The sequence below is a fragment of the Diceros bicornis genome, chromosome 29 (genome assembly GCF_020826845.1).
Source record: "Diceros bicornis minor isolate mBicDic1 chromosome 29, mDicBic1.mat.cur, whole genome shotgun sequence".
Taxonomy (NCBI): Eukaryota; Metazoa; Chordata; class Mammalia; order Perissodactyla; family Rhinocerotidae; genus Diceros; species Diceros bicornis.
Genome location: NC_080768.1, coordinates 20,541,354 through 20,613,442, shown reverse-complemented (window position 1 = coordinate 20,613,442; position 72,089 = coordinate 20,541,354).

Genomic DNA, 72,089 nt, shown 5'->3' with positions numbered 1-72,089 from the left:
CAGGATCCATTATCCCAACTTCCTTAACATCAGAAGTCCCACCCTCCTGAGTTTTGGTTGGGCATATGGCTGCCCATTTAGAGGCTACATATCCCAGCCTCCCTTACAAAAAGACGAGGCCATGCATCTAAACCCCCAGCAAGGAAATGCCCTTAAAAGGAGATATTTTGTGTCCACTTTCTCTCTTTTCTTCTTCCCACAGGATGGAACATGGATGTTGTGGGGAGACAGTTTTGACTGTGTGGATGATCAGCATTCCCTGAAGGATGTCAGAGCATTGAGGTAGAAGGCAGTAGAGCCCCTTGATGACTTCACAGGGCAGGGCCACTTGCCCACTCTGAACCACCTGCCCACCTCTAGAAAGTGATGTGACAGAGAAGTAAGTTCTCCCTTGTTTGGGTCCTGAATACTACACTGTGGATCCCAAGTTCTGGTTCTGAACTTACGCTATTTGCATGCTAATCTTATTATGCCACTTAATGGGATCAAATAAATCACCATTTAGGAACTAAAGTATTCCTGGCCAAGACTAAGAAACATTTTGAAAATGTGGAAAAGGCTGTATAATAAAGTTCACACTTTTCATCAATTCTTTACTACCTGAAAAAAAAAAAAAAGACTGAAGCCGGCCCTGTGGCCTGGTGGTTAAGTTTGGGGGCCTCTGCTTCGGTGGCTTGGGTTCGGTTTCCAGGTGTGGACCTACACCACTTGTCAGCAGCCAAGCTGTGGCGGCGACCCACATACAAAATAGAGAAAAATTGGCACAGGTGTTAGCTCAGGGCAAATCTTCCTCGAGCAAAAAGAGGAAGATTGACAACAGATGTTAGCTCAGGGCCAATCTTCTTCAGCAAAAAAAAAAAAAGGAGAGAGAGAGACTGAAAAGTACAATATAATTCTCTTCATATTTTTGAGTCATGTAGCAGGTGCCATTTGTACCACATAGCCTTCTGCTTCTATTTGGGAGAACAGCACTTTAGCATTTCCCTAATTTGGGGGTGAATTCTCCTGTCTTCATCCTGTTGCAGGCCCACGGAGTGAACAAACTGTATAATAACACAGTTGCCTCTCCACGGCGGGGGCTTGGATTCCCTTCACTCACCTGCAGGCTAAGCAGGTTGGCCTTTCCATCTTGCTGCCAAGTAAATGAATTAGAGGTTAAAAGTTCCACTTCACTGTAGCTGTTTAGCAATCTCTTTTTATTCAGTAGTGTGAGGGATTTGAGGACTTAGGACCGTAAAAAGGAATAATGCAAAGTGTCTTAGTTCTTTAATGGAATGGCATTAGTCACATTTCTGGCTTTTAAAAATGCTGTTGGGGAGAAACATTTCCCTTTCTTTCAAATACAACATATTTTATGCAATTTAGTAAGAAAATATCCTCCAAAATTCTCATTTTTATAAATACGTCCATTTGCTTTGTTGCTTTAGAAGTTGCATTATCTTTGTCTAGCGACTTCTGTAGTGCTTAGCAACAATGTTCATTACATAGCTTTGCCAGCAAGTTAATGGTTAGTGCATTCTATGAGCAGTTTTTTTCTCTCTCTCCCTGCTGTGCAGTCTTTTTTCCTAACAATTTCTGTAGAAGAGGGGGTACAAGTTTTAGTGAGGTTGCATTACATGCAGGGGAGCAGTCAGCTGTTCTGTGGGCATGGCAAACCTGGAGAGCTTCGCCTGGTAAGGATTCTGCTTCTGTGCCATGGGGCCGTGGAAAACCCTGGACTGGATCTGAAAGGTTGTGGAGTGTCCATCAAGGGGAGAGAACAAAGCTGCCCTTTTGCAGCTTTGTCTATTTGTGGGTACCACTCCCTCTGCCTGGAATTCTCTTCTCCCCACCCCTCCATCTAGATTCCATGTTTTTAAAATGTTTTTTCCCAAAAACAGCTTTATCGAGATGTAATTCACATACCGCACAATTTACCCATTTGAAGTGTACAACACAATGGTTTTTAGTATATTCCCAGATATGTGCATCCGTCACCATAGTCTATTTTAGAACATTTTAACCACCTCAAGAAACAACCTTGTACTCGTTAGCTATCACCGCCTTATTCCCACATCCCCTTGCTTCCAGAGCTAAGCATCCACGAATCTACTTTCTGTCTCTATAGATTTCTCTGGACTTTTATATGAATGGGATCATATATGGTGTGATCTTTTGGACTGGCTGCTTTCACTTAGCACAATGTTCTTGAGGTTTAACCATGTTGTAACACGTATCAGCACTTCATCCTTTTTTATGGTCAAATAAGTTTCCACTGTGTAGATATACCGTGTTTTATTTATCCATTTGTCTGTTGGTGAACGTGTGGGCCATTTCCACCTTTTGGCTATTGTGAATAATGCTGCTCTGAACATAAGTGTGCAAATATCTCTTTGAAATCCTGCTCTTAATTCCTTTAGATATATGGGTAATTAGGACTTTTTTATTTTAATTTTTTTTCGTAGCCACACTAAAAAAGTTAAAACAGAAATAGGTGGAATTAATTTTAACAATATATTTAATTTATCTCAATATAGCCAAAGTATTGTTATCTCAACATATAATCAATTAAAAAATTTAATGAGATGTTTTGCAAACTTTTTTCACTCTAGGTCTTTGAAATGCAGGGTGTATTTTGCACTTCTAGCACATCTCGGTTCGAACCAGCCCATTTCAGGTGGTCAATAGCCACAGGTGGCTAGTGGCTACTGTATTGGACAGCACAGCTCTCATCGCTGAGGTGCTTAGGATTCGAGAAGAACTGACCGTATCATGATAGTTGCTCCTGAATCCAGATTATTCTCTCTTTCTCATTTCTCGAGAAACACACACACACACAAAAGGTCTTGGTAAACCCTCCAGCTTCACTGCCAGCTCCGTCTGACTTGATTCTGTGAGATAGGCCTTGTGATCTAGCGCTTGATATCATGAACTAGGTTCAACTTGGATTTCTCTTAAGTAACCTTTGAATCGGAAATACAAACGGTGATCCAGTGAAAAGCTTTTATACACTTATGCACAGTCGCTTTGAAAACCTTCAAATTATGACAGAATGATTGACACTTTGCTGTTGCAACTTTTGTCAGCCCTAAGAACTGTTTTATTTATAGCTGGTGGCAAAGCATTTTGTAGGATGGGCCAGTCCATATGGGTGGGGGTTGATGTGAGAGGGTTATCATTACAATTTCAGCACGTGTTTTTTTTTTTTTTTTTTTTGTGAGAAAGATTAGCCCTGAGCTAATATCCGACGCCAATCCTCTTCTTTCTTTTCTAAGGAAGACTGGCCCTGGGCTAACATCATGTCCATCTTCCTCTATTTTATATGGGACGCCGCCACAACATGGCTTGACAAGCGGTGCGTCAGTGCGTGCCTGGGATCTGAACCTGAGAATCCCGGGCCACTGAAGTGGAGCCCACACACTTAACCTCTCCGTCACCAGGCTGGCCCCTCAGCACGTGTTTTTAATAGGGGCATGTTGTGCATTTTGAATAAATGCCTGAAACCATCTGACATTAGGAATATGTAAGGAAGAAAAGACAGCTTTTTCCAAGACAACTAATGTAACATGAAAGTTATTAATATAATATTGCTTCTTGTCATTTGAATTATTTATTCAAACACATAGTTAAGGGAGGACATGACCACAATGGATGCTTTCATTTGTGTGTATTGTGTGTCCTTATCTTTAAATCTGCCCTGTGCTAGTGAAGTCTTTTAGAAACAGTCTTCTAGACCAAGAGATGTTGGCAGAACTCCCCACTTTGCCATGGGCTTGGGCAAGTTTATTCAGACTCTAAGTCACCACATTGTCATTTGCAGCAGAAGGGTTGAAGTGAGGATAAATGTCTATGAAATATCTAGCACAGTGGTGAACACACAGTAGACTTGTATTTTCTTTTTCTTCCTCAGAAGCCCAGGTGCTAGTGCAGTCTTTTCCATCTCTGCTCAGAGGTGGAGGTATGGGGTCAAAGTGTGCATTTTTAGGGACAGCAAGGAAAATGCCACTGAGACAAAGGCTAGAAGCCGATGAGGGTGTCTTTACATTCTTTTACAGATCAATGAGGTCAACTGGATTTAAAATTCACTGGAATTTTGTGAACTATCTGAATTATCTTGACAATATAAAAGCACATAATCTTGTACTTCTGACATCTGGGTAATTAGGCTCTGAACCCTGGTGCCTTCAAGTTCATAGTCTTGCATTTGTTTCATATTACCCATCGCCACCTTTCTGCTCCAACTGAAACTGTTTTCAATGAGATCAGGATGGGACAGGATGGTTTTGATTTTGAATCACTGTAAAAACAACTTTTATGTGTTGAGCTGCACTGAATTTTTATTTGCTCACTGAATTTTATTTTATGGTTAAAAAAGGCAAATAACAAGGCAATTATATTTAGCAGATGAAAAGAGACATATGAAAATGATAAATTTAGCTGTGGATCTCTCTGACCTAATATAATAACATCTCAGTTTCAAAAGCCTAATTATTTCTCAGAGAAACTTTTTACTTTGCTTACACAGCTCAGTTAAGATGAATTCAAATAGCCCCATGGGTATACCCAAGACAGAGCAACAGTATTAACCATTGCTTATTAATTGCTTTTTAGGTTTAGAAATACAGTAAGGGAAGTTTTAAATTTTTAATAGTCATTAAGATAAAATGGAATTTAACATTCACATACTAATTTACCTTTATAAACGATGGGGCATTTTTGTACATTAGATAAGTTATCTGGAGTTTTTGGTACATTTTTAAATAGAAGTTATTATTATTTTTTTAAGTTTATTTTTCCAAGAAACTTTGCTGGCAAGTGAGAAATAAAGTTCATTTACTTGGAGATATATATAAATATCAAATGTTAAATGTTTGTTTTGGAAAGATAAAAATGGTATTAATGCATCAATTGCTGTTCAGTTCAACATTTTAAATATATCATTAAAACAAATTGTTCAAACATATTGTTGTGATTTTCAAAATTACAACAAAATTATCTCATGTCAATGTAATTCTCCTTATAAAATATTGATAGATTGTATATATTATAAATTATGGTATATATAGTATATATTATGTAGTATTTTATATATAAATATACACACACTGTTTTACAGGAACTACCTTTTCAAGCAGAATGCCATTTTTTGTTGGGATTTTATATAAACTCTACCTTTTGACTAATATTTACCTTTAAGAAATGATATAGACCTTTCGACAAACAAATTTGGACAAAATTTCCCTTTTGTTTTCCATTGAACTGGTTTAGTTAAAAATATTTAGTTTTTTAAACCAACATAGATATTTTAGCATGAATTTTATTTTGATTTAGACAAAGTTGAGATTTCATCTGTTCTTCACTTTGGAGCTGGGAATTAAGCCTTAAGAATGACCTTGTCTAATTGGAAAAGCTGTCAGAAGCAAATGTGTCAGCAAGATTAAAAAAAAACAGTGGAGGATTCTCAATCACCTGTGCCATTGCACCCCGGGGAATGTTTGACTCGTGTAACTGCGGGAGACCAGAGCCAGGGCAGAGCCAGAAATGCCACTAGGAATCAACAACCCAGTCAGAAAAAAAAAGAACACCAAGTGCATTAGAGTCATGCACAGTATCTGCTACACCTACCTGACAGATCACTGCCTGGAACATGCTAACATTTCAGTCAGTTCAGTTACAGGTGAATATCGTAATAGGATATTGTCCCTGCGTCTTTCATTCCTGCTTCAATGGAGCTGGCCTGCCCACTTGCCATCTCGCAGAGATCTCGTAAGAGCCCACCCTGGGCACTAGGCTCAGTCTCTTGTGTCTTCTCCAGATCGCCCGCCCACTTGCCTTTATGGTGATCTTTGTTGAAAAGCAAAGCAAAGAAGAAAGGAGAGACTAAAGTACCTACTGGATTTTTCTGTCCAAGAATTGTGTATGACCTTGGCAAGAGCAGTGTGAGAGGAGCAGAGACGGCAGATGGCAAATCTTCGTGGGTTCAGCAGTGAGTTGGAAGGGAGGTGGTAGAAACCATTAAGTGTAGGCAAAATGGCAAGGAGTTTAGCTGAGTGATGTGTAGAAGAGTGAAGTTTAGAGTGATGTCTGAAGCGAGGTTTCTCAACTCCAGCTCTGTTGACATTTTGGGCCGTATGACTCTTTGTCGTGGGAGGGCTGTCCTGTGCATTGTAGGATGTTTAGCAGCATCCCTGGCCTCTGCCCACTAGATGCCAGCGACAACCTCTTCCCTAGTTGTGTCTCCAGTTATTGCCAAATGCCCTCTTGTGGGGGCAAAATCACCCCTGTTTGAGAATCACTGGTAAAGAGGGAGACACAGGGTCAGGAAGAGAGTTTTTCCTTTTTTGGTTTGAAGAGACATAATTATTCTTGAGAACTAAGAAGAAGGAATGGTGGGACAGGATGAAGATAAAAGAAAGAGGTAGAAAATGATGAAGGCGACGTCAGAGTGACATTGGTGAGGAAAGACCTGAGATGAGATGGTGTGTGTGGGGTGGGGCTGGGGAAAGCTGGCATCCAGGCAACAGGTAATGGATCATGCCCTCAATTTGGTGGCTCTGCTTAGCCCTCTATGTGCAGGGTATATTCAGGTGCAAAATTTTCCCCCTGTGTGCTCAGAAGTCTCATTTTCAAAGTGTATAAACTCGAGGTCCCATCAAGCTGCCTTTGGTTACTGCTGTGACCCGGGCCCTGCACCTGATCTGCTGCCTCCTGCTTCGTCTGCTGCCCCTGCCCTGGCCTCTGGCAGGGTAAGGCTCCTATAAGTCTGGGAATGGCGGCTTCTGGCCTGCGAAAGCCTGTGTGAGCAGGGGCAGAGGGAAGGGAAGGGGATGGAGAAATCAAATGGGGATAAGATGGCACAAAGCAAGACAGATGCCGAAAGGGGACTTGCCTCTGGCAGCATTTTGGGTTGTACTAGTTGGGCTGCAATAAGCTGTCCACTGAGCGTCCATCCACTGCCTCCTAGTCCCTTGTCTGTGCTTGCTGCTGGCAGCAACACTTTAATAACTGGAGCCTGAGAGTGGCTTTTAGAATCAAGGTTTAAAATTCACTGCTATCCTTATTAGCAAAATTTTGGAGTGTATTTTGGTTCGTGCTTGAAATGGCGAGAAAGATGGAGGATTTCAATGTGCCCTTGAGAAAAGATGAGACAGAGAGGGTTGATTTTTCCCCATCCAATATCTATATTCTCTTCCTATAAACAGTAAGGGCAGTTTTTTTTTTTTTTTTTTTTTTTTTTATGGGGCACTAATCATGTGTAATTCCTACAGCATTTCATTTTGGTTAAGCTGGTTAAATTTCTCTCTAATCATTCCTTTGAAGCATCAGATTTTAAAATAACTTTTTTCCTCTGTAAGTGACCTACAAATTGTTTTAGATTTATATTTGATAACATATAGAAATGTTAAAAGAGGGCTTGCTAAAATGGTTATTTGGCTAGAGGGACATCTTAATCTTTTCCCTTTAGTTTTTAAATGACGACTATGTATATATAGTAACTGAATTTCCCACTGAGTATTCACTGGGCGTGGAGACTGAATAACATCTCCATTCTAAGGGTTAATAAAAACATTAAATAACTTGCATCTGGGAAATTTCGGTTTAACAGATAATTGCTTATTCACGTTTCTGCTTCTTAGTGGCTGGACATGTTCAATTTCTATGCCACAAAATGAAAACAGATGAGGAAGTCAGGGGCCCTGAGTTCCATAACTGATGCTTGATAAAAGCAGCATAAATAAAAGCTGGAGGTTACAACATAGGGAGATGGAATCCTTCTATTAATCGAGAATGGGTAACAAGAGGATAGAGGGCATCTGGAATGGAAACCTCAGCAAATAGCAAGAAATGAGGGAAAAAGCATTTTAAGTAGTTGATATCTAACCAGTCAAATAATCCAAGAGCACGTAAAATGTCCATAGAGAGAGATTTCTACAGTAGGAGACCAATACAAAAAGTTCCTTTTTTTTTTTTTTAATTTTGGATACAATTTTATTTAAGCCGAAAGATCATCCATGATTTTTCCAATCCTCCTTACCTGTTTTAAGCACCATACTGCCAATCAAAGTGGTATAAATACAAAAGCCAGAATCCTGTAGATTTCCATCCCTACTATTGTCCTTCAACTAAATTTAAAATAACTCTTCATTCTTTTATTCAGCTTTACTTTCTAAAAGTCATACTCCACTCCCTGATTTCTTTGCCTGATCTTCCAGTTCATTGATATTTAGCAACTTTTCTGAATTTAGGTATCTAATTTAGTGTTTTCGTATAAACCTCTGAATTTCCTTCAGATCCTAATTTTCTTTGATTCTCACATAAAATATATGAATTATAATTTCTCTGTTTTTTTCGAGGGGTAACATGTACCTAAGCAGAAATGGGGAGGTTCTAGGAGTGGTCATTTTTTTTTTTTTTAACTTGGCATTTCTGGTCAGAAATGGTCACACGGAAGAAATTCCCAAGCCCTTGTGTTTACACCCGCCTCTGTCTTTTCCCTCCTTCCCTCTCTCCCCTCTCTTCCTTTCTCCCTTTACCCTTGCTTCCATTAATCCCTCCCTCCCACCCTTTTTCCTTTTTCCTTTAACAAACATTTATCGAGCACTTATTACATACATACATTCAGAGTGTCCAGTGCTGATTAAGGGAGATCTGACTGCCTTTGTGGAGCTTGAAGCTTTCTGTTTAGCGGGGACCGTGAGAATTGGTAGGACCCCATCACATTTACCTAGTGTGTCACTTAAGCATACATATGCTTAGTTTTAAGTGTTTTTTAATAAGTCAACTTTATTGAGGCATAATTTACATATATTAAAATACACCCATTTTAAGGGTATAGCTCCATGAGTTTTAAAAAATGTATATACCTGGGTAACCATCACCACAATCAAGGTATAGAACATTTCCTGCCCCCACCTCCCAAATTTCCTTCAAGTTCCTTTGGAATTAATTCCTTTCTCTCCAGCTCCAGGCAACCACAGACTTCTTTTATATCAGTATCAATTAGTTTTGCCTATTCTAGAATTTAATATATTTGGACTTATATAGTGTGACTCTTTTGTGTTTGGCTTCTTTTGCTCAGCATAAGGTTTTTGAGGTTCATCCAAGTTGTGGCATGCATCAGTAGTTTGCTCCTTTTTATTGTATTTTATTGTTTCTTTTATTGCTGAGTAGCAGATGTATCACAGTTCACCTGTTGATGAACATTTGGGTTGTGTACAGTTACTAGCTGTTATGAATGTAGCTAATGTGAACATTCTTTGCTGGTCTTTGTGTAGACACATTTTGATTTTCTTGAGCAAGTGCCTAAGGAATGGAGTTGCTGAATCATATGGTATTTTTAACTTTATAAGAAACTATCAAACTGTTTTCCAAAGTAGTTCTACTCTTCTGCTCTGCCACCTGCAAAGTATGAGTTTTCCAATTTCTCCACAGCCTCACCAACGTTTGATATTTTCAGTCTTTATAATTTTAATTATTCTAATGGATGTAAAATGAAATCTTATCCTGGTTTAAATATGAATTTCCCTGATGACTAATAATGTGGAGAATCTTTTCATGTGGTTATTGGCCATTTGGATATCCCTTTTGGTGTAGAGTCTGCTCAAGTCTTTTGCCCATGTTTTATTTATGTATCTTTAAGGAATTTGTCTGTATCATCTAAGTTGTTGAATTTGTTGTCACAAAGTTGTTGATAGTATTCCCTTATTAACTCTTTAAGGCCTATATTGTCAATGATGATATCCTCTTTTAGTCCTGATTTGATAACTTGTACCTTCTTTCTCTTTTTTTTTCTTGATCAGTCTGACTAAAGGTTTGCCATTTTATTGGCGTTTTAAAAGAATCAGCTTTTGGTTTCATTGATTTTTCTCTATTGTTTTGTTTTCTATATCATTGATTTCTTTTCCTATCTTTGTTATTTCCTTCCTTCTACTTACTTTGGGTTTAATTTGTTCCTTTTTTTCCTACTTTCCTTTTCTGAGGTGGTAGCTTAGGTAGTTGATTTTATATCTTTCTTCTCTTATAATATAAGTTTCTAAAACTATACATGTCACTTTAAGCACTGGTTTGCTGCATTCCACAGATTTTGATATGTTGTGATTTCCTTATCATTAAGTTAAAAATATTTTCTAACTTTTCTTATAATTTTTTTCTCTGTTTCATGGGTTATTTAGAAATGTGTTGCTTATTTTCCAAATATTTAGGAATTCTGAAATAATTTTTAAATTTATTTTTAATTTAATTTCAGTAAGAGAATTAACTGCATGATACCAATCCTTTTATTTTTGCTATTTAAGTGCCACCATATAGCTCATCTTGGTGAATGTACCATGCATAATTGAAAAATGTGTATTGTGCTGACAATTAGGTCAAGTTGTTTGAAAGCATAATTAGCCTTCATTGTCCTTACTGATTTTCAGCCTACTTCTATCAATTTTCAGAAGAGGAGTGTTGAAATCTCTATTTCTCCTTTCAGTTCAATTAGTTTTTCCTTCAAGTATTTTGAAGCTGTATTATTATATACACATTTAGGATTGTTAAATCTTCTTTATGAATGACACTTTGTCATTACAAAATTTCCTTTTTTTCGTTGCTGATGATATTTCTTGTCCTTAAGTCTACTTTTTCTGATATTAATAATACCATTCTGGTTTTTTTATTAGTAGTTTCTATATTGTACATCTATTTTCATCCTTTTATCCAATCTCTTTCTTATATTTAAAGTGAGTTTCTTTTAGACAGCATATCATAGGGTCTGGCATTTTTATCCAGTCTGATCATTTCTATTTTTTAATTGGAATGTTTAGTCCATTTACATTTAATATACTTATTGATATAGTTGACTTTAAGTCTAATATTTGCTATTTGTTTTCTATTTTCCCATCTGTTCTTGGTTACTTTTTTCTTCTTTTCTTTTGGATTAATTGAGGTTTTTTTTTTTTAGTATTATGTTGTATCACAACTGTTGGTTTATTAGTGGCAACTTACTTTTGGTGAGGAAGATTGGTCCTGAGCTAACATCTCTGCCCATCTTCCTCTGTTTTACATGTGGGACACCACCACATCATGGCTTGATAAGCAGTGCGTAGCTCCGTGCCCAGGGTCTGAACCTGCGAACCCCGGGCTGCAGAAGCGAAACACGCAAACTTAACCACTACACCACTGAGCTGGCCCTTATTAGTGGCAACTTTTGTCTATTTTTAATGGTTGCTCAAGAGTTTACAACATGTATCTTTAAGTTATCCTAATGGATCCTCAAGTATTGTTATACCACTTCGTGAATTACGTAAAAACCTTACTGGCAGTATATTGGCACTCCTCCCTTTTCCTGGTCCTGATATGCATGGATTTCGTTCATCAAGGTTTGCTTTGATAATACCATTTCTCCCACCAACACAGTTCAAATTTCAGTTACCACAGTGTATTAACTGTGAGTAATGGTATAAAGTACAAACTTTGATGCTAATCTGTAGTACACAAATTAGTACATAATTAACAGATGTGTATCCTAACCAGTGAAAAATCATGTCATTTCTTTCAAAGTCTGTTGGTGATTAGTCACTGTGCATCTGTTGGTTAGTTCATACACAGACAGCAAAGTGTATAGTTATGTTGACTCCTCATCTCCCAGTGATGAGCCCACATAATTTAACTTTTAAAGCACTGCTGTGATTGGATAATGGTTCAGGTCATCTTTACTCATTTGGAGACTTGCAGGAAAATGTGATAATTTGCTTTTTACTAACATACACAATTTCATTAATCCAGCCAATGGACCAAGGAATTATTTCAACTTTGAAGCCTACTATCTTAGATAAACTTTTCCATAGGCTATTGATGCTACAACTGGAGATCATGCAACTTCTTTAGCTGAATTTGGAAGAAATATTACTTAAACAATGCAATTGAAAACATTCAGGCATCATGGCAGGAAGGAACAATGAGTAATATTCATGTAGTATGGTGGAAACTTTTATTGCACTGTGAAAATAACATGCAAGAGTCAGACGGGATGTAAATGGAGTTATTGAAGCATAATTCATCATGGAAATGTTGACGTCACCACCATTTGAGAGAAACTTAGTAAAGGTGAATTTATTGACAAAAATAAGAAAAGAGGTTGTGACAAAAAGGATGAAGATGTGCCTAAAGAAGTGATGTCAGCAAAAACTTCATATTAAAGGAAATCATGGAGGTTTTTCACAACACTGAAAGCACAAAAATTAAAATGTTGGGAGCTGATCTAGACTTATAAAAGAATTTGACAATTTTCCAATGCATCGAAAAGATGCTTTCTTCATATTGAAAGTTATACCTTGAGAAGAAGATAGCAAGCACTGTTCAAACTACTCTTGATAAGTTTTCTTTACAAAGAAATAAATCACTTTAATTCTTAATGTTTCTGCTGTTTAAAATTATAGTGGACTAAATAAATATTAGTTACACTATTTTTTTCATTTCCCTATACACTTATATAACTGACATTAAGAGAGTTTTAAATGTTTTTTTTTTTTTTTTTTAAAGATTTTATTTATTTTATTTTCCCCCCAAAGCCCCAGTAGATAGTTGTATGTCATAGCTGCACATCCTTCTAGTTGCTGTATGTGGGACTCAGCCTCAGGATGGACGGAGAAGTGGTGCCTCGATGCGCACCCGGGATCCGAACCCGGGCAACCAGCATCGCAGCGCGCGCACTTAACCACCAAGCCACGGGGCCGGCCCCGAGAGTTTTAAATGTTTTGACAACATTTTTTAAGGTCACACAGCAGTTGTAATTGATAAGAAAGATCATTTTGTATGGTTTCAGCTTGCACGACCATTTTAACAGTTTACATGACCATGCAAATCGAGGACTTCATGTACTTCCAGTCCTCTTCCCATCCACTGTCTTGTCTTAGTCTGTTCCGGCTACTATAACAAAACACCACAGACTGGGTGGTTTATAAATAGCAGAAATTTATTGCTCACAGTTCTGGAGGTGAGAAGTCTGAGATCAGGGCACCATCTTCTTTGGGTGAGGGCCCTCTTCTGGATTGCAAACTTCTTGTTGTATCCTCACATTGTGGAATGGGCTAGGGAGCACTGTGGACTCTCTTTTATAAGGGCACTAATCCCAGTCATGAGGGCTTTACCCTCATGACCCAATCACCCCCCAAAAGCCCCACCTACTAATACCATCACATTTGGCGGTTAGGATTTCAACATATGCATTTTGGTGGGACATGAACATTTAGAACACAACAGTGTTATTGTTGTCTGACATTCCACATCTATATTTTGTTTTTGTAATACATTGTTATTATTTTTGCCTAAAACAGCCAATTATCTTTTAAAGAAATTAAAAAATATGAGAAAACTAGTCTCTTACTTACTCCCATATTTACCACATCCAAGCCTCTTTATTCCTGAGCATAGATCCAAGTTTCCATCTGGTATTATTTTCTTTCACCCTGAAGACATCTTTAACATTTCTTATAGGGATATTTCAGTTGTAGGTCTGCCAGTGATGAGTTCTCTCAACTTTTTATTGTCTGAAAAAAAACTTTATTGCACCTTTATTTTTGAATGTTATTTTCACTGTTTATAGGATTCTAACTTGAACATTTTTCCTTTAGCACTTTATATTGTTCCATTGTTTTTGTCTTGTGCTGTTTCTGATGAGATGTCTGCAGTTATTATTTTTAATCTGTGTTCCTCTGTGTGCAATGTATGTTTTTTCTCTGGTTACTATTAAGATTTACTCATTATGATTGTTTTAATTAATGTGATAATAATATGCCTTTTTGGGGTGTGTATGTTTATCTTTTTCAAATAAACTTTTTATAAAAGTATAGTATGCATACGTAAAAGTGGACAAATCAAAAGTATACAGATGGATGAATTGTTGCAACGTGAACTTGCCCACATAACCACAATCCAGGTCAACATATAAAACATGACCTGCATTACAGAAGCCCTTTTAAACCCTCTTCTAGTCTCTACTCCTACTATCTACCTCAAAGAAACTACTCACCTGATTTTACACATCATAGATTAATTTTGCCAGATTTAAAATTGTATGTAACTGAAATTACACTGTGCGTTTTATTTGTGGCTGAATTCTTTTGCTTTAACATTATATTTGTGAGATTTAACACATGTTGCTGCATGTAGAAATAGTCTTTTCATATTTATTACTGTTGTACAAATATCCCCACACATATTTATCACTATACTGTTGATGGACATTTCAGTTGCTTCCATTTTTTACTTATTTCAAATAATGCTGCTATTAACATTCATGTACACAGCTTTTGGTACACATGTGTTAACTTCTGTTGAGTATGTCCTTAGGATTGAAATTGCTGGGCCGTAAAGTATGACAAGCTTCCATTTTAGTATCAACAAATAATATTCCAAAATAGTCGTACCAATTAGATTTTCACCAGCAATGTATGAGTGTTCCAGTTACTCCACATCCTTGAAAGCACTTGCTATTTTCAATTTCTAAGTTTTTGTTATTTTGGTGGATGTATAATGTTATCCCAATGTTTTCTTGTATTTCTCTAAAGACTAATGAGATTGAATCTCACTCTAGTCTTATAAGTGCACGTACTTTTCTTAATTTTGAACTCCTAGTCTCCCTAGACCATATGTGGTCCCATTTTAGTAATCTTGAGTGACTCTGGTGATATTTTTAAAAGTTTAAACCAGATATTAATGTCTCAGTCACTGTTCACAGTTCTGAGCTCTGTCTTTCTCTCTGCTTCCTTTCTATTTCTTGCAGGCTGTCCCTAAACTGCTGTATGACTCCATAATTTTTTCATGTCAAGGAAGAACAGGCAGCAAGGAAGGAGGGCAATCTACTAATATGGGTGAGGGCATCCTGACAGAAAGGGTAGTTGAGCAGCTGTTTCATTGTTATGCCACTGGTGGCTCTGGGCTGTTGTCCATACCTGGTCTGGTCTCTAGAAAGGTAGGTAGGCAGCTGAGATTTGTCTTTTTGTGGGAAATCAGTGGTCTTTGGTGGACAGCTGGGCACCACTTTCATAGCCTTATAAGGATATATCTCCATTCCTCTCACCAATAGCAGGCAGTTCCCTCTATATATCCTTCATAAAAGTCCATTTACCCTTCTTGAAGCCCTTTGGTGAGGGAGGTTAGTTGGCCACCTGTGACCTGGCTGTCTTCTGTGGCTATTCTAGGCCCACAAATGGCCTGAGAATCTCTGACACACCAACCTTTCCTCTTTGGGATCCTGGTGTGATCCAAATTTCATAGACTTTTTGAGTGTGCTGGCCTCACACTCCCCACCTCTCATACAATCATACGAACTGAAGGAAGGATAAGAGGGCTATTCTCTGGCTTTTTGCATGCTCTCTCTAAACTCTCTGTATCTTCTTATATCTTTTTGGGGTGGGCAAGTCTCTAAACCAATTCTGTCTGGCCGTGATATAGTGTGGAAGAGTTCAGCACTAGGAATATAACTCCCTGTGAACTTGGCAGTTAAAATATTGTCTCTTTGATCTGAGCTATAAATCGTGCCCATGATATTCCTGTACTCTAGCTCAGTCAGTCTGTAGCCTGGGGGTGGGGAGGGACCAGCAGTTATTAGGTACTCCTGTGTTAACCTTGGCTCACTTTCAGTCCTTCAAATCCTCTCTCTAGCTCATAATTTTCCCACTTTGGCTTCTATTACCAAGTGCCTGATTTCTTTCTTTCTTTCTTTTTTTTTTTTTGTGAGGAAGATCAGCCCTGAGCTAACATCTATGCTAATCCTCCTCTTTTTGCTGAGGAAGACCGGCTCTGAGCTAACATCTATTGCCAATCCTCCTCCTTTTTTTTCCCCACAGCCCCAGTAGATAGTTGTATGTCATAGCTGCACATCCTTCTAGTTGCTGTATGTGGGACACAGCCTCAGCATGGCCGGAGAAGCGGTGTGTCGGTGCGCGCCCGGGATCCGAACCCGGGCCGCTAGTAGCGGAGCGCGCGCACTTAACCGCTAAGCCACGGGGCCGGCCCACCAAGTGCCTGATTTCTATACATTCCCAATTTAAATTACCAAGGAAGAGAATCCCACTGGTTCACTTTCTTCCTGTTTGTGCAGAACTTTTAACATCAGGCCGTCTCCAGGGCAGCTGGTGACTCTACGGATTGAGTGACTGTGTTCTATTCTGTTGTGCCTGAAGTGGAGTGGGGGTCAGCTGGTAGCCCACAGAGAAGTTAGAACATGTGGGGTTTTTGATGCCCTAGAATCATGGTTTTGCTCTGACCAACCATCTGTAGCATGTCTCTTTTCGTGCAATATTTCCAATTATAGTGATGGATTTGCATGCCTTTTGCATCTTGTGACCAATTGCATGAGAATGCAAAATCCTGGGGTTAGGAGTGCAGTGTGTGCACTATTCATGGGTGTTTCTCTCTGTGAAACTAAGAAAAATACAGCCAAGGAAACTGTATGTTAGTGTTTTCATTTTGTTTTAGTATAGGTCTGCCTGGATGATCAAAACAGATGGAAAAGAGGCATGATGGGGCAATAATCCTGTTTCTTCGCCTCCTGGAGATTCAAGCCTTATATTGAGAAAGCTATCATTTCATACCCCTCCGCCCTGTTTTCTCGCATGATGAGGTCAGGGAGAGTTTGCCAGAGATGTTCATGTGTATATTACCTACATTCTTGAATAGGCTTATATCTCGGTTGCAGGCAACATTATGTAAAGTTCAGCAGCTGGTTAAGAATATTTTTATTAACTTGATAATGCTAAACTTGATGTCTTTTCACAGCACTGCCAGAGATTACTTGTACTGCCTTTTATCTTTTGACTATTTATGGGCATCCTAGATATTTAGCCTCATGTTATGTTTTTTTTCCTCAATTTTTTGATAAGAATTATAAGGTTGATATTATTATTATTATCACAAGTGTAAACAGGTATATAAAGAAGTTGCAATGAATCGCAAAGCTGCTGTTATTCATGATGCTTAACCAAATGAGGATGCAATTAATACTTGGATAAAGAATTGGAATAATGTCAGCCCAGAAGCCACAAATTTTAAGAAGCTGTTTGGATATTTGAGAACAGTGAATTTCCATGAACGGAGTGGTTCATTGTGCATCTTGGGGGAAAAAATTAGGCTAATTTTCAGCATGATCCACTTCTTAGCATTATCCTCATGAGGTCTTCTGAGATAACACAGCAGTCACAGTTGCTAATAGGTTTTATATCTATTAAGTTGTTAGCATTTTATTGTGATACACTATAAGCTTCGAGAATACTTAACAGAATGCAATAGCCTCCAGTTGCCAAATGCCAGATTTAATTATTTATTAGGACCAACGTGAGTGTTTAGGCATCCTGCATGTAGTGCAGCACATAAGGTTTATTAAAATTGAAGTTAGGGATCCAATCAGACTCCATATAGAGTCAAAGAACCACAGTATTTAGGGACCTTAGAGACGGTCTATTTCATTCTATTTTGTAGAAAAGAAAATTGAGACTCAGGGAAAGGGAATGAGTTATATAAAGTTGTTCAGCGGGTTTGAGGCTGAAACATGATATAATCTCAGCTCTCCTGCTCCTCAGTCCCATGATTTTCCCACAACACCAGGCTATTTTGTTTCCAATTCCTTTATTTTGTCTTCTTTCCTATATATTTTGGCATTGCAACCTTATTAAGATAGTATCCTTTACCCCAAATGTTTAAATTTCTTACCATTATTGTCACTTTATAAATAAAAATACTAATTGGTATTAGAAAGAAAACCTACACTCCTCCTGTGTATTTCTCCTTTATCCTCACACTACTATCATACGCACAACACTTCTGACCACAGGTATGTGGGGGTTGTTTTTTCCCACACTAAGCCATTCTGTGACACCAGAGAAATGTCCTACAATTTAACTCAATTCTGACACTGGCTACCTGGAGATGGTGTCAGATCCCACAGGTTAAGGGCTCAGTCCACTAGACTGCCCCACCCGCCACCCTTCAGATGTCAATCACAAGTCCAAGTTGTTACCTGTGCTTCTGACCAATGGGCTATAAATTGGAGGTTCCCACGACCCTCTCCTCGGATTTGATTATTTTCTAGAATGGCTCACAGAACTCAGGGAAACATTTACTTACATTTATCAGTTTATTATATAATAAAGGATATGACAATAGATACAGATGAACAGCTAGATGAGGAGATACATAGGGTGAGGTCTGGGAGGGTCCCCAGCACAAGAGCTTCTGTCCCCCTGGAATTGGGGTACATCACCCTCCTGGTATGTGGAAGTATTCGTCAGCCTGGAAGCTCTCCAAATCCCATACTATTGGGATTTTTATGGAGGCTTCATCACATAGGCATGATCAATTATTAACTCTGTTTTCAGCCCCTCTTTCCTCTCTGGAGAATGGAAGATGGGGCTGAAAATTCCAAGCCTTTCACCATGGCTTGGTCTTTCTGGTGACCAGCCCACATTCAGGAGCCCATCAAGAGTCACTTCATTAGAACAAAAGACACTGCTACTATCCAGGAAATTCCAAGGGATTTAGGAGCTCTGTTTGACAGACAGGATCAAAGACCAAACATTAGAACAAAAGATACTCCTGGTACTCTTATCACTGAGGAAATTACACTGGTTTCTAGGAGCTCTGTGCCTGGAACCAGGGGCAGAGGTATATTTTTTATAATTTCACAGTTATTATAAACAATTATCCTATCATTTTGCATTTTTTTGGGGTTTGCTATGAAGTTAGTAACAAATAAATGTTATGGGCCTTTGGAACTTAAGAGTTGCTCAAGTCTTTCAGGGCACATCAGAAGGAGGCTAAATGACAGCTATACTGTGAGTGGACAGAAAATGGCTCTCTGATTGGCTATTTGATATTATTGAGCAGATCCATTAATCCTCATTTTTTTCTTTTTGAAAGTTATGGATTTTAAGTCTTATGATACCATATTTTAAACTTTATTTAGAAATAATTATAGATACACAGAAACTTACAAAAAAATGTGCATGGACATCTTGTGTACTCAACTCATTTTCTCCGAATGGTGACATCTTATGTAACTATAGTACAATATCAAATCCCAGAAATTGATGTAGGTACAATCCACAGAGCTTATTCAGATCTCAACAGTTTCAGATGCTCTCATTTGTGTGTATGTGTGTGTGTAGTATAGTTCTATGCAATTTTATCATGTGTAGATTTGTGTCACCACCACCACAATCAAGATAAAGACCGGTACCATTATCACAAGGCTCCCTCATGCTATTCCCTGGTAGCCATACCTACCCTCTTGCCTTGTAGCTCTTACCCTTGGCAACCACTATTCTGTTCTCCATCTCTACAATTTTATTTCAAGAATTCATATATAGAATCATACAGTATCTTATGTTCTTTAAAGGGAAGAAACAAGTCACAGAGATTTTTGTTAGCTCTGCAAAATAATTTTTAACAATCATTTGTTTCAAGTCCTATCTATTGAAAAATTTGCTTTGTCTTTTCCCATATTTTCTGATATCAGGATAGAATATGATTAAGAAACAAAAAAAAATTCCATTTTTCTTCCACTTGAAACATTGTTTCATTTTTCTCTTTCTTTCTGTTTTTCATCATACAAAAGTACTTTCATGCTCTTTACTTCTAAGAAAGCTTAGTAATGAGTCTTTAATGAAAATCCAGATTTTGTTTAAATTTTATGTTGTAGGCATTCCTTTATAAAGGTAGCCTTTATAATAATGTATTAAAATGGAGAGAGATATTTAAAAAGCAAAGTGCAGAATGAGCTTGCTCTGGGAATGCATCGTTTCTAAGAAAGTACCACCTCTTTCAAGTGTCTGTGAGCATTGTTCATATTGCCCTTCACTCCCTTTTATTCAAATTCTGTATTTTTTATTAGTTTCTGTAATAAGGGTAATGAAATGTGAAACCAAGTGACTGTCTACCAATTACAATTGATATTAATGATGGCTCCTGGGAAGCTACCTATATAGCTACTATGCTGTATCTGGGGTCTTGCTGGCTTTGCTGAGTTACAAGGGATTGCCTAAGTACCAAATGCAAACTTACTTATCAATGCATGCAGGAAGCCATTTGTATTAATATAATTAAGAGACCCTATCTAACCCTGATGAAAAATTACTTGCAAGTAACGGAGGACAGAGTCCTTATTTTAAAGTAAATGAACTATTGGGAGTAATTACGATTAGTCCAACCATAATTGGATTTAATGAGACTGAATAAAAACAAATTAGACCTAATTGGAAGTTAAGCAAAAGTCAATTAAATCCTTATAATTTTAACTTTATAAAAGTTATTGAATTAAATGATCAGGATCAATTAACAAAGGAAATAAAGCCATGAAGTACATTTCCAGGAAATTGGTACTTTTTTTGAGGGGAAAGGTATTGTTTCACTTAATGATTAGAGTTCAGTGAAAATCATTTTAATCAATTGTGCAGCCTTAGCAGTTTAATAACTTCAAATGAAGTAATTATGCAAATTTATAGTTTTACCCACAAAGTGCCACAGAAGTTGTTTTAAGGAATCGAGGAGTAGAATTTATTTAATAGAATAAAATAATATATTCATAAAACTAATTGAATTCAGGTGATCTGGAATAAAGACATGGTTGCCCTTACTCAATATTCGCTTCCGGGCTGGGTTAGCTGTATGAGAATTACAGTTGATCTGTTGTAGAAATTGTGTGATTGAAAATACATTCACTACTTTGCTCTTTATAGACTTGCTCTGGGAACCAGTACTTATTCCTATAGCACTGCTGTCAACCCCAACTACCATCACACTAAAGACCCCAAGTCAGTTTTTATTTAGTAACATAAGTGAAGTTTTGTGCAACTGGTCACCTAGGAATTCAACGCTAATAAACTGTGGTTACCAAAACAGCCTCCTTACAGTACAGTCAGGGTCAATCAGAGTGTTGTGATTTCTGCACCCTGGGTGTGCAAGGAAATGTATATCATGACTCACCCTATGATGCTTAATGGCCTTCAAAAGAGGATCTAAACATGTACTGACTTTGAAATGGAATGGAATAAGATTGTAGTTTTGATTCAGTGGTGAACTATAATTCTGTAATGACGATAAAAATATTAATTCTACAATGAAAGCCACAAAGGAAAAAACAGTAACAAATCGGGCTCAGGAAATAAATCTATATGAGATGCGTAGATGTAGCACAGCTTTGTAGACACTATCCTTTAAATACATTATGTCTGAAATAAAACCAGGGCCGTACACACTGAAGGCATAGTAAATTCTTTGCTGAAGCATGTTTTCTCCAATTTTTTTTTAAAGATAAATTCATGTTTAATCAGGTTAAAGTCAAAGGAATTATGACATTATCAATGGAGTGACTCCAATAATGATGCAGTGAGATTTTGTACAAAGATATGAACTGAGAGGTGTGAACTCAGACTTTGGAGAATAAAGAACATACAATTGTAAATAAGAACTAACTCCCACTTTCATCCCTTATTTACCATAACACACCCAACCCCACTAGCTATGATTCTTACAGAACACAATCTCATTCCTACAAAGCAGGGCTGGCAATCCTTTGCATTTCAGGAAAAAGGAGCGATTCCCAAGATCCACGGCAAGGGCTGCTACTGATTTTGTGGTGGTGTGTGGATGAATTTTTCTGTATGTATATATATGCCATGTTGAAGGTGATGGATTTTTCAAGAATCAGTGTAAAGTCAAATGATTCAAATGTCTGTCACTGATCTCCTAGCCTTTTGAGGCTTCAGTTACTGCTTTGTGTTAGGGGATGTGAGAAGCAGTGTTTCAAGTCAGAGCAGGTGACACTTAGGAGCAAGAGTGAAAGGAAAGGAGGAACCGAGAAAGATCCGACACAGCAAAGCAGCACCTTAGAATCAGGCCTGGCCGTATGCAAAATGGGTCAAAAGGTCTTCGTGGGCCCCATTTTCCAGATCTTACCAGTCCCCTGTGATTTCCACCCCTTCCTCTTCTATCCTACCACTTTGAATCTGAATGGAAGAAAGGAAAGCAGTCACTAGATCAGAGATATGAGGAGCAAAGAGCAGGGAGGTAGATGGTGGTGGAGGATGGAAACCTTGAAGTATGAAATAGAATAGATTTTAAACTTCAGCTGCTACTGCTGTAGCTCTCTTAAAACCTGCTCTATTTGTAGTAAAAATGTAGATTGAATGCTTCTTGTGTACATGATATTTTGCTAAGATTTGGTGAACTTTTGAGGATGTGAGTCATCAGAAGGGAGATTTAAAGGATTGAATATTTTGAGGTCTGGCTCCTTTGCCAGTAGGGAAATATGCCACGGTGTTTGTGCTTTGTGCTGAGTTTAAGAGTTGTCTCCTGGTCACCCCAACACATTTCAGCATGAACTTCAAGTCAAAAGGTCAATAAGATCCAGGATCAAATTCCGTTTCTAGCTGTGTGATGTTTTGCAAATCACTTAACCTCTCTGACTTTCAGATTTCTCATCAATAAAGTGGATAGAATATGTAACTGACAGGTTTGTTGAAGGATAGACAGAAATAACATTTATCAAGAGTTGAGTAAAAATCCTGGTAGAGATTAGGTACTTGATAAATGATAGGTATTATAATTATTAATAATTTGATCTTAGTTTGGACTTTTTAAATTGGAGAGTAGATTTTCTGTAAGGTTATACAAATGATGATATGTCATAAGTTCTTGCATGTTTGAGAATTGCTTTTTGTCTTCATGTAGAATGACAGTTTGGCTGCTTATGGAATACTTGCTTTACACTTTTTATTCTTCAAAAGTATATGGTCTTCTCTCCATTGTTTCTATCATCTAGACCAGCTTGAGTAGGATTGGAGTGAGGAATTCATCGGAGCTGAGCTCATTGGAGTGAGCTCAACTGTTTGAGCTCAGTGTGTTATTTGTTGATTTAAATTTTGGCCATAGGAGTGTAATGGTGAAATCTATTTTTAAGTACCAATTACATTTCTGTAAAGGCTTTTGTACCATGAGAATTTTTGGCTTATTCTTTAGTATTGTACTTTTGTAGGAAATTATCCACTTCATCCATGTTTTCAATGTTATTAGTGTAAAGTTATTCATCATGTTATAATCTTGTAAATCCCTGCTATATCTACAGGTATATCTTCTGTTTCCTTCCTACTATTGTTCATTTGTCCATTCTTTTTTTTTTGATCTGTCTTACAGAGGATTGATTATTTTATTAATCTTTTCAAAGAAACAACATTGGGTTTTGTTGATGCTTTCCGCTGAATCTTTTCCCCTCATTTAATTACTTTTTGCTCTTAGTTTTGTTGTTTCCTTCCGTCCCATTTCTTATATTTACTCTGTCTTTTCCCCCTTACTTCTTACCGTGGATGCTTAATTCATTATTTTTTTTACTGGGGTGAAAAATACATAACACAAAATTTATCATCTTAATCATTTTTAACTATACAGTATAGTAGTGTTAACTATATGCATATTATTGTGCAACAGATCTCTAGAACTTTTCATCTTGCAAAACTGAATGTCTATACACATATAACAAAAACCTCTCTTTTCGTCCTCCCCTCAGCCCCTGGCAACTGTTGTTCTACTGCTGTTTCTGAGAGTTTGACCACTTTAGATACCTCATATAAGTGGAATCATACAGCATTTATCTTTTTGTGGATAACATTTCACTTAGCGTAATGTCCTCAAGTTTCGTCCATGTTGTAGTATAGGACAGGATTTTCTTCTTTTTTAAGACTGAATAATATTCCATTGTATGTATATACCATATTTTCTTTATCCATTCATCTGTTGACGGACTTTAGGTTGCTTCCACCTTTTGGCTGTTGTAAATAATGCTGCAGTGAGCATGGATGTGCAAATATCTCTTCAAGATCCTGATTTAAATTTTTTTGGATATATACCTGAAGTGAGATTGCTGGATCATTTAATCCATTCATTTTTAACTTTTAATTTTCTAACATGAAATTTAATGATCTAGATTTCCCAGACTTTACTTGTATCTCTAAATTTTGATATGTAGTATTTTCATTATTTTTCTGTATAATACTGATCATTTGAAATTTATTGAGACTTGCTTGATAGTCTCTTTTGTAATCATATGCTTAAGAAGAATATATATTGTTAATTGTTGGTGCAAGGTCTTATATATGTTCAGGTTTATTAATTATATTGTTCAATTCTTTTGCATTCTTATTAAATTTTTGTTTGTTTGATTTACCAGTTATTAAGAGCCATGTTAAAATTTAATATAATGATGGTTGGATATGTCCATTTTTCTTTTTAATTCTCTCAAGTTTTGTTTTCTATATTTTGGAGCTATACTTTTAGTTGCTATAGTTTATAATTGTTATGCCTTTTTGGTGAATTGGAACTTTTATAATTAATTAGTATCCATTTTTATCTCCCATATTGCTTTTAACCTCAAATCTATTTTATCAGATATTTACATTGGTACATCGGGGCTTTTTTTGGTTAATATTAATATTTGCTTGGTAACTTCTTTTCTGTCTTTTAATTTCAATCTTTCTTTATCATCATGGTTTTCTTTTAAGACTTTTTTTTGTTAGAACCGTTCTAGGTTTACAATAAAATTAAGAAGATAGCACAGAGATTTCCCGTATACTCTCCACCTTACGCATGCCTAGCCTCCCCCATTATCAACATCACTCACCAGAATGGTACATTTTTTACCAAGGATGAACCTATGTGGACATGTCATAATCACTCAAAGTCCATAGTTTACCTTAAGGTTCTCTCTTGGTGTTGTATATTCTATAGGTTTAGACAAAAGTATAATGATGTATATCCGTCATTATAATATCATATAATATCATACAGAGTATTTTCACTGCCCTAAAAATCCTCTGTACTCTGCCTATTCATCCCTCCACTTCCCTCTTTCCCCAGCAACCACTGATTTTTTATGGTCTCCATAGTTTTGCCTTTTCCAGAATGTCATAAAGTGGAAATTATATAGTACATAGCATTTTTTTAGATTGACTTCTTTTACTCAGCAGTATGTATTTAAGGTTTCTCCATACCTTTTCTTGGCTCATTTCTTTGTTGTGTTGAATAATATTCCATTGTCTGGATGTACCACAGTTATTTATCCATTTACCTACTGAAGGGCATCTTGGTTGCTTCCACGTTTTGGCAATTATGACTAAAGCTGCTATAAACACCTATGTGGAAATATTTGTGTGGATGTAAGTTTTCAATGCCTTTGGGTAAATACCGAGAAATGCCATTGCTGGATCACATGGTAAGAGTACGTTTAATTTTGTAAGAAACCACCAAACTCTCTTCTAAAGTGGCTGTACCATTTTGCATTCTTACCAGAAATGTATGAGAATTCTTGTTGTTCCACATCCTTGCCAGCATTTGGTGTTTTCAGTATTCTGGAATTTGTACATTTTAGTGTGTGGTGGTATCTTATTGTTGTTTTAATTTGCATTTCTCTGATGACATATGATGTGGAGCATCTTTGCACATGCGTATTTGACAACTGGATATCTTCTTTGGTGAAGTATCTGTTAAGGTCTTTGGTGCATTGTTACATTGGATTGCTTCTTTTATTCTTGCTAAGTTTTAAGAGTTCTTTGTATATATCATCATGTTTTAGGTGGGCTCTTTTAAACTGCATATGGCTAGATTAGTTTTTGAGTCTAGTCTCACTATTTGTGTTTGCATGACTGGTTTAAACCATTTAGATTTATGGTGATTACTGACACTTAGATTTATTATATTCCTTTATTTAGGTGCTTTGTTTTGCTTCTATTTTTATGCTTTTCCCCTCTCCTTTCCTGACTCCTATTGGATTGATAGAGGTTTAAAAATTCTTGACCCCCTACTTCTACACAAGGAAATAAGCTAACATGGGCCACAGTCAGCAGAACAAACAAATATTTGTGTGTTTTGCAGTTTTGATTTGTGGGTGCTCATTCAGCTATTCTTAGTTGATGGGAAGTCTGGGTGAGTCCTGGGTTGTGAGTATGTCACTCAAGAGAGCTTTTATATTTATTTCACTCTGGTGTTCCAAAACATTCTCTACCTGGGATTTCTTTACATTTCTTTCTTGGCTTAGGTTCTCTTAGACCCTGCTGAAGTATAAATTCAAAACCCAAACCCATTTCAGGGTAGGACTGTGGTTTTTCATTTTCAAGGGGGACTTTTTTTCCTTTCTCAGAGCTCACACTGAGATGAACAAGTTCCTCTTTCATCTCTTTCCTTTTGTTGGAAACTTTTATTTCCTGATTCCTGAGTTCCGAATTTATGCAGGGGTCTTGCTTCCAGCTCTCTACCTTGCAGGGGCTCAAAGCCTTGTCTTCTGTCCCCTGCACAGCCTTGAGATCCAAGTTTCTAGAGCCTTGGGATTGGCAGATGTTCCCAGAGTAGTCACGGTTTTGTATTCATTGAGCATCCAGGTTTTCTGCTTTGTCTTATTGTTGTTTCCCCTTGGATATTTCTCTCACTCTCTTGGAAGCACAACTATGCATTTAAATGGATGTTTGCTGTATTTTATCTGCTATTTCTATGTGTTTTGCAGTAAAGGCTTTTCAGAATATCCAGTTCAACTTATTGGTAGAAGAGGTTTGTTTTAATGTACCTTAGAAATATCCAATTTCATACAAATAATGTCTTATAGAAAAGCCATTCTTGCCTCTTAACACATGGGGCTCTCAAGTACTCCTGCTGAGCCACATGGTAATCTATTCAAGGTATGCCATGTTCTCTTAACACAATTGTACTTCTTTAAATGAGTTTTATAATTTTGATTGTTTTTTATGGAATATTGGCTTCTATTATCATCAGAACACATTAGTGTGACTCTTTCTGTTAGTTATGTAACATTGAAATCAGCCTTCAATCCATGCTGGTCTAAGGCAGGGCATAAATACAGGTTACTGAGACCTTAATAGCTTTAAGGAGATCATGTGTCTAGTGTTGTGAAGCAATGCTCTGTTCTCTAGGCAACTTTTGCATGGCCCAAAGTGACCATAATGGTCAGTAGAGCAAAATAAGCTAAGTTTCTTATTAGTGGTTTATTTGATTCATTATCTATCCCCGTTTCTGTAGGTCAGTGCCTTCTTCTTTCTTTTGCAGGAATTAACTTCTCTTCCCTCACTCCAATCATAAATCTCTGCCCCTCACTTTAACTGTGGGCACATGAACCAACTTGGGCCAATGAGAGAACACCACACCCCTGGCTACAGGATTGGTCCAAGAGTAGGCAAGTGATTCAACTGGACCCATCACAGAAGGAAGTAAATGAAGAGAACTGTTTCATCGCAGCTTAGAAAGATGCTGGCAGAGAGCCACAAGATTTATCTTTCCTGCTATGGGGAAGAAGTGGATTTCAGGTTTGGAGAGGATAAAGCCCACACACCAAGAAAATGGGAATGAAAGACCTAGAGATAGGGAGTCCTGACCCCTTCTCGGGCTCTGGCCCTAGCGTGAGGTCCAGCTTTGCCCACGATCTTCCTGAAGTTTGGTTAAGAGAGCTGCCAATTCCTTTTTCGGGATAGCTGGTTTGACTTGGGTAAATGTCTTTTCCATCAAGAGTCCTAATTCCTTAGTATCTTTATCAAAAAAGTATTTGTAAGTACAGAATTCCCCCCCTTATCCATGGGGATGTTCCAAGACCCCCAGTGGATGCCTGAAACCACAGATGGTACCCAACCCTGTATATACTATGTTTTTTCCTATACACACATACATACATGTGATAAAGTTTAATTCATAAATTAGGCACAGTAAGAGATTAGCAGCAATAACTAATACTAAAATAGAAAAATTATAAAAATAGACTGTAATAAAAGTTATGTGAATGTGTTCTCTCTCTCTCAAAATATCTTATTGTACTGTACTCACCCTTCTTCTTGTGATGATGTGAGGTGATATAATGCCTACATGATGAGATGAGGTGAGGTGAATGATGTAGGCATTGTGGTGTAGCATTAGGCTACTATTGACTTTCTGTCTGCTACCCACAAATTTAGTGCCTTTTCTGTCTTAACTAAGCACTTATCACTCACTGTGGGCATAATTATTGCAGTTTGAGGTATGAGAGCAAAACTAGCATGAATTTCTTTTCTCTTCACAATTTCGTGGATAGAAGATTCGTTCTTATCATAGATCTCAGCAGCCTTAGCATATGATTTTTTCCTGTCCTTATTAAGTCAAAAACTTTCAGCTTTTCACTTAAAGCAAGCCCTGTACGGCTTCTCCTTGGCATATCTGAATTGCCAGCATCACTACTCTTGGCTTTGGGGCCATTATTAAGTAAAATAAGGGTGACTTGAAGCACTGTGATACTGTGACAGTCAATCTGATAGCGGAGATGTCTACTAAGTGATGGGGTGGGTAGCCTGTACAGTGTGGATATGCTGGACAAAGGGCTAACTCACATCCCGGGCTGGATGGAGTGGAAAAGTATGAGATTTCATTATGCTACTCAGATGGTGCATGGTTTAAAACTTATGAATTGTTTATTTCTGGAATTTTCCATTTACTATTTTTGGACCGCAGTTGACCGCAAGTTAACTCAAACCGTAGAGAATGAAACCATGGATAAGGGGAGACTACTGTACTTTATTACTCATTGACGTGGTTTTGGTGCTGAACAAAGTGATTTACACAGATTTAGTCTCTGTATTTTAGTGGTTTACATTCTAAGAGCTGTAAGTCTGGCATTCTTTCTCTAGAACTGCTAAGCTCAATGAATTTTTAATACCCACTTTTTGGGTATATAGTTAAAAATTAACTTAGTTGAAAGTCATCCATCTTTCCAGAAGGTTCAGACCTACTCCAATTGAGTGCCAAGTTCCTTGTAGGCATTTGTGTGTGCAGAGCTCTTGGTGTCAAGGTTAAACTGTTCCCTTCTCCAACACATAGGAAAATTGATGCATAAAAAATTTTAGTGAATAAGCTATCCTTCCAGGCCCCTGGGCATTGGAGATTTGGTTATCTTTTCACTCAACTGACAATTGATCCATTGTTTGCACTAGATAATCTGGCTTTGTTCAAGCACACCACTGTTTGTGTTTTTAATTCCAAATCTTACCTTGTTATGAACAATTTTCTACTCTCTTCTCTGGGGAAATGCTAATGCTGCTTGTTTATATAGAAAGTTAAGTTAAGGAGTCAATGTTGACATTTTGGCTTGCTTTCACAGGCAAAAAAGAGTAGTACTGTACTCGTATGTTGAAGTTTCTTTCACTTTCCCCTCTTTATGTTGGATTGTGCCTTTAGCAATATGTTAGTATTTTCTCCAGGTTGCTACATGCATTGACCACTGACCAGTGATAGTAATGTCTTTAATGAATGGTTTCTTTTGATTATTTTGTCTCTACTTCCCTTGTTCTAAAGCCCATAGAGAGCAGCCATATTTTAAGTGAATATTTTGAATAACAATGAAGTTCCCCACTGTGTTTCCTTGGCTTAAATTAAGACTTATCTGGTGTGCTGGGGAACCCGGACAGACTGGTGGGACCTAGGAGGGCCTGTCAAGCACCCTTCAGGTGCTAAGTAGACTCACACTGTTCACTGAGAACTGACCAAGTGTGTACCTGACATTGTCACAGTCACTGCCATTGAGCCACCAGGAGCAGCCATAGTCAGCTGTTGTTGTGTTTTGGAATAAGTTATTTTACGTGTTTTCAATGAGCTGGAAGCTTTTCTTTTCCCTCTAGAATTTTTTCCATTGACTTATGCTGTTGATGGACGTTGTAGAATTTTATAAAAACAGTCCAGGGAAACTCATCCTGTGTCTCCTAAATTTGTTGAGGTTGCTATTTTTACATTTCACAGTGACTTCTTGATGAGGAACTGAGGAAAAATTGCTTTCTGGACTCACTATCTGAAAAACTTGTGCTTTATCGAAGCAATTTGTTTTATTTAAACTAAGTAGACAGTATGAATTTTGTTGCCTTCTTTGGATTGACCACAGGGCACAAAACCAAATTTGTTACTCATCTCCGGCAAATATAGAGGACTAGTTGGCATGTATTGTGTGATGAGTCTTACACCTGTCTCTGCCTTTTCTTTCCTTTTCCTTATACTTCACCTCATTTTTTTATTTACCTTTGTTTTAAAACAATTATTTTATCTTTTGATTTTATATGCATTTTAATAAAATTCTTTTTTATAAAAAAGCAAGGTATAAATAAAATAGGGTAGACATTTCTTATAAAGTGATGTCTAATCTAGCCCAAACTCATATATCGGCGCACTCTTCTATTAGATGTAGCCCAGAGCAGTAAGCACAGAGCCCTGTACACAGCCAAAGTGGATGGTTCTAAGTGCCTGCATTAAAATCTTATGCCCATGGCTTTAAGCAATGCCCTTAGCCCTTATTTCAAACCCTAATCTTAGGTTACATACTATTTAAAGAAGCTTCAATATATGACTTTTAAACCCATAGTAGATGTCAAATGAGAAAATTAGAAATAGGGAGAAAAGTTGCTACATGAGGGCACTGACAGCAATGGAGGGGAGAGAAAACCATGAAATAGATAAAAAAGCTAAGCAATGCAAATAACTCCACATACTTCAGTAGATCTTATTATAGCTATTATGTGTATGTATATATATATTATAATGTATAATATATATTATTATATAGATGTAATCTAATATTCATAGTGATGACTGACTCAATTATCTAGAATTTTTGGCTGTCCAGAATTCTCATATTCCAAAGACTAAAGGTAATCGACTTTTTTTGTGTGTGTGTGTGAGGAAGATCAGGCCTGAGCTAACATCCATGCTAGTCCTCCTCTTTTTGCTGAGGAAGACTGGCTCTGAGCTAACATCTATTGCCAATCCTCCTCCTTTTTTTCCCCAAAGCCCCAGTAGATAGTTGTATGTCATAGTTGCACATCCTTCTAGTTGCTGTATGTGGGACGCGGCCTCAGCATGGCTGGAGAAGCGGTGCATCGGTGCGAGCCCGGGATCCCAACCCGGGCCGCCAGTAGTGGAGCGCGCGCACTTAACCGCTAAGCCACGGGGCCAGCCCGGCAATTGACTTTTATATTATATAAATTACTACTCTTCATTTAAACTTCTAATTCACATGAATTGTGAACAAAATCAAAGAGCCACACGTGGAAATATTCAATCTCTGAACCTCTCATGACAACATTGATCAACTGGATTAGAAAACATATGGATATAGGCTTAATACCTTCTAGTTTCACTAGAAATGTGTTATTTAACAGTATGCAAATGATTGAATAGATATGTCTCCAGGGCCTCTGTAGCAAACAGCTTTTGTGTCTTCCCTAGCATGCAAAAACGCTCCATTTAAAATTTAAACTGTGAGTGTGTGTATTGTATTATCTATAATTACATTTCTATTCGAGTTAATGTTAGACTTTTTTCGGTTACAAGAAATGTACGCACATTTTAGACTCAATTCATGTAGATTATGTATGTGTAAATATTTATTGAGAGAAAGCATTAAGCCATGTCTTCTGTAACTAATAAACTCCTGAACTTATCCTTGGAAAACATCCAGTTAGCCTCTCCAGGGAGCACAGGGCTCTTCCTCTAACCTCTTGTCTCTGAGTGCTGATCAAGGGCAAAAAAGTCCATTTTCCTAAAACAAGGAGTAGTGTTCCAGTTTTGAGATACTGATTGGTTCACATTTTCTAGAGGTGGGGCCTCGAAAGGGTAAAAATCACCATGTATGTGGTCTCCCTTCTCATTCTAACCATACGATCACTGAGCAGACTTTTACCTCCCCTGAGACATTTCTAGGAGGCAGAAGGAGGGTTTCAGGGGTCAATGCCTGTGCCCTCCTTAGCTGTGTGGCAACCTGGCCCTCAGCTACTGCTTGACTGGAGAAGGCCTAGATTAACCCTGGTCTTTGGGGAAATTGTTATTCCTGTTCTCTCCTTGCTTTCTCTTTCTCTGGTCCTCGTGGGTGTGTAACTCTGAGATTCGGATTTGCTTGCAAGAGGATGGAGTCCATTTAGGTCTCTACGCAAGGCTGAAAGAATTCTCCAGGTGGTTCAGTCTGGTGTTTGGGGCCAAAATCTCACTCAGCTAGTAGTAAATGTTGCTTTGCTGTTTATTTTATTTTTTTGCAATTGTTCCCTGTAGGTATATTTTTCTACAGAGTTTCACAGGAAGGAGTGGAGACTGAGCTGGAGAGAATCACTTATTTGACATGTATCATCTTAATTTTTTTATATAAAAATTTGATTTTAATAGGAAATTAGTGTACATGGTTAAATATAAAAACTTAAAAAGTATACATTGAAAAATCTCCCTCCTAATCATACTTGTCTCCCATCCAGTTCCCATGGCCATATCATTAGGATACTATTAGTTCCTTGTGCATCCTTAGAGAGTTTCCACAAAAACAAATGTATACCCTTAGGGTCTCACTTTTACATAGAAGGTAGTATATTAAACACACTGTTCTAAACCTTGCTTTTTCTCTAAACAATTTTCCATATCAGTCAGTATGCAGAGTTTATGAAATTTTTTTATGACTGCATAGCATTCCATTGAATGGACATACTATAATTTACTTATCCAGTCCCCTATTGAAAAATGGGTAAGGTTAATTTCTAATCCTTTGCTAATGCTAATCCTATGCATAACAACAAATAGTTATGCATACGTTATTTTGTACACATTCAAGAGCTATATCTGATGTATAAACCTAAAAGTGGAATTGCTTTGTTGAAGATTATACATATTTGTAACTTTGATAGATACTATTTGCCTTCCATAGGGATAGTAAAATTTTACACTCCATAGCCCTATGGATGGCATATGTTATAAAACTTTGAGTTTTTGGCAATCTAATAGAGTGAAAAATGATATTTCAGGGTAATTTAATTTGCATTTCTCATTTTATAGCTGAGGTTGACATCTGTCAAAGAGTCATTTGAATTTTTTTTCTGAAAACTATCTGTTTATATCTTTGGATCCTTGTGTTTATTGTTGTTAATCTTTCCCTTATTGATTTCTAAGAATTTCCTGTATATTGGAGAGGTTAACCCTTTATCTGTGATATAGTTACAAATGTTTCTCCTTAATTTGTCATATGTCTTTTAATTTTACTTATTATTTTTTGCCATATAGACATTTTTTATCTTTTTGTAGTAAATTATTAATATTTTATGGATTCTGGGTTTTCAGAAATAGGTATAAAGGCTTTGCTCACTTCCGAGTTTTAAAGGAATTTTTCCACATTATTTTATGTTACTTCCTTATATTTAAATTTTTTCTTATTTGGAATTTATTCTGGTATGTAACATGAGAAATGGATCCAACTTTATTTTTTCATATGTTTACCTAGTTGTCCAAACACCATTTATTGAAATAATCCATCTTTTCCTCACAATTTGCAATGCCATCTTGATCTCCTTTACTTGGAGGGCTGGTGACCGGGGTGAAAGATGCTGGCAACCTGCCTCTCTTGGGGTGAAATCATAGTCTTCTGACAGGGAGTGGTGTTAAAAAGGAGCCCCATCTTCTTGGTCTCAAGTTATAGAGTCGACATCTGTTAACACGTAGCTGAGGAAGGGATGAGAGCAGGGTCTGGCTGAAATGTCACAGACTCCCACTGTTCTTATCGACATAGAGGAGATTTTCTTGAATAAATGATTATTGATTTGCTGTATGCCGTTAGGTCAGTTTCCAGAGATTTTAAATGCTTGTGTTTTATAATTTTTACCAGTCAAATGGTTGTTTCACTGGGAAGTAAAGTGTATGCCAAGTTCCTCACACAGCTATTCCGGAAGTCTGATCAAATTCTTTTTGGTGTCCTTCAGCAATGTTTTAATGATTTGTTTATATGCACATATATATATCATTTATTTATATATAAATGTGATATATATATATGACATTCACCTTTATTGATATAATAGTTATTCCTGGCTTTTTATCTGTCTTATGTTAGATTTTATGCGTTTATAAATTTTCAGAAGTTTTTCATGATGTGGTTTGATTTATTTGTTTCTGAACAATTTTTTGGTAGCTAGGTTTGGATAATTGCTCAGTGGTAACCTTCTAAATAACTTTATATAACATTTTTTTTAATAGTTTAATTTGTTTATTTTTTTCCCCCAACTATCTTTTGTCCAGTAGATAGTTGTATGTCATAGCTGCACATCCTTCCAGTTGCTGTATGTGGGACTCGGCCTCAGCATGGCCGCAGAAGCGGTGCATCGGTGTGCGCCTGGGATCCGAACCTGGGCCACCAGCAGCAGAGCGCGAGCACTTAACCACTAAGCCATGGGGCCGGCCCTTTATATAACATTTTTTTTTTTTTTTTTTTTTTTTTTTTTGTGAGGAGATCAGCCCTGTGCTAACATCCGCCAATCCTCCTCTTTTTTTGCTGAGGAAGACGGCCCTGGGCTAACATCTGTGCCCATCTTCCTCCACTTTATATGGGACGCCGCCACAGCATGGCTCGCCAAGCAGTGCGTCGGTGCGCGCCCGGGATCCGAACCAGCTATCCCCGGGCCGCCGCAGCGGAGCGCGCGCACCCAACCGCTTGCGCCACCGGGCCGGCCCCCTTTATATAACATTTTTAATCATCCATTTCATTTACACAGTATTTGTTTTGTCCCTCTTTTGATCAGTGTTAAAATTAGGTGTTTTCTCTTTCTGCTTCTTCCTTCCATCTTTCTCATCCTTGGAATTTAATCAATAACATTTTCAATGATTTAGTATTTGCCATTTTACTGTTAAATATGCTTATATTTCTAAAATTTATCACTCTACATGATAGACTTTGACTCCCAGCTCTTACAGATAAGGTGAGTGAGGTAAACCTGCTCAGGACTACTACCTATGTTTGTACACATTGTGTCTACACAGCTCTAGGGGTTGTGGTCACGTCAGAGTCTAGGTGAATGGTAACCTCGGAAAGGTGGATTGTACATAGTGCATGGCTCCATGTAGCCTTAATTTACTCTGTGTGCTACATTCTTTCCTCCTTCTTCTAGTTTTTGTTAGCTGTGATATTTGTATATTTCCAGGGTATATGACATTTACATTCATTTTATTACCGATTCCCATGTTTATTTTTGTCTTAGTCACAGTGCTTTTGCCATAGATTTCTTACTTATCATTTGGTTGGCTGAAGTTCATTCTCTAGTAGTTTTCCCATGAAGGAAAATACTCCCTGAGTTCCTGTGTATTTAAAACTGCCTGAAGTCTGTATTTGAAGGGCGGTTTGGCTGGATACGAAACTGTTGTTCTTAGTCTCTCTGTTAGAATATCTCGTAAGTGGTGTTCTGCTGTGTTTTGGCATTGAATGTGGAAAAATATGGAAGAGTAGCCAATTACATTCTCGTTTTTATGAGTGACTTGATCCTTTTTCCTGACAGACTAAAAGATTTTTTTTTTTAATGTTTCTTTAAACATTTCTAGAATATTCTTAGTGTTTCCCTTTTTGGGAATCTAATTTTATTTTTGAAAAGTTTTCTTGAATCAGTTTTTAAAGTGATGGTGCTGTTTCAATGCTTTTTCTTTTTTCAATACTCCTTTTTTTGGATATATTTCCGAAGCCATCATTTTCTCTCTAATCCTTTTAAAACTCTTCCTTTATTTCGTTTCATTTTATTTGCTTTCTTCATTTCTATCCTCTATGTTTGTTAACGTGTTTTCCATAGTCTCTTTTCATCTCTGTACTTCTTCCACATTTACATTCATTTCCATGATGATTTTGGTTTTTCTTCTTCTTTCCTGGCTTTTGCCAGCTCACATTTTATCTCTTTTTATTGTTTTACCACTTATTCTTGTATTTCTGCTTCATGATCTTCTATTTTCGACGTGATAGCTTCGCTAAGTTTTTGATTTCATGGCAAAATACTCGGGTAAAATTTTCATCTTGCCTTTGGCAATGATTTTGGTTGTGCACGTTTTAATCTGTGGATAAATTTTTCTTTTCTTTTCCATAGTTTTCTCTTATAGTGTTATTACATAAATCAGTAATTATTTATTACTGAATTAATGGAATTTTTTTGAATCAGAAATTTGTGGAAAGATCCTATAGAGGATAGGAGAGGGGCCAAAGTTATCTTGCAGGTTTAACGACCCAAGGTTCACTCCTCTGTTACCATAGAAACAGATTGCTTCTGCAAATGTGGCTAATCAATGTGATTCTTTGCACAGCCCCACCTTCTCTGAACCAAACTAGGCCCAGGAGGGCTTCTGGTGACATCTCTGTCCCTCTCAGTTCCTGAAGCCGTTATTGCAAACAAAGGATATAATTTTTGTACTTCAGAGTGAGTCTCTGGCCTTCAGGAAGTGTAATTTTACCAACATTTTCTGAAATCAGCCACTACTGTGTCTAGTTACCATTCCTTTTTTTCTTTCCTCTCATGTCACTTGCTTGATCAGCTCTTTTGAGTCTCTATACAGATTTTAGTGTCTATAGTTTATATCTATTTTCTCCTAATTTTGCTGAAAATGGAAGTTTTATTTTTAAAAATTCTTCTGGCTGCTTCTAGGGTTATTTCCAAGAAGAGTGGTGAGAGATGCTGTTTATGCAACTATAGCAATACCATTGTATTGGCATGTTGCTTCATAGTACTCCAGTCACACATGTCTAATGGAACTCCGACTTTCCTAAGGCTTGGAAATAATTTAATATATATTTGTCAATGCTTACTACATTTTCTATTCTTAGTTACATTTTATATATGATGTTTCAGTAAGAGACTCCAATATTTGACAAAAGACTAACCATCCCTCCAAATGTGTAACATTTCCTTTTCCCTGCCTCCATCAGCTATAGTAGACACCACTACTGCTGGGCAATTCATTTTGTTTAGAACCCTGTAGTCAGTGCTGGTTAGCTGGTGGTGATGGGTCAGAGGGGACACTTAGGTGGAGTCTGGGAACAGAGTTGTTAACAGACATTATTTTCACTCTTGAGTGATAGCTGGGAAAAATCAGAAGGCAAAACTACCAGAATCACAGGCTTCGTGGATCACCTGGGATTTCCCTGTGTTCAATCTTTAGGAGAGTGTGAAGAGTACTAAAACCCTCTTATACTGAGAGTGAAAGTAATTTTGAGAAAAATTGGCATCAGACCATTTATTCATTTCACTTGACAAAAATTTATAAAGCATCTTTAATATATGTGCTGTAACCATGGACTAATATAAAAGAGAATACAAACACACCAAAGAGAATACAACAGTAGAAAACAGTAAGTGACATAAGGAGGAAAAACATACTTGATTTGGGAGGATCTCAGGAAAGATTCCCCAGAAGGGGTATGATTTGAAGGTTACATAGCGTGTGTTGTTTTCAAAGGAATAAGTGACTTTTTCTTAAAGAAAGATTGCTTAAGGAGAGAACAGGGTCCTTTGACAATATGTAGAACACCTAAAATGCTGTCAATTACCCTATGGCAAATCACCTTCCATGCAGCGTGAGAAAGTACCAAGTAATATTCTAGCCTTAGCTTTCCTGTTTAATGGAAAATTATCAGTGTAGTATTTTCACTAGTTGTCAGCATCTTAAGGGAAATATTCATGCATACTGCACCTTTTTAAAAGCTTGAATCATAGAATGCTCTAAATTATTACATTAAAAATTAATTTAATGATCACCATTCAACTGGAATGCCAGTGTCAGGAAGAAGCTGAAAATGAACAAGAGTTTACGTTACCAAGAAAAGGTTCAGAGTAGCACTTGGTCATATGTCTAAATGACAGACAGACACACAGACAGACCGACACACACACACAAAGAGACATTTCAATAGAAGAGACTTGATGGTCCTTTATTTAGAGTAAATGAAATGAGTCTGTATTAGTGATTTGGGTGGTGATCACTCCATTTGTATTGGGAACCGATTAGGAAGCCTGGATTGGTATTTTCCTTGGACCAACCAGCACTGTACAATATAGGAAGCAGGCGGACTGAGAGGTCACATCTCTATGTTCTGAAAGCTTGAGTGGTTACAAAGTGCAAAGATCCCATATAGAAGGATCATTACCTGCTATGTCTCTTGTTTTCAAAATTCTTAATCAGGTCATCAGCAACAAGAATGCTTTTCCCTTTGGTTACCAAACAGTGAGGCATTTATAACAGCAGGTCACCTGAGAACAGCATCAGCCAACATTAATAAGTTAAAAGTACCATTGGGAGGAGAGAAGAGTTGGCAGGACGGCTGATACTGTCTATCCTGTCTGTTATTTTTTTTCTTCATCGAAGTTCATTTCTAGGCAGTCTCTTTTCATTGCTTGTGTGCTCGTCTGTGCAGATTTAAAACGCTTTAGTGGTGGCAGAGAGTAATTAGCACATAGAGCCTGGAAACCCAGTTTTTAAATTTTACTAATGAGCTGAGTTGAGTTTCCCTTTATCTTTTAACTGACCCCAAGAGCATTAATGAAAAGTATCTAAATACGAATACAGGTGTTGTAATACAGGAGAAGTATCAGTCACCCTTAATTTAATTGGTGTCACCTTAGCTTTTAGTAGGGTAATAGGCTAGTATTGCCACCTGCAATCATTCAAGACCACTTTGCTCACTAATTGCCTCACTTAAAAAATTAAATGACCTTTCAAAAGTGAGTAAAATAGAAACTGGTAGGAACTATTAAAATATATGTTTGCGAAAGAGCATTGGTAGAATATTTAATCATAGAATTTCAGAGTTTTGAGGGACCTTAGTGCTTCATTTTGTGCAACCTTGCCCATGAATCTCTTGAAAGACTCTCTTGGTGTACAGATTTTCGAAGACTCTAGTAACTGGAGGTTATTTCACTGTGTCTGACTCCAAGGTCTTTCATCAGATGTCAGTAATTCTTTGATTCTCTGTATGCAAAATACCCTGTAGAGAGAGTATTATGACTAGGCAGGGTATTTCACTCTTTTGGATAAATGTGCAATTTATTCAACCAACATTTGTTGTGTGTACATTGAACTCTAGTATGACTGCTTTGGGCATGTAGAGAAGCACAAATCCTTGCTGTGCTGCCTCTGAAGAGCTTGTTCTGGGATCTAGGAAGAGACTTACAAAGAACAACTTCATAAAAAAAGTTGAATATTACATCATATGAATTAAACACATTTGCTAAGAATTACCATGCACAATCAATAAAAGTTGATGTAACTGCAAATCAAACCAGTGGGTTTCTCCTGTTCCTTAGGAAAATTTTCTGCATTCAAGAAGCCCTCAAAATGACATTTTTACTTAGGAGACACACAGGTCATTTTCCTTGAGAAGACATTCAGACCAGTTCACTGCCTTTGTTGTATATGTTCATTGAAAAGCTTTAACAGTGCTTGTGATTTTGGTATTTGCTATATCAGAAATGGAGCCAAGCTAGCATTGCTTGCTTTTCACTTTAATGAGCACAAAGCAAAATTTATTAGCATTCAGTGCCTCCCCCAAGCACTAATCCAAAGCATGTTTTCTCCTAATGAAAGTGGCTCCTTCCCTCACAGACAGAACATCTCCAAATGAGACAGCCTGTTTAAGGGACCATGATGATGAGCTAATGATGGGTACAATTGATTTTTCTTGGAACAGCTTGACTTCTGAGCATTTTTCTAACATATACTTGAGATTTCAGTAAACAGTTCAGTAGATTTGATAGTATACATTGTAATTGATAGTTCCATGATTGGATCTGACCACTTACTAGCTCACATTCTCCTAGTTCTTTATATAAACTCTCTACTGTAGCAACTAGTAATAATAATTATTATAATTGCTTGTATTTGTTTATCTCATTATTTGCTAGGAAGTGGGCTAAGAACTTTGTATTCATTTATTTCATTTCATCTTTGCCACAACACTGTAAATTCTATTCTTATTCCTAGTCTACAAAACAGAAATTGAGGCAGAGAGGGATACATTTTCTGATAGCTGGCAGAGGCGTGATTCAGACTCAGATCTGTTGGACTCCAGAGGCGAAACTGGCAGTGGAATTTGCTCACCTGGAACATGTTTCCAGAAACATATTTCTAGGAACAATTTCCTGGAACATACCTAGTAATTTTCCATTTCTATACATTTGCTTATGTCATTTCCCCTAAACTGAGTGCTCCGTACTGCCCATTTAACTTTGTATCTTCAAGTGCCTATTTTGGTGAGGTCAATAGAAGCCATTCCAGAATTACAAAAATGGAACTGTGCTGTGAAGTATTAATAAGTGGCAAACTCTAGTCCCCTCTTACGTTTATCATAGTCTTAAAACTTAAAGTTTTATATTGAAAGAGTAAAGGATTATTCTAGGAATATATTTTTAAAGAATCTCTGAAATAGACTTCAATGTTTGAGACCAGCTGTAAGAGAATCTCCAAACCACAAATGCTCTTTCCTTTCTGTTTTATGGGCTTCATGCTATCCAGATAGCACTTTGGTACTTCTCAAATGAAAGGAGCAGTAGTATCAAAGGTACATGTATTGGGATTGGAGTCTCTATATTCAAGTTCCTATTGAAAATAATCCATGGACATTGGTTAGGCAATAGGTACACTTTTTTTTTCTCTATTGAATAATTTTAAAGTTATAACTTCTGTAGGATTGATGGAAAAGGAGTACTCAGATCTATATTTTTTCTTTGGAGTATTTTTGGTCTGAAATTTATTGACTGTATATATTAGACTATGTCTGATATGAGAACGAGCTTTCATATGCCACTTAGTATCCGAGGTACAGGTGCTTTTAAGAAAGTGCTGCAGCTCTTCTGTTTGTGGTGATGTAGACTGTGTCAAGGATGAAGACCACGTCTCCTGTGTGACATTGTAGGGCACATCTGCCAGCAAATCCCTGATTGATTGATTGAATTTATTGAACTATTGCATTGGACTGGAAGTCAGGAGACCTGCTTAAGCTCTTTCTCTGTTATCCATTAGCTACAGACCTTGGGGGAAGACATAGCAGCTTTACTTTTCCCACCTGTAAAAACAGTGATCTGTACATGAAGGTCTTTAAGCCATCTTCCAGCAATTATGTTTCAGAATTGCATGAGATCTCTTGTTCTTCTATCCACTAGATTCTTTTTCTGTATAAAATGGTTCTGGATGGCCTTTCCCATTTCCTGTTGAATTGAAGAGGATGAGAATATGCCCCTCCAAAATATGCCACATTAGCATATGGATTGTTTTGAGGTGAAGGCAATTGAGAATCAGCAGATGCAGAAAGAAGCCTTCTCAGAGCTTCCCTTATCTGACTAAATGCAGAAAATTCTGAGAAATGATGACCGCCATAATCTCCTTTCCGGGGGGAATTTTATGGCCATGAAGGTGTTGGAAAGTTGGCACCAAGAGTCTGCCTAAACAAACTAAAATAGCTCTCATCTTCCATTAGTTTCTCCATATATTTTTTCTCCCACAAGTTACTGCCCTTGGAAGCCCAACCCCCGCTTTCCTTTGTCTAGTCACTTCTCCATAGTTTATCATCCTTTGTTAAAACAGTATATAAGTTTCCAAGTCTAACCATCTCTTGAGATTTTCACTTCTTTTCTGTATAGCCCCCATGCATGTAAAATTAAAAACCTCAGTTAAATTTGTATGCATTTTTCTTCTGTTAATCTGTCTTGTGTCAGTTTAATTCACAGGCCCCAGATACTGAATATAAGAGGATAGAGGAAAAGTTTTTTTCCTACTCTACAGAATTCGGAGGATGAAAATATTTCTCTTTGGTTTACAATAATGACGAATTTGATTCTTTTCTTTCTCTCTCCTCCACTCCTACAGTTTGAGGGTTGTGTAGTTTAAAAAGCTTCAAAGCTTACAAGCACCCTGACATAGCTAGCCCTGGAATGCAGCCAGCACTTTAGGATTTGAATATTTGCAAGCTACTGATACTATCATAAAGTAGGTAAGGTGGAAATTATATTGTCTCCTAGCACGGGTATATAACAGGACATGGCTTGTTGCCAGCTTTGCACCACATCTGTCCTCTGGTTTAACGTTTTATACACAGGGTCACATAGTCAATTCTAGACACGTTAAAAACCACCTTATATCTATATTCACTAAATGATTCATAAGGATCCAGATTCTTTTAAATCACTCTGGGACAATACTTTAGGCTTCCTGAGGACACAAAATGATCACTCTTACAGTGGAAAAGCATTTGGCTAGGAAGCAGAAAACCTACATTTTTATTTTATTTTATTTTTTTGGTGAGGAAGATTAGCCCTGAGCTAACATCTGCTGCCAATCCTCCTCCACTTTATATGGGACGCCGCCACAGCATGGCTTGATAAGTGGAGTGTTGGTCTGCGCCTGGGATCTGAGCCTGTGAACTCCAGGCTGCCGAAGCGGAGTGTGTGCACTTAACCACAATGCCATCGGGCCGGCCCCCGGAAAACCTACATTTTAATTCAAGCTCTGGTACTGCTTTGCAGTGTGACCTTAGGAGGATCCCTTAACGTCTCTGAGCCACAATAGCCTGAGCTCCAAAACCACAACTTTGAACCAGATGGCTTCTTAGACCTATCCTGAAGATAGAGTTTGCTCTGTGCTCCAAGCCATGATTTAGTTTATTACTCTGGTAATAACGTACTTTCAGGCAGTAACCTGGAATAAAATTCAATTTTTATAAAATCTCCAGATAACTGGAGAAGGAGAGGATTTTATTTCAGCGTTGTTGTCCCGCAGTTGGAATATGTCCCAGGTCACATCGTAGTTGTTACAGCATTATAAAATGTAACAAGAGCCTAAAATAATATGATTAGCCAATAATCAAGACAGTAGCCCTGTCTCAGAATAGACCAGATATCTATTGTTAGAACCAAGTGGAGATTTGCAAGCATTTCTGCATACGGGCCAAGATACTTGTGAAGATAGAAATACACTGTGTAAAAACTATTCTCTTACAACTGCCTACAAATGTAGAAACATCAGAATGCTCAATTTTAGTCCATTCTTTAGTATGTAAAAGACTCTGGCCTTACTTGTTCCCCTTTCTTGATTTAGAAAGAAGAGGAGCCTTGTTTTTACTCAATATGAAGGAGCCTCAGGGAAGTCAGATCTCATCCATCAGATTCCTGAGAGCTTTGTAATGCAAATCATACTTCTTTCTTCTTACCAACAACTTAATTTGGGACAGGATTGAGTGACTTGAACGTTTGCTAATCAGTTTGAAACAAGACTAGGCTGGGGGCCAATGGAAGTCTGCCAGAACTCCCTTCCAAAGACAAGGTCGACAGCTGGTCTCATTTTGGAAATGCTTTTACCCATTATCTTATCATTTGGTCCATTTTATATGGTCCACGTCTCAAATTACAAGAGTTATTTTGAAGGCACTCCAGAGAAAAGAAAAAAAAAAGACAGCACATACAACTCAGAGAAACTCATTTAGTAATACTTTGAAAATTAGGTTACCTTGCTGTAAATGTAAACTCTTCCCACCCCACTCCCCCTTTTTTTAGAGTTCTAGGTATATTGACAGTTATGAATTACTGCTGAGCTCTAGTCGTTGGATGTAGCTAATGTGACAACATTTGCTGGTGGAGTAGAGAAAACAACTTTGATTTGGCCATCAGAACATATGGATTCTTTGTGTCACTCTCCAAACTCTCCAAACTCTTCTTTGTGTCACTCTCCAAATTTTAAAAATAAAATTAGATAATTGTGCCCAAACCAAGATGTTATGAGGCCATTGAGGTGGCAGAATCATAGGATACATTCATTGCAGAAGCTGAAATTTCAAACCTTGTAAGGACTAGGATTTGAATATATGAATTTGAATATATGAATCAGAGAAGATGTAGGGCAACAGGGAATGGTGGAGTCTGTGGAAAACTAAGAAGTATATGCGTCTCCTAAAGATTTTCAATTTTAGATTTGAAGAACATATAACATGCTCATAAAACAACAATAACAAGAGCACTGGTATAAATTATCAGCTTTGAGTAAGTTAGAGTTTGAAGAACTATATCAATTCTTGTTTCAGAGATATCCATGCAATTCACTGTCTTTCCCAAGACAGGCAATAAGAACTTGAGAGAGGAAAAGGAAAAGAAGACTAAAATCTATTGAGTGTCTAATAAACAGCAGTCATTATATTGGGCATTTGATCATACGTGATTGCATACATCCTCACAATGACCATCTGCGACAGGCAGTATTATTCCCATTTCGTAGACGACAAATTTCAGTCTCAGGGAATTTAGGTAACTTACAGAAGGTGAGTACAAAAGCAAGGATTTAATTGCAAAACCCATGTTCTTTCTTCTATTCTAACTGTATGAACTTGATCAAACTATTTAATCTCCCTGTGTCTCATGTTTAAAATGGGCATATTAATGCTTTCTTCCTAGGAATATTTTAAGAATTTAGAAAGTTAATAGTTGTGAAAATGTCTCAGAGTCACGATTTCTCAATATACTTGTTGAATATGAAAGTATGACATGACTCTATTAAGTAAACATCAGCGTAGCAGATATTTTGAGTTGTTTTTGCAGTGGGGGGTTGGGCAATGCATCTAAGTTCTTTTACCTAGATTGTATTGTGAGTTATATCCAACTAACCTGGCTAGAATTTGGAGTTCAGCCTGTGGCTGTGCAATGGCTGAGGGAAGCTAACACATTATGGTTACTACAGTGATGAAAGTAGTAACTATGAACTGAGGAATAACAGTATATTAGTCAGGGTTCTCCAGAGAAACAGAACAAACAGGACGTATATGTGAGCATGTATATTTGTTCTAAGGAATTGGATCACATGAATTTGGAGGCTGACAAGTCCCAAGATCTGCAGCTGCAAATTGGAGGCCCAAGAGAGCCAGTGGTGTAGTTTCAGTCTAAGTCTGAGGGCCTGAGAACCAGGAGAGCCGATGGTGTAAGTTTCAGTCCAAAAGCTGGCAGGCTCGAGACCCAAGAGGTGTCTATGTTTCAGTTCAAGTCTTAAGTCAGGACAAGACTGATGTCCAGCTCGAGTAGTCAGGCAGGAAGAGTTCCCTCTCACTTGTAGGTGCATCCTCCTTTTTGGTCTATTCAGACCTTCAGCTGATTGGATGAGGCCCACCCACATTAGGAGATGCTTTACTCAGTCTACTGATTCAAATGTTAATCTCATCCAAAAACACCCTCACCGACACACCCAGAATAAAGTTTGACTAAGTATCTGGGCACCTCATGGCCCAGTCAAGTTGACACATAAAGTTAACCATCACAAAGTGTAATTCGGATAGCTATTACTGAATTAGGAAGTGATCTGATGTTAACAGAAAAATAAGGAAAGCAAATATATTGAATGAATATGTGAACTTTTAAAGGGGTAAACTTGCAGATGGTGAAGAATTTTGTTAGCTGAAGAATTTTAGTATACTTGCTCATTGAAAGTAACTTTCCCACAGGAACCCTTGGGAGCTGCTCAGGTCTTGGACCCTCTAAGAGCAGTCAACCATTGACTGACAAGAAATCTGCATGTAACCAGCATTAGGTGGTAAAATTTCAGGTACTTCTATCAAAAGAACTAGTGAGCTAGCTCAGAGAATGCTGGATCTGTGCACAGAGCCCTTGAGAACAGTCCTTCTCTGAGGTATTATACGACAAGATATATATCAATGCCCTCACTTTGTACTCAGTTGGAGCAGGTTGGAGTCTATTCACTCCCATTTGATCTTCAAATAATCAATTTCATATATTCTCAACAAATCTGTCCCTCTCTCACCTCATGATACCTGCCTGGCACAACTTCAGTTCTTATAATTCCCATCCTTCATAGAGCTGAACGTGGCTGGGAAAAACCCATAACCACACTGACTGCTCTCCCTTTGAATTCATGATCACCAACCAGGGCCAGCTACAGAATTTGCAGGGCCCAGTGCAAAATGAAATTGTGGCGCCCCTTGTTCAAAAGGCAGAAAAAAAATGTCGTTCAATGCACTAAAATATAAAGCTTTTACACTTTAAAAATGTATTGTGACTTATAAACCATTATACAGGGTACTAATGATACATGAGTAATAATATAAATTTAAAAGTTGAAAGAAAATTAATATTTTTGGTGTCATAATTTAATGTAATACAATAAGTAGTAATACTTTATTAATGTGATATCTTGATCGATCATGAGATTTTTCTAGCTCACTTTTCTAAAAATTCACTTATACTAGATCATCAAAATTTATTCTTCTATAAACTTCTTTTTCAATGCATATAATTAAAAGCAATGTCAGGCAAATGTAAGACTGCAAAAATTTTTGATAAATTTTAATTTTGACGAGGATTATTCTGATGATGCAACTGCTACTGGAAAAGTTTTTATAGTGTAGGCTGTGACAAGATTGGCATACATTTCTTTCTTTCTTTTTTTTACCTGATATATTATTATCTTTGTTGACATGATTATTAATAATAAATAGATTAAACATGGGCTGCTGAGAAATGATGTCATATAACAAGAAGGGAATTCACAGAAACAGTTTTTGAGAAATTTATTATATGGCTTGCAATCATCCAGAACCATCAAAACACTTCTTATCTACTATCAGAAGTAAACAATAGGCCATATTTGGGAGCACATAGGTGCAGGTACACATGACAAAGCAGAGCAAACAACAGTTTCTGGAAACAATTTCTAAAGCCATCTACACTTTATCATCATCTGTTTTTTTTTTCCTGAGGAAGGTTGGGCCTGAGCTAACATCTGTTGCCAATCTTCCTCTTTTTGCTTGAGGAAGATTGTCCCTGAGCTAATATCTGTGCCCATTTTCCTCTATTTTGTATATGAGTCACCACCACAGCATGGCTTGATGAACGGTGCCTAGGTCTGCTCCTGGGATCTGAACTCGAGAAGCCTGGGCTGCTGAAGCGGAGTGTGCCAAACTTAATCACTGTGCCACTGGCCTGGCCCCATCACCGTCTCTTAATCTCCTTTGTGGTAGGCACTTTCTGACATCGTCCCACTGATTCTTGTTTCTTACTACTCATGCCCCTGTGTAATGACTACATTACATTTCTGATAAATTATTTTGAAATATAAATTTTAGTACTTCTAGAGCTGATGATTCTTGCAGAGCAATTTTTCTAAAAAGATTTAACTCTTCATAAAATCATTTTCAAGTAAGTCTGAATTTAATTTTGGATGTAAACTTATACAATGACATTTTAATATTTCCCCTGTAGAGACTGGACAAGTAACTTAATGTGACGTCATGATTTGTATATAATTCAAAACGCTTGTTTATGTATTCTCTTGCTATATCTTAAATTGCAAAAAAAATTGTCATCTTCACTAATAATCAATTCATACGAGGCTTCATATGAAAATAGTATTTTTTTAAGCTGAATGTGATGATTTTTAATTTGACTTCTATTTCTAAGCCTGTGGCTATTTGCTTTGCAATGTTGCGGCAAGTTTTGAAACTGGAGATTCTAAACTTTTTAAAGAATTCTGATAACTCCTCGATATTCTTTACTGCAATATCCACGTGCATGCTTGTATTTTACAATAATTTACTGACAAGTTTGCTGCCTGAGAGCCAGCAGCTCCTGTCCCAGTGCTCAGACCAGAGAGTTAATACTTGTGTGGGCACTGCAGGGCGGGCTCTGGGGGACAGAGGGGCAAGTAAGTGGCTTCCCATTGTGGTTCTAGGAGCTGCCCCCATGCAGAAAGCCTCCTGTCTCCCGGGACCCACGCCGCTTTTGCTGCTGCCTCTGTGGTTGCAACTGCCAGTCTGCGCTGTCTGCCTAGGACTGCGGTGCCCAGGATTGCCCTGAGGCATGGGCCAGGGCAACTCCTGTGTGAGTGTGCTGCCCTCCTCTGCTCGCAGGCTTGATCCTGCGTGTGTGCAGGCTACCACCGGACCACAACCTCCCGTGTGCACTGCTGCCTGACGCATCTCCTCTGCCCATGCACGTGCTCTATTGTCCCAACAGACTTTGCTTAGAAAACATGATTTCAAGGACAAAATTATTAAGAATTTCAAGATGGAGATAGCAATACATTAAACCAATCATGGGGCCCTTCTGAGTACAGGGCCCTGTGTGACTGTACAGGTCACATGTCAATGAGGCTGGGCCTGTCACTCACCCCTAGTGGGCTCCTAGTGTGCCCCAACAGCCTTCTGCTTTTTCTAGCTGATTCATGCGTGTCAAAGGCTACTTCATATTTTCCTTCTTCTTAAGCTTCACCGTTTCCTCTCCCATCCTCCCTCTCTGTTGATGACCTTGGGCCATATTTCACTGAAAAACAAAAGCAAAAACAAAAACAGAAGTAATAAGATGGGAGCTTCTATAAACTGCTACTCCTTCATCAACCCACCTGTCTATATCTCTGTCCAAATTCTCTGCTTGCTCTCCTATTTCTCTGTTACACTTGAGCACAAAATCTCAACATCTCTCTCCAATTCCAGCAATTCTCCCTTCTACCTCCTGCAACATTCATTTTTATCCCTCTGCTGCAGTGTTCCTACCGACATACCCAGTGGAATTTCTCCCATCTAAACATAACCTTTCTTAATCTTATATTCCCCTCCCAGGTACTACCCCATTTCTGTTTTCTTTAGAGTGAAATTTTTTGGAAGAATTTTCATACTTACTGTCTCCAATTTCTTTTTTATTTTTTAATTTTTTTAAAAAATTTTTATTTATTTATTTTTGCCCCAAAGCCCCAGTAGATAGTTGTATGTCATAGTTGCACATCCTTCTAGTTGCTGTATGTGGGACGCAGCCTCAGCATGGCGGGAGAAGCGGTGCGTTGGTGCGCGCCCGGGATCCGAACCTGGGCCCCCAGTAGCGGAGCGCGCGCACCCAACCGCTAAGCCACGGGGCTGGCCCTACTGTCTCCAATTTCTGTCTTCACTTCCCCTCTCAGATGCACTTCAGTCAGAATTTGGCCTCCATCACTTCACAGAAACTGCTCATTTCAAGGCTACTAATAATTTCCACAGTGTTTAATCCAATGGTCAATTCTTAGTCCCCTGACTTGACCATCAATAGCATTTGCACAACTGGTCATTTCCTCCCCCTTGAAACACTTTCTCACGTGGTTTTATGACTCTGGACTCCTTCCTCACTGGCTACTCTTGCTCTCTGCTTTGCTGGTTTCTTCTCTTCATCCTGAACTCTATACACTGCAATGCCTTAGAGCTCGCTCCTCTGACATCTTTACCTTCACTTACCCCTTTAGGGCTCTCACACAGTCTCATAGCTTTAAGTACCATTTATACACTAATGACTCCTAAATTCAAATTTTTAGCCCAGACCTCATCCGTCCCTGAACTCCAAACTTGCATATCGAACTAGGTTGGAGATAATCCTTGCACACCTTTCTTTTTCCCATGCATTACATTCAATCTATCAGCAAATTCTGTGGTGCCACCTTCCACATTGATTCATATTCTGACCACTTCTCATCTCCTATGCTGCTACCCCCTGGTCCAAGGCACCGTCATCTTACACTTGGGTTATTGCTGTGGTCTCTTAACTGGCCTCCCTCTTCTATTTGTACTTCTTGGCAGTCTATTCTTTATATAGGGGTCCTGTTAAAAGATAGGTCTGGTAATATCAGTCCATTGTACAAAACCTCCAATGGCCTCCAGCCTCATTCAGTAAAAACCAAAGACCCTACAACAGCATTTAAGGCCCACACCATCTGGTTGTCCCCACCTCCTTCCTCCTCCTCCTTCCTCCTCCATTTCACCTGTTCCTCCATTGTTCACTCTGCTCTACACTCTTTCCTACTCTTCAAACTTGTTGGGTTGTGCTTCTTCCTCTGGGCCTCTGCTTGGAGCATTCTTTCTTTAGATATCCTTGTAGATTGTTCCCTCACTTCTTTACGTCTTGCTCAAATGGCTTCTTCTAAGTGAGGCCTTCCCTAATCACCACGTGATTGCCAAAATGGCAAGCTGGCACTCCCTGTCTCTCTGCACTGCTGTATTCTTCCTCAGAGGTCAGACATTTTTGTTTATTTACTGCTTTATATTTAGAGCCTAGAAGTGCTTGGCACACACTAGGCATTTAGTATAGATGTGTTAACTGAGTGAATAAGTAGCACTTGTGAATCAAGATGGGATGGACACTATATCTCCATGACTTTGTAATGAATAAATCCAGTTAAAAACATCAGAATTTTGTGGTTCTTGGTAACTTGTCTTAAGATCTCTCCAAGGATATTTCATACTGTCAAAGGTATCAGTTCAACCTGATAATTCACTGACCTAATGGTCTTGTGTTAATTAGTGTATCATGATGTAACCAAGAGGTATGAAAGAACAAAGTCTGCTGTCATTGTGACTCCAAGTCAATGTCCATAGTGGATATGACGGCATGAGCCAGCAGGGCCTGGAGCATATGAAATGCACAGTGGACATAAACAGAGCATTTCTGCAGGAAGCTTTCATATAACGGAGATGCTGTTTGTGGTGAAGAAATAGCAGATATGCTCCATGCAGTGTTGGAAAGAGCACCTAGGGCTCTAGGGAAGAAAGCCATCCCACTTCTTTTCAGCAGCAGGGCATGAAATCTCCCTATTACCTTTACCAGGTTACTTACATAAGGGGATTGTGCCTATTAATAAAACACCATGCATTCTTGTTTCTCCAAGGGGAAGGATAATAAAACTGTGTCATTTCCTCATTTCTGCCTACTTCTATGTGGTCACTTTCTGCTGAGCTGGATTATGTTCAACATGCGTTGGCCATGAGGGTTAGATTGTTCGTCTGGATGACTTTGAAGTGGGTTTCCTTACACTGAGGCTTTCTTCTAAGTCTTTATCTTAGAATCTTAGTTCTCTGACTAATCCATGTCTAGCCCGGAGAGAAGGTAATGCAAATATGCTCATTTTGCTGAGTGATATCATATATGGTTTTTTTTTTTTGGCTTTCCTGGGTTGGGATTTGTTTTAACTGATGCTTCATTTTTCTGTCAGGTTGTGCTTGTCTCCTGGCTGAATCATACCCACTCAGTGAGTTTATGCTAATTTTCTGCCCTTTTGCTCCGTCATTGAAAGCGTTCTCACATCCATTTTATGTTTTATCACCAGCCAATCTGAATGTCCATTTAATGTCTAACACTCAATTTTTAAACTGAGAATTTTATCGAGGACTTCTACAAAGCCACTCATGTGGACATTAATTGCAATTAAAAAAATAGCAGCCTGTTAGAAAGGTTGCCTTGACATAATAATCCAAAATGCCATGATGGACATGGAAAATATCCTGAAAATGTCATGCGAGTTTAAAAATGAGAACACCATCTCACAAAGAATGGTGTTACCCAAACTTTTGGACCAAAATCCATATTTCTGATGTTTCTGTGCAGTGTAACATAGACAACTACAATACTTTAAAGTGTCCCACTTAAAATACATTTTAGGGATTCAAATTCAGTTAAATAAGTATTTTTAGATTCTAACTTGGGACATAAGATGTTCATCACCATTATTTGTAATAGGGATTGATAAACTTATTTAACAAAAAAAAGAGTTAAGTAAAGTATGTCACATTCATACAATGGAATATTATATAGCATTTAACACTGTGTTTAAAAGGGTTTTTATGTCGTATACTTATTCTAAAATAGTAAGGGAAAATAACAAGATACTGTAATCATATTCCATATATGATCACAACTATGTAATACTAAGCAAAAGAAAAAATGTTTGCACAAAATACATCAAGATGTTGAAGGCTGTGTGGTAGGAATGAGTGATTTTTTTGCTCTTCAATTTATATTTTTGTTGACACATAGAACATTCTCGTCATAGGTCTGAAGAGGTTTAAAGGTTATCTTGAAGACAGAGGTCAGCATCTCAGAGATCTGCCCGGTGAGGTAGGTAACAGAGATGAGTGGAGCAGGGAGCAGGTGAGATGTAAGTCTCAGGGAGCAAGGAAGCCTGTGAAAGCAGTGAGTCCGTGCCCTGCTGGAGCAGACAAGGGCTCCTCAGCTCCAGCCAGTTGCTGCATTACAGGTCTTGGGTAACTTGTCTTATCAGTTATTTTCAAATTTCAAGAGAAACTGGAAAACCAGATTTTGACAGAAAACTTTCTAAATTTAACTGTTGGCAATTAATTCATTTTTTGGATGAGTAAGCCAAACAAAACATGTCTTACGGGCAAATCTATTCATAACATCTTTAGTAAACAAACACGGGTCAAGTTTATATGACAAATATCCAAGGGTGCAGCCCATATATTTGAAACATTTTATTTTATTTATTTATTTATTTTTGTGAGGAAGATTTGCCCTGAGCTAACATCTGTGCCTATCTTCCTCTATTTTGTGTGTGGGTCACCGCCACAGCATGGCTTGATGAGTGGTGTAGGTCTGCGCCTGGGATCTGAACCCGAGAACCTTGGCTGCCGAAGTGGGGTGTGTAAACTTAACCACTGTGCCACTGGGCCAGCCCTGAAACATTTTAATAATAAGTACAGCTCAGTATTGACTATGAACATAGTGGACATTGAGTAAACAACTCAGTGGTCCTTACAGTGCACATCCCTATGCATAGTTTATTATGCATTTCTATTTCCTACATCTGCCCTTCCCTTTTCTTTCTTCCTTCCTCCTTTTTGTTTTTCCCCTCCCTCTCTCCTTTAGTTGCCTCCTCAAATAGAGGATGCAGTTTTGATGAATGTTATGTGATTCAAAGATCCCCCAGAAGTATTAAACAGATAAATTGCGCAGTACTGTCAGGGTCAGAGCAAGGCTGTCTAGTTCAGTGGTTCTCAAACTTTTTGGTCTCAGAACTTCTTTAAAAATTATTGAGGACTCTGAAAAGCTTTTGTTTATATAGGATATAAATAAAAAAATATAAAGAAATATATATTTATAAACAAGTGTATAAATGTATATTTGTTATAATTTAAAATGGAGAAATTTGGAAAATATTTATTGATTTAAAATAGCAATAATAACCAACATAGGTTAAATAAGAAGCAGCACACATTTTATTAAAAATTTTTGTTTTTGAAGTTTTTACAATTTATTTAAAATTTTTAATTTAACTTTATTTAATGTATTTGCTTTTAAAATTGTCCTTAATTTTTATTTTTTAATTTATTAAAAAATTTTTTTATTAACATTTTTTAAAATTCTAAAACCAAAAACAATTTATTGAGAAAAGAAGAATTGTTTTACATTTTGGAAATCTCTTTAACGTGTGACTTAGATGTCTAGATTCTCCTGGTTCTGCATTCAATCTGTTGTGATACTCTCCATCACGAAGCCTCTGGAAAACTCCACTGTATTTGTGAAAGAATGAGAGGAAAAATGGAAAATGACCTTTATTACTATTATGAAAGTAGTTTTGACCTCATATAACTGTTACCACACAAAATTGGGGTTCTCTGCCTGAAGGGCATAAAAAAAGCCAGTTAATTATGGCATCAGCTTTTGGGAAAAGAGATCGGCTTTATTCTGCGAGATCAATCTGCAAGGGGAACAGGGGGCCTGTGCCCTCAGATCTGTCTCCCTGATTCAGGATTTGGGACAAAATTTAAGAGGTTAGGGAAACAGGGTGGCACGCGGAAACGCTGGTGGGACAGGTTTTGATTGGTGGGCTCCAAGCATTTATGGTAAGGTTTTAAACATTTATGACAGGTTCTAAACATTTATGATGAGGTTCTAAACTTTTATGATAGTGTTCTAAACATTTTTGATGAGGTGGGGAAGGAATTTTAACAGCGGCTCCTCCTGAATGAGGGAGTCCTTAGTATGATAAGAGTCCGACTCTCAAGTTCTGGTCATGTCCCAGTCCTTGAGTTCCATTGGAAGGAGTATGTTTCCTCATTCATTTCAGGTCAAGATTTCTCTTTTACATATGCCTTGGCTACATGACTTTGCAGATTTTCTGAAAGGCAATTCTTAATCACTCTGTTGATAAGAGATGGGTCAGTTGAACTGGTCCTGGAGGGCCTGCGATTACCTAACCACTGATAGGCTCTCAGGGTGTCCCAGGGATCCCTGGCCCGCATTTTGAGAATCAATGGTCTAGGTCCTTTCTGAGCTAGTTCTGCAAGCTAGCCCAGTGAGCAACATGTGACTGAGCACTGCCCTCCCCACCCCCTCATCTCTTCCATCAGCCTACCGGAAACAATTCATTCTTTTGAATTAAGGCATTATTTTCTATCAAAGTGCAAACACCACTGGGAGAGGTAACACATTAGGCTGTTAACAGATTTCAATTCCTTAGTGTGAACAAATCTAATTCATTTCAACCTGAGAGTCCAGGAGAACAGAAAGCAGATGAAAGAGAAAGGAGAATGGCCAGAAATCAGGTGTGGAAAGACCCCTCTCCCCAGCTCAGCATCAACTTTTTCTATTTCACAGCAGGGCCTGGGAGCAGCCTGGTTTCTGGATACTTAGCCCACAGCTATGAAAAGAAGCCATTCCCTAATCTGTTTTAATTGCTTATTCTCCAGACCTACCTGAGTTATAGTACCCCTGTGGCCGCTAACATCCAATTTGGGACTCATTGATCCAGGAAATGGAAAGAGTTACAACTACTAATAAAAAGCCAATCAAAACAAAACCCACTAATTTCTATGAAGAAGTATTTTTATTGATAACCATGAAGGAAGCTCTTTATTACTCTATCTTCATCCTGTTTTGTCTTTCAACTTTTTCTAAACCTAAAAATGTCTTATGCTGCTTTAGCCCCTTGTACTTTTCCTTGAATATTTTTTCTCTCTCATTATGACTTACTTATCCTTACAGACACGCATTGCTATTTCTTCATTCCTAGGAAAGGAACCATTCCATTTGAGCATCTGTGTTGAGACATCCTTGGGAATTAAATTCTAGTCTTTGTTAATAGGGCAGAATGGAAATATAGTGTCAGGTAATGCATGACAATTCAGATTACTGGTAGTTTTTGCAGATGGAATTGCAAACATACTTAATTGGCAGGGAAAAAGACCTAATAAACTTTAGCCGCTGAATATTTGTGTCTTTGCCTTGCAAGTGTTGATTTCTTCCCAAGCTGGCTGCGGCAAGCACCTTCAGAGGGAAGAGCTGACTTCTGTGTGGGATGCATCTGATGGGATTGCTGGCCCAGTCACCTGGCGCTGGGTCCCTGAACGGTGAAGGATCTGCTGAGATTAGGTCATGAAATGCGGCTGAGACTGGATCACTCTAGGGGTGAGCTCAAATTATAGTTTTGGTGAAATGCCTGAGTTTAGGCAGAAGAGGTAATTCACGCAAGCAGGGGAAATGCAAGAGGTCAAGCGCATAGACTGAGAAATTAGGTGCAGGGAAGTTGGAGGCAAAATACTTAGGATGCAGGATGAATAAAGGTGAGGGGGATGATGGAGTGCAGGTAGGGTGGCCTACTCTTGGTACAGGACTAGACTGAGAGTAAAGAAGGATGCTGCTTTGCAAACAAACAGGGCAGTCTTTTGTGCTGTGGGAGAACCAGCTGGTGTGGGTGGTGAACTGATGCGCTGCGTCAACTGTGCAAAATATTTTCCATGTTACCACGTTCCAACAGATGTTTATTTGCTGATGACTGTCATATCAACAATATTACTGGAATATTCATAATTTTAATTTTTCAGTTACAAAATCATTTTGGGAAAATCTCTCTTAGCAAGGAATATAAGCCCAGGATACATGGCATGTCAGGAAAAATAATACCCATGAAGTTATTTGACTGGGGTTTCTCTATGATTTTTAAGAAAAATCTATCAATGATTACTAATATTTATTTATTAGTTACTCACTTGTGTATATAGTTTCACCACCAGCATTATGGGCAAGTCGTTTCTTCTCAGCCTCGTTTGCAGGAAACTCTGATTGGCTTTATCAGTTTCCTCCTTTCAAGCGCTGCCACTTCGCAAGAGCCCCAGACTCCCTGGTGGTCAGAGCAGCTGCTGACAGTCCCTGGTCTGCACAACCCGGAGCTAAGGACGCTAGGACTAATGGAGACTTTCTGTCTTTTAAGTTGAACAATCTTTTTTAAAAAGGGAATTTGTGCAGAAAATGCTCAGCTGCCCCAAACATTCTGGGAATGGAACAAGCACTCATGAATTTTCAAAATTCTTTGAAGAAATCTCCACAGACTGCTTCCTGTTAGTGGGAAGAGCATCTTTTTCTCTGATATGGTGCCTGCCTCTTTCTGCTCACATATTTCCCTATCCATCTTTGCCCTCCAGCCACACTGGTCCTCTTTTATTTATTTATTCATTTTTTTGTGAGGAAGATCAGCCCTGAGCTACCACCCATACCAATCCTCCTCTTTTTGCTGAGGAAGACTGGCCCTGAGCTAACATCTGTGCCCATCTTCCTCTACTTTATGTGGGACGCCGCCACAGCATGGCCTGACAAGCGGTGCGTCGGTGCGCGCTGGGGATCCGAACTTGGGCCCCCAGCAGTGGAGCGCGTGCACTTAACCGCTACGCCATGGGGCAGGCCCCATGGTCCTCTTTTAGATCTAGTTGTGCCATGTCACCTCCTGCCCGAGGGGATGCCTATACTGTTCCCTCTGCCAGGAATTGCTACCCATCTACTCATTCTTGACCTCTCTCTCACAAATCCTTTTCTCCAGAATCCTTCTTTGACTCTCCAAACTGTTGTGTACTCATAAACTACTTGTTCCTTTCCAACATAGCACACATCTCAGTGTGCTACATCATGCGTTTTAGTTTATGTGATTATTTGCGTAGTGTTTTCTGCCCACTAGACCGAGAGCAGAGTCTTCTGTCTGTTTTTGTTCACTGCTCTGTCCTCAGTGCCTGCCACTGTGTCTGACACATAGTGGCTGTTCAATAAAGACAAATGCGTGAATGATCAAATGAGCAAACAAGCCTTTATTGAGTGCCTAGTGTGTTCCACGCACTGCTGAGTGATGAGAATACACCCGTAAGATGTTTTCTGCCTTCAAGGAGCTTGAACTCACGTGAGACTGTCATGTTAGGAGATCAGCTGCCACACAGCATGGTAAGAACTGCTATAGACATGTAAAAACTCAAAACAAAGAAACCAAGAAGCAGCACTGCCACCCAACAATCAAAGGGAAACAGTGTAGGAACACAAAGTATGGAGCAACTAATCCTGCCATGGGTGTTGGGGAATGTGGGCAGAGGTAGCGTGGAAAGAGCCAGGCCTTGGGTCAGACAGATCTGACCTTGAATTCTAGTTTTGGCACTTACTGAACCTCTCTAAGTCTGTTCCTCTTCTATGAAATAGGAGTAATAATACTTACTGATGCTTGCTGGGCAGAAATTATGAGACTTCCTAAAACATACTTAACCCTGTTGCCAGTTGGGGTCATTCTGCCCTGAAAGTGTTGCTAAGATTTGTGTATATCTCTGTTCTTTGCTGGTGCAAAGTCCAAAGTCATTCTGTAAATGTCTACAGATTTGCGAGAGCTGATATTCTCATGGTTATCTCCAACTCTGACTTCCTCCTCCTCTGAATTCTTGCTCTCTGCTTCTTCTTTGCTCTGTTCTTTTAGGATTGATCTTTGCTGTGCTGTGACATCCACTCAGACGTGGAACTCAGCCTCCTCCTTGAATTCTACACAAAGTCACTCACCTAGGCCTTTGGGCGGGCAGCAGACCTGGCCAGAGTGTTAAGGAGAGAGAAGAGTTAAATGAGTCACTGAAGCAAATTAAGATGGGTTATTAGATATCTTTAATCTTCAATCTTAGTGTATTCTGTGATGTTGTGGGTCCATGTCCTCACTCTTCTTTGCTCTTTCTTTTTAGGAACAAAAAACAAGCAAACACTGAAGAGCAACAACAATAAAAACCTCTCCCCTTCTTTCATTCCACCGCTTCCCTGTCCTGGGACTTACTTGTAATCGATAGAATGCAGAGAGTGATGCTGAGTGACTTTGGAGTCTAGACCAGGGAAGGAGATACTGCTTCTGCTTCAATTGCTGAGCCCTCACTTTGGGAGGCCTGAGCCACCATGGAAAATCTCTGACTACCCTGAGAGCCCCATGCTATGAGGAAGCCCAGACCACCTGGAGAGCCCACATGAAAGTTCTCAACTCAGAAGTCCCAGCTGAGGTTCCAGCCAACAACCAGCATCAACCACTAGACATGTGAGTAATGACGTTTCCAGTTGATTCCAACTCTCAGCCGTTGAGTCACCTCCAGCCTTTGAGTCTTTGTATCTGGAACTCCAGAGTGATGGAGCAGAGACAAGCCCTTCCTGCTGTGCCCTGTCCACATTCCTGACCAATGGAATCTGTGGTTGTTTTCAACTTCTGAGTTTTGGGGCTATTTGTTAAACAGCCATAGTAACTGGAACAATGGTTATGTAACACTTGAGCTAGACCTTGAAAGAAGAATGGGGTTTTTTGCCAGACAAAACTGTTTGGAAAAGGCTTGACTTTTTAGGAGAAGAATGACAAGTTCAATGTGGTAAAGAAATAAGGTTGTTGGAGAGAATCAGGAGATGAGATGAGAAATGATGTGGTAGGAAAGTGTGCTGTAAGGTTTAGTGAAATCTATAATGTACTTGTCTGTTAATATAGATAATTTTCTTCCAGACTTCTGACTTTGCAAACGTTTTGTTTTAAATTGAGGAAGTTTATGCCATAGAATTTCTGGAGGCTTTCTGGAATTTCAGTGGGACATAAAACATGGCTTCAGAATGTTTTAAATTTCTTGCAGTTCTTCATCAGTTAGCATTACTCTCAAACTCAACTAAAATTCAACTTGTCTTAAATGACAAGCTACGGTTTAACTGATGAGTAATTTTAATTTGATTGTTGGTTGAAAAAGCACTGTAATTCCTCATGAGTACTCACATTGGTCTAAGCATGATTTTTTTGGGGGGGTAGAGTAAGAGCAGAGTTGAGAATGAGAAGGGTTTTTATCAGCGTATCCTGGACACTAATACATTTTGAATGTAATTTTGCACAAAGGTATCGATTTTAATCAACTTTCAAGATGCAGCAGCACATTTGTCAAAGCAGAAGACCCAAATGTGCAATTTTTTTCTCAGTGGAAAACTGACCATAATGAATGTGCTCAAATATTAGTTATCTATTAACCTCAACATGCAAGAGAGCACTAGATCATTAGGTTGCGTTGTGAAAAAACAGCGGCTGCAGCCTGGCCCGCTGTAGGAGAAAGCCGAATCAGCAGAACGAGTGGCCCGTGAAGATGGCCGTTTGTGAGGAACACCTGGCTGAGTGTGAAACAGGGGTATTATTAAATGAATGCAGATGATGCATAGCATAATTATACCACTTATGGCAGGAAAACATCACCGTTTTATCAAACGGTGTGCCGTACACCTCAAAATTCATGGTATCATCTATCTCTGGGATACTGTGCGAGTTTTGCAGCTCTGAAAGGGTTTCAAGGCAAGTTTTGATTAATTTTTGGTGGTTTTATTTGGTTATTGAAGTGTAGCTTGATTGTGTTTTTCCCCCCTTTTCTTTTAAGCTCTGACAATCTTGATTAAATTTCCCCTTGAGGAGTGGGAAGGAAACAGCAAAGTAACTGTCACAACTTCTTTCAGATAAATGGCTTTAAGCAGTTTGAATGTGTCATCTCAGAGTAACCTCTCTAGAAGATTAGTGGAAGGCAACAACACTGAAGATCATGGTACCTGCTAGCTCTTGATTTTTTTTCTTTTTGTATTGATTGTAACAGCTTACTCCTACGGCTTAGAAACAGGGTTTATTTTTATTTTTCTTACAGTGCTTCTTATCTCATAATCAAACAACCATCATACTATCGACACGGTTGGCTTCAGTGTTCAGTATTTAAATTGCATGAGTAAGGGGTTCAATTATGTGATGCTGCTCCAAATTTTTACTGCAAGAAACATAAACCAGAGTCTGGACTAGATAAGGCTTTGTGCTAAGCAAGCATGCAAAAGAATTCTACTTATGGCTATACCCATGTTGTGGACTATGATGAATAGAATTTCACGCGCAATTGCCAAAGAGAAGTCTACATGATCTTCGAATGTGTGATTTACCTACAAATCTTTTGCAAATTACATTCAATCCTACATATTTACATTTGTGCTCTTCCTAACTATAAAGTGCAGTCTGGATTTAGCCCTTAGGGGATATTTTAACGGACAAGCACTTGATTTATTTCACGGTTTTCAGGATTTATTTAATAAGCAGTTGTGGAGCACCAGTTATGTCCCAGGGCCAATGCTGCATGCTGGACTCACGGAAGCATAAGACTTGCTCTCAAGGGTCTGACAATCTAGTGCTGTAGAAACATATGAAAATATGGGACGGGACCCGGAGCAGGGAGGAACCAGCAACGTGAATCCCAGGGAAGACACATTGTATGAAAGGCTGATAACTGAGAGCATACTTACTTGTCTTGATATATGAAAATTCTTTATGGAAGAATAAAATCTTCAGGATTGAAAGACATTTTAATTTTAGCAAACTGACTATTTCTTTTCTTTGAGCTTATAAACATGATTGACTGTGGAATGTTAGTAGGATAAGAAAAAAAAATACAAAAGACAGACTTTGCTTTATTATGCCAAAAATGACCAACTGACACATAGGAAAGACAGAAAGTGAAGTTTAATTTTTAGGTATTAAAACATTAAATGGAGTAGTTATAGAAAACCAAGATCTAGAAGAATCTTTTCAAGAAGAATATTTTTTAACTTTAGCTCAGAGAGCAAGAGTGTGAAGCAATAAAATTAAATTACACTGAATTGCACTAACGTGTACTAGACTGACAGATACACACAAATAAACACGCAGATATATATGTACATGTGGATCTGTATGCATGCACATTTAGCTTCCTTGACTGCTGTAACAAATTAGCGTAAACTTGGCAGCTTAAAACAACAGAAATTTGTTCTCCCACAGTCTGGAAACTAGACGTCTGAAATCAAGTGTTAGCAGGGTCCTACTCTCTCTGAAGCCTCTAGGAGAATCCTTCCTTGTTGCTTCCAGCTTCTGGTGGCTCTAGACATTCCTTGATTTGTGGCTGCATATGACTCTAGTCTCTGCCTCTGTCTTCACAGGCCCTTCTCCTCTGTGTGTCTCAAATCTCCCTCTGCCTTTCTCTTATAAGGACATTTGTTGTTGGATTTAGGGCTCAAATGGATTATTCAGGATGATCTCATCTTGAGAGCCTTAACTTAGTTATGTCTATAAAGACCATTTTTTTTTTCCAAATAAAGTCACAGTCACAGATTCTGGGTGGACATATCATTTGGGAGGTGGGCAACGTTTAACCCACTACATGCACACACACACACATATACATGCACACATATGTATGTATATGTAATTTTTCTATAGAAAAATTGGCCAAGTAGAAGACTGGATAGTTCATTAAAAAAGAAATACTAACTGGTATTGAATTGATAGAGATTAAATAAACCAACATTGTTGAGGATGCATTGAGACAGGCATCTTCAAACACCAATGGTGAGAATTCCACCTGGAGCAGCCTTTCAGGAAGCAGTGTGGCAGAATACAACAAAAATTTTAAGCAAGCGTGCAGCTTTTTTCTTGCAGCCATCTTTCTGGGAATCTAGATAATCAGACATGTGGATAAAGAGTCACAGCATTTAATTAACTATATTATTTACATATGTAATATAATACAACATACATATTATATATGCATTGTTTACGTGCATAATATAATACAACATACATGTATGTTATGTGTAATATACATAATATCATATTAATAATTATATTAATATGTTAATCACTCTAGTAATTATAATAGTGAAAAGATACATTGTATAATCGAATATCATACAGCTATTAAAATTATGTTTTGGAAGAATATTTAATGACATGAAAAAAATGTTCATCATGTACTGTCAACTTGAAATAAAAAGACAAAACTGGATGTACAGTATGATCTCAATTTTGTAAAATGAGTCGTTATATATTTAAATATATACACATACAAAGGCTAGAAACAAGCCAGCAAAATATCACCAGCAGTAATTTCAAGGTGATAGAATTACAGGTGATTTTAATTTTCTTTATTGCTTATTGACCTTTCCAAATTATGTTTATAATAAAAAATGATGTTCTTAAAAAGAAAATAACTATTTGGTTCTATCCTGTGGTGGAAAACGGGAACAGCTACCTATAACTATTTCATATTTGAGTGTTAGGTTATCTCTCTTAAGAATAGTTGGCATTTCATATGATTATGAATGAGGTCTGCTTTAAAGTCTGAGGATTTTAACTGATAGAATCATGGATTTTTGCAGTTGGATAAAAACACTGAAGTTTCCTATCCAACCTCTTCATTTATAGATGAGGCAAATAATCCACAAAGGGACAGCCTTTTTTGACTGAAAAAGCACAGTTCCTAAGAGACACATCTGTTGGAGTTCATGGAGAGCTGTCTGTATTCTATTGCTGTGTACCAAATTACCACGACTTAGTTGCTTAAAACAACACACATTTATTATCTCATGGTTTCTGTGCTCAGGAATCTGGGTATAGCTTGCCTGGTCCTCTGCTTCAGAGTCTCCCACAAGGCTTTAGTCAAGATGTTGACCAGGGCTGGGGTCTCATCTGAAGACTCGACTGGGGAAAGATCTGCTTCCAGTCTCACATGGTCGTTGGCAGGACTCAGTTACTCCTGGACTGTTGGACTGAGGGCCTCACTTCCTAGCCGACTGTTGGCTGGAGTCTGCTTTCAGTTCCTTGCCATGTGGCATCTCCAGTATGGCATCTTGTTTCATCAAAGCCAGTAAGAGAGGAAGTCGACTGGCAAGATGGAAGCCACAATCTTATGTAGCCTAATCACTGAAGTGACTTCTCATCACCTTTGGGGATATTATACTAGACAGACACAAGTCCCTACTCCAGCCTACACTCAAGGGAGGGGATCACACAAGGGCATGGATACCAGGAGAGAGATAGGGAACACTGAGTGCATCTTCAAGTCTGTCTACCACACTGGTTCTCCAACAATCTTACAAAATTATGGCCAGATGCCGTGTTTGTGAGTAACAACTATTTGTGAAATGTGAGATTGTAGGCAGGAATCTTACACTTTATATTTATGTATAATCAGTGCTTAGTACATAGTAAATGCTCAATACATGCTTGCTTGTTCAGTTTTTCATTCGTTTAACAAATATTTATCTTGTGCTAAGTAGGTATCAGGTAGCTTTTTAGGTGCCAGGGATCTATCAGTTAACAAAACAAAGTCCTTGCCTTCATGGACCTGACAGTCTAGTGGAGGGAGATAATGTATTAATTACATCAACAAGTAAATATATATTATATTTGATATGGAGAATAAACAGAGCAGAGAAAGGTGAATAAGAAATGGTAGAAGGTGGGTGAATGTGAGGGGGTTTCTATTTACATAGGGTGGTCAGGGAAGACCGTATTAAGGGGATATCTGAGCAGAAGCTGAAGGAAGTACAGGAACCAGTCATGAGAACATTTAGAGAAGGAGAGCTTGTCAGGGCCGTATGAATGTGCTTCTCAGATCTCTGACAGCCTGCTGGGGGTGTAATTGACCAATAGCCTACTGTTGCTCTGAAATCCATCACTGTTTGCCAGTGACTGAGTATGGCAGGGATACAAAGGCAGACCCATTATAGGGAGAAGAAAGTCCCCTGTTGGACAGCCTATCTGGAAGATTCCACCACAGGCCTTGCTGAAAGTTCCCAAGAACTGAAGTACATTTTAAGACTTTTCCTACCCAACCTTCCTTCCTTCCTTCTCTTCTTCATAGGGATCAGACCTGCATTGTGGTTTGGCAGCCCTTCCAGCCTCCTCCAGCCACCCCCCCCCTTTTCCTTCATGGGCTTTTCTCCCAATATATCTCTTGCGTGTCAAATAGTATTTTGGTGTCTGCTGCTCCGAGGACCCAGACTTACAGTGTTCTGGGCAGAGGTGACACAAGCACAAACTCCCTGAGGAGGTTGACATTTGCAAGGCACATCAAGGAGGTCACTGTGGCTTTCTTGAAATGAAAAGAGGGAAGAATAGTAGGAGATGAGGTCAGAAATGCATCTGAAGTCCTTGCAGAAGAAAAATAATTGGCTTGGTTAGTATAAAACCCTTTTTAAAGAGATCAAAAATGCTAAACAATGACATGTGTGTCAATTACAGAATTTAAGGGAAGGGTGTTATAAACCCAGTATCTGACAATCTTCTCATTAGCATCACTCATCTGTCTAGGTAGTAAATATAAGTGGCCAAGTTCTGGGCCATTAAAATTTTGATGTAACCCATTAAAGCAACTTATGGGCCTTAGTTCAAAGGGTGTTGTCATCGTGTCTGTGAGAGTGGCAGCACTAGAGTGTATTTTATGCAAATCTAATAGATTTGTAATGAATGATCCTGCTTAATAAGCTTAACCATGTGTGCATTTAGTTGAGAGTAATCATAAATGTCTTTTTCTAAAACTATTTCACGGTGCTAATCATTTAACAGTAATAGCACTTAATGTCAAGCACACAGCAAGCCCTGAGTGTATTTTGTTATTGATGATGAGGATGAAGATGATGGTTTTTATAAGGGGTCCCTCAGCCACTCAAAGGAACCACCAGATGCTGCTGAATCATTCAGATGAAAAGAGACTAGAAACTTTCTTTTTGGAGGTTTGTGGCTTAAAACCCTGTTTCACAACAGACTGTAGGCTTGACCGAGCCTGGACTTGATGGCACTTTCCACAGGGCACTTAAATGTTTTTACCTCTTCTCTTTTACCTCCATAAACCATGACAGGTCCTCTGCTTAGCTTCTGAGAAGGAAAAGATTGGAAAATCCTTTTAAACTTCAGAAACAGAGAAATGCTCAGTCAAGCGATAAAAGCTTCGGAAATTAGTCTTGAATATTATCACTGTGTATCAGTTGAAGTCAGATGAAGAGCTCTACATTCATCCAAAGTTCTTTCTCATACTAATTAGGTACTCTTCAAAGGTGTAATTACCATTTAAAAATTACTTTGGAGTGCAGGATAGACAATAGATTTTTAATGTTTTTTAATGTCTGTCTGTGTTTCTCATAATTCATTGGCATTTTCTTATTTCCCCATGAATCATAGGACTTTCAAGGACTTCCACTTCACACCCCAACAAGTTAAAATTCTAAACAGAAACTCAGCTCACATGAAAAACTAGATTCTATTACCAGGAAAAGACTATAATAATTAAAAATTTGATTGCACAGATTGTCAATCTGCCCTATACTCCTCCTTTGGCTGCCATCTTGAGAAGAGAAGTATTTCTGGTCCCAGACATGAGCTGCCTTGTGGCTCATAAGAAGAGGTAATATATGAAGCTTGGCATTGCATCGTCATCACAATCTGTGGTACAGCTGAGATTCAGACCATATCTGTCTGAGAAGCCCAACCTTTCTGCCTGCTCCATGCCATATTTTTTGGCATCTTGTACCGTTTCGGAAGGATAAGAATGGCATGGAAAAGATTTCAAGTTTGTGAGCACGGCAGGGGGACGTTTTAGGGAAATGTGTTAAGTTTTGTGGCCAGAGTAAAAAAGCCCATTGGCTCTTCCACAGTTGGAATGAGCTGCCCAGAGAGCAGCGAACTTCTTTTGTGGGTGGGCAGTTGTTTTAGGTCTAATGATATAGTGGGTAGCCCCCTGTCTTGCCATTTCTCTTTGGATAAAGCACAAATTCCTTAAAATGGACTCCAGGCCCTGCACGATCTGCCCCTGCCTATTTTATCCACTCTTGTCTTTCACAAGCGACTCTGTTCCACTTACAGCAGTCTTCCTTTTGTCCCTTATATTCTCTTTGCTTCTTCCAGGTAAAGGCCTTTGCATATTCTAGGCCCTCTGCCTGGAACACTGTTCCTTCCTTTCTTCATCTTAATAATTCCAATGCCTGCTTTAGATTGTATCTGATTCACTGTTCCCCTGGGAAAGCCCTCTCTGCCCTCTGCCTGGCCCAGTCCCTCCCAGGGGCCTCTCCCTCACTGTGTGCATTAAGGTTGTGTGTTTCCATCTGTTCACGTGAATATATGCTTAAAGTTTCCTCTTCACCCCACCTTCCACTATGGCTTACGCTCCTAAAGACAGGCACTGGGTCTGGTTTTGCTCACTAGTGTATCTCTGGAACATAGCATGGTGAGAAGGGAGAAAATATTCCTTGAACATTTGTTGACCCAATGCCTGAGCAAATGTTTTAGAAGGATTGCTCTGCCCCTCACTGCACAGGAGCTCAGTGTCGAGATCCCTCTGGTGTTCTCCAGGATTCTGGTTGTCCAACTCTAAATGATTCACTGAGTGGCCACATGATGCTCTGGAAAGCCTCCTGCCCAACAAGTCAGGGACCCTGCAATCCTTTCTCAGTTCTGCTGTTAATGAGCTTTCAGACTTTGGGCAAGTCATTTAATGTCTTTATGTCTCCTCATACATAAAATGGGATTGTTGATATCTGCTTTATTTACCTTACCAAGTTATCCTTTTACACCAAGAACATTAAAGTTCTAGATTATACTAGCACAATCCAGACATTATTGGGTAAAAAGGGGCAGTTCTTTACTCCCATACACAGTGGATTCCTGGAAATGTATTTGAAAGTTGAGTAACAGATAGTAATAAGGATTACATTTCCAGAGAACTGTGAGTATGTTTTAAAATTCCTAATAATGGTTCATTATGTGCCGCCTCTCTCAGATTCAGATATCCCACAAGGTAGGTGAGACCTCACATGTATCCAGCACGGATGGCCACCTGGGGATGGGAGAGGTAATCCAGGTATGTCCTCTTCCCCTGGGCTGGCTGCCCCTCCGCCCTTTGCCACCACAGCCAAGCCATTTCCTAACCTTTAGGCAGCTCTGGGTAGCTGGAAACAGGTGTAGGAAAAAGGGGTTCTATCTTTTTTGCCCCCTGTGGTAGATTGCAAAAACGACCCTAATTCTTTGCAATTCTTTATGTCTATAGCCTTTGCCATATAATTATCTAGAGCCTTTCCAGTTTGATTGTAGACTTAGCCATGTATATTAGTCAAGGTTCTCCAGAGAAACAGAAATAGGGGATGGATGGGTGGATCGATCAATCTCTCTCTCTCTCTCCCTCTCTCTCTCTCTCTCTCGCGATTTAGTATATGGAATTGGCTCGTGTGATTATGGAGGCTGACAAGTCCCAAGATCTGCAGTCAGCATGCCGGAAACCCAGAAGAATCGATGGTATAGTTCCGGTCTGAACACCAGCAGGTTTGAGATGCAGGAAGAGCTGGGGTTTCAATTGAAGTTCAGAAGATAGGAAAAAAACTGATGTCTGAGCTCAAAGACAGGCAGCCCGGAGGAGTTCTGCTTACTCACAGGAGGGTCAGCCCTTTTGTTCTATTCAGGCCTTCAACTGCTTGGTTGAGGCCCACCCACACTGGAGAGAGTCATCTGCTTTATTCAGTCTACCAATTTAAATGTTAATCTCATCTAGAACACCCTCACAGACACACCCAGGATAATTTTTGACCAAATATCTGGGCACTCTGTGGCCCAGTCAAGTTGACACATAAAATTAACCAGCATACCATGTGATTTGCTTTGATCAATGGGATGTCAGCAAATGCAGTGCAAGCAGAGCCTTGAAAGACCCTGGGCCTATTGGACTAGTGTGCCATTTGAGCCTTTGCTATCACTATGAGAACATCCCTAGGCCAGCATGGTGGCTGATGAGAGGCACATGGAGTAGAGCTAAGTCACTCCAGTTGTCGCAGCTGAAGCCATCCTAGATCAGCTGTCAGTGAGCCGACCCCCCGGCCATTCAAGACAAGTAGAGCCTCTTAGCGAAGCACCCATGCATGTCAGCAAGGAAAGCTCACTGTTGCATGCCACTGAGGTTCTGAAATTGTTACGCACATTATTTTCGCAATCAATAACTGATACATCATAAAAGCCCATGCAAGTGAGACCCTGACATGCACACATGGTCTTTGCAAAACTCCCCACTGACCGCCTATTTACTGTGCCACCCAGAACACCCTGCAGCTGGGAGACAAAGAAAGCCTGGAGTGCGTCCACAACAGAGACAGGGAGGGTAATTTCCTTTCAAGAGAAATTACATGCTGGCCTGGTGGTGTAGTGGTTAAGTTCGCGTGGTCCGCTTTGGTGGCCCGGGGTTCGCTGGTTCGGACCCTGGGCGCAGACATACTCACTGTGATACTTTCACTGGTGGTGGTGATAATGTTTGAGATACTGAAGCTGACATCCAAAAGATGGCTTAGGGGTGTCCAAGTGCAATAAGTGTGAAAGTGCTAACTGTATGAAAGTCTAATTATTCTACCCACACGTGGGTAGAATAACAGGCTTCCCCTTCCCCTAGATGCAAATTCAGGAGAATAAGCGCCCTTGGCTGAGGATGAAACTGAATCTTCACTCAGATGGCCACCTGAGAGTGTGCTTTTGTTCTTTTTTTATTTCCTGAAAGTAGGAGGCAGCCAAATCCTATTCTGCATGATAACACAACTCTGACTCCAAGGAGGAGCAAGCTGCCATGCAAACTAGGTGGCAGTTAGCAGAAAGATTGTCCTCCTCATTAAGGGTTTACTTTGTATGGTCCCTGAGAAGGAAAGTTTTCTTCAGAAGATATGCATATACACTTGTCCCATCAAGTGTGACAGATGTGTAAATAGGTGGGCAGGTAGTCGATGCAGACCGCAGCTCTGACTTGCAGGTTCTGTGTGTCTCCTGGACAATCAGACAAAACCTGCAGCAACAAAGCTGCTTCCCCTGGATGGTTCTTTGGGGTTTGATAATAATTGTGGTCATCACTTGTTGTCTTTGGAGACCCTGCCTATCCCCTCCTCTGCCCAGGCATTACTCTATCCTGCATTTCTCCTGTTGGGGAAATATACACCAGCAGAGGGAGGATAAGATCTGAAATGAAATGACCTGCTTTGGGAAAGAAGTGGGTTTGAAGGAGAGTAAATGGAGATTTGAATACATATTTCAGAAATAGGTCGAGACACAGGGGAGCCAGGTTAGGAACTTCATTGTTATCCTTGTGGACTCTGGAATAGTCCTACCTGCCAGAGAGCTTTAGGTAGCTTGCCCTATAGTGTCAATCTCTCCGATTACATCAACTTATCTATACCTGCCTTGTGTTACAACTGGTAGGGACCATGTCTGTGGAGAGGCCTGTTCTTGGACAGTTTGGCAATGTTCCACAGCAAAGTGAGAAATGGCCCATGGAAGGGTAGGGAGTGTGGAATGGGAGGAGAGGCCTTAAGTTCTACTTTCAGAGCATTTGAACACTCAGCCCCTGGTCAAAGTCATCCTAGTTGGGATAGGTTAGGTTTTGCTGTGGAATAAACAACCCTAATATCTTGATACCTTAACCCCAAAACCATTTCTTGCTTGTGTGACATATCCAACATTGGTCAGTGGGGACTCTGTTCCATATAGTCACTCAGGAATGCAGGCTGATGGAGGCACCATCTCAACACATGCTTTCATGACCACTGTGGCGGGGGAAAGGAATGTGGTGATTCCTGCACTGGCCCTTTCTTGGAAGTGACACATGTCACTTCTACTCTTGATTCATGCCTAACTTGCTGTATGGACAAACTGTCTTCACAGCAGTGGGGTGTTCTAACCAACTTTCATAGATTTTGTAATTGATGATTTGGCATTCATTAATCACAAGGCCAATCTAATGGCTGAAGTTGTTTACATTTCCCTTGTGGTCCAGCTTTCAAGGGACTGCAAAAATCAAATGGCAGACCCTTCAATCACAAACTCCAACATCTGTGTTTTGTTTTCTACCCAATAGGGGGCATCCTCACCTAGCAACTTCCTGCCACTGTAGTAAGAAAGGCTTTTGCCCACGTTTCCCTCACTCATTCTGCCTCCTGACTGACCCTGGTACTTCCCCATGTGGTCCTCCATGCCCTGACATGCCCCTTTTTCTTGGGAACTGTAAGTAATAAACTCTTCTTTCAAAGGCAGTTGTCTCTCTGTTTGTCACCTTGCCATACCTGATTAAAACAGATCCTGGATACCGATCTTGAAACTTGGAGAATGCAATCTTATTATGTGCCTGGAAAGAGAAACGGAATATTGGTGGACCACCCTAATGGCTAACCCACTTGGTTACCACTGTTTTCAAGGCACACTACCTGGTCTTGCCTGACACTTGCCTCAGTTTATAACCTTAGTTTGCCACATGTGGCGTGATAAAGCTTATGGGTATGTTGGAAGAAGTGGCTCCGTTATCTTGCTCCTGAAGATAGCTCTTGCTATCTTGCCTTTTTCTTGTAAACTGAAAACACTACAATACTGATTTCCTTTGGTGCTCTGTGAAATGGGGTAAGGGGGATGGCATTATTTTTCAACCTTTGAAAAGGGAAAAACTGAGACACAGAGATGCCCTTTTCTAATATCCCATGGCTATCCAATGCTAAGTCAACCTGAAGACCCAGGTCTCATATGGGCATCTTCACAAAACACTGGTGCCAGGAAGTTAACATTTCCTCTTAATCCAAATAGAAGAAACATTCAGATTCCCAGTGGCTAATGGCATGAAGTCCATGGTTTTTTCTAAACTGGTTGAGATAGCACTGGTAAATATTGAATTTTTTTCTGAAACAAAAATTCATGATGCAAGAGTATGACATTTCTCTAAGATTTGAGTCAGACTGAGAAATCTGCACAACTGATTTTGATCCTGGGGGGAATTGGGAAAAAAACTTCACAGACTTATTCCAGAACCCCCTTCTCAGTGGAGACCTCAGAAGCCTTCAGGACACAACATTCCACAGACAGCATGTTGCCAGTAACAGAAAAGGCAGAACAGTGAGCAAACCAGCTATCTGTCCACAGAAGAGTGCACTCGCAAATGCTTGGCAGTGCTCCCTGTCTGCGCAGCTCCTTCTTTCAGCCTGGATGGTTTTCCATGTTGCACAGTGTGCCTGCTCCTTGACATTAAAGATATCGCTAGGGGTGGGTTGGACAATGCAATGCTCCCTCTTCCCAACTCCTGCAGCTTGGCTTATGCTGCTCAAGAGTCCCCCACAGCCCTGGCATCTGGTTTCCTTCTGGGAGGCATCTGCCCTGCTGAACAAACAGGAGGCTGGGGAAAGAATAGATAGAATAGCATCCGCAGGCTCTAATCCTTAGGGGAGAAAGCAACATGACCTTGGCCCAGTGGTTCTGTTCATGAGAGGCTTAAGTAGAGACCCTGTTGCTTTATGTAAGAAGTTTGGACAAACTCTGATGATGCTATTGGAAGAAAACCTTCTGAACACTGGGAAAATTCATATCATAAACAACAGAAGCCTTTTGTATGCTTTCTATGCCCCCTGCAAAGTGTGCTCAATAAATAACTACATGCTGTTCTGCTCTCTGAAAAATGACTGGAACTCTTAAAACCATTACTGAGATTTCCTATGGGAGTTGATGTACACTTTCTACTAAGTTCAAAACACCATTTTCCTCTAATTGTTTTCAGTATTTCTTCATATTGTTAGCATCTTTCAGAAAAGCATTGGCAGATTGCCTTCCCTAGAGGAAATAGAAGAGAATAAAATCCCATGATTTAATCTTTAAAAAGATGATGAAAAAAAAGTCAAAACATCTAAATTCAGTGATGGCTTTTTCTAGTTCATACATGTTAAGTTAATATCTAAATAATGTCCGGAAGTCCGCTGTCCTATGTTTACAAAACTGGATCACAAATCACAAAAAATTTTTTGTTTTTGTTACTAACATTCTCGGAAACACTTTATATGAAACTTCTGGTCTTCTTTAGAGCAAGGTTTCCAAATTATTAGTGAAACCAAAAATAGGGCTACCAAGTTCTGGTAAAGTCAAAATATTCAGAGGAAGGACATAGCGTGACTGATGAGGAATATACAGTTGTGTGTTGCTTAGTGATGGGATGCATTCTGAGAAATGCGTTGTTAAGCAATTTCATTGTGTGACCATCATAGAGTGTACTTACATAAACGTAGATGGTGTAGCCTACTACATACCGAGGCTATATGGTACTACTCTTATGGGACCACCATCATATATGCAGTCTGGCATTGACTGAAACATTGTTATTCAGTGCGTGACTGTATAAGCACTTTGCGTGTCAGAAGCACTTACCGTTTATTGAATGCCTTTAGATTGGATCCTGTTGTAGACTGAATATTTGTGTCCCTCCCAAAAGTCATATGTGGAAGACCTACTCCCCATTGTGATGGTATTTGGAGGTGGGGCCTTTGGAAGGTAATTAGATTTAGATGAAATCACAAGGATGGTGCCCTCTTGATGGGATCAGTGCCCTTGGAAGAAGAGGAACAGATCTGAGAGCTTTCTCTTTATGCACAAGCACACTAAGA